The following is a 71839-nucleotide window of genomic DNA, read 5'->3' on the forward strand; positions in this document are numbered from 1 at the left end:
ACCAGCGAGTCGCCGAACACGAAGAAGGCGCGCGCGCACTCCGACGGCCTGGCCTGCAGCAGCACGCCCACGGCCGCCGCCGCCAACAGCAGCAGCAAGGACGAGGAGGAGGACGCGCGCATTCTCGTCGTCGGAGACGGCCGGTCCCTGGAGCAGCAGCAGGTGAAGAGGCGTGCGGACGTCATGCAGCTGCACCTCCAGGCAGGGTCTGTATGTTTATAAAGCGTTGGCATCGATCGTGTTGTTTGCCCGTGGCGTCATTGGTGGGCGGCAGCAGATGGGTGTGGGTGGTCGCGCGCACGTCAGTCCGATGGCGGGATGGAATGGAATTAATCGAGCCACAATCTTAGATGCACGCGCGCTTCATTCATAAATAAACCTCCAAAGCTGCTGCATGCTCTAGCTAGCTTGCACGTTCTTCCTGCACTACTGCCTTTCCCGATCAGTCTACCGTCAGGCGTCATCTATAGCATGCACCAAAGTTGTAGCCGTACGTACTCGCGCATGTATACAGTTCAGAATCTAGTAAAAACACCTTGTAGCTAGGTCGTGGAAGGCTCCCTCTCCTCGTAGTTCACTTGGCATGCTTTTGGCTGGCTGGCTGGCCGGCCTAAACATCGTCAGTAACAAACGTACGCACGGCACGAACCGTGCTGTCCTCCTTCGTCCTCACGAACCGTGCCTAATAATTTAAACCGTGATGTGTGTGTGTCTCACTCATATCATTTGAGATGTGACCGTGGAACAACCGTGTCCGTAGCACTGCTCGTGTACGAGCTCATTAACCTGCGCGGTTGTCATCCGGTCACCCAGTGATGGCGCGCGCTACAAGAGTTAAGAGGAAGGCCGTGAGATAGGTCCTTAAATACTTGCGAGTTCTGGCAGTTGAGACGGGTTACTCCGGCTTTCAGAATCACGCCGGCCGGCTGCCTGGCTGCCACTCGTTGGCTATCGGATCAGATTGGCGGTTCCGAACTGCTTCTGCACCTCGAAAGTGGGTGGAATGAAGCCAGGCGGATCGGTGCGCATGTCTGCTTGTCGCGATCCTAAGCTAGCTATAGCTCGGCAAGCACGCACAACCCCCACAGCCCACAGACCAGCATCAGTGGGGTTTTCTTTGCCTCCAGGCTCCAGCATCAGCGAACGGTGCACGCTCTCGCCCGGCTCTGCGACGTAGGTAGGAGTAACCTGCAACTTGAAGTGACGCCCGGCCCGCCTGCCGTTCGTGCACCTCAATTTTCAGGTCATTCATTGGCGCGCGCGCAGAGCAAATAGACTTGAACCTTCCTTCCTTCCTTCTTTGGCATCGCTCCCTTGCCCGCTCGTGGTACCATTGCGCAGCGGCTCCGGTCTTCATCTACAATGGGTGAGAATAGGGATGAAAAGTGGCAGAGCCAAAATCATCCGAAACCATACCAAACAAAGCTTAACTCAGTACAATAGCAACAACAAAAATATAAACGGGTACTATATTAAGGTATTGTTCGGCTTATAGGACTAATTGTCAAATACGGAAACTTTTCCACATTTAGCAATTTAGGTACTAGAATAAAATAAAATAGAGGAATTAAAAATTAATCCTTAAAAACCAAACACCCTCTTAGATATTATTCGGTTATTCTATCTCATGTGGATTGAACATGATTGTGAGGTATTATGAGCATTTTTTTACTTATTGTGGATTTAAACTCACTCGATCCACTCCAAACACTATAGACCGGAAAGAAAACGAACAAGTTCAGTTATTTTCATTCCATATGGATTACATAGAATTAAGAAGATTTTTGACTGTTTTGGAATTTAAACTTAATCTCGCTCATTGTATATAGATTGAGAGCAAACCAAACAAGTCCTTAAGCAGGAGTTTCTTTTCTCTTCCCGCATTTTAATATTCAAAAAATAGGATGCAAGGAACTTAAACTCTGCTCGTACAATATAAAGCGCTCGACTTGTACCACTTTAACTTATGTTCATTTATATTATATGAAGGATAGATATTATATTATAAATATATACATATATGAACCATTTTAAAATAAAAAATATAATCAATCTAACCGTATAACATATAGAAACTGTAACATGTAACTAACTACTATTTTTAAATTAAAAATATATCTAACGCACATGAGATCGTGGTACACAACTATTATTTTTAAATTAGAAATATATATGGTGCACATGAGAGCATGGTACACATAATAAGGGCCCGTTTGGCACAGCTCCAGCTCCTGATTCTAAGCGAGGATCTAGAGGAGCCGTGCCAAACGGGTATTTTTTAAAACTGATTCTCGTGTGGAGCCGAAAGATCAGGAGTCGTTTTTGTGAAGAAAGGTGGGATCTAAAAAAACCTGCTCCACCCTCCCTTAAAACAGCTCCTCAACCAACCAAATATGGACCTCCCCTTAAAGTTTGATCGAAATTACCCGCAATTGTCATTGGACAAAAACATAACGAGCCAATTTATGTATTAAACATTTGAGACCATTTTATGCACTACTATGATGGGAATATTTTATATGTTATTGTTTCATATTTTTTCTGTATATGCATCCTACTTATTGGTTTGTAACAAAGTTGAACTGCAAAGGGTAAAACAGACAATCGCCACAGACCACCAACTCTCAGAAGACAAGAATCAGTTTACTTGCCAAACAGTTTAAAAATAATTCTGATTTTCTAGAAGAATCAGCAGGATCAGCTTCTCACGAGGATCAGGATCTGGAGCTAAAGAAGCAGGAGCTGGAGCTTTGCCCTAAATCATCATCATCCATCTCTGATTGATTATTGTATTTTACAAATAATATCTTCCTCCACTACACTCTACTGAGTTGTTTATATGATGTTTTTAAAAAATATATAGAGCAACTAAAGATATTAGATTTGGGATGAGTGATAATAATTTAATATATGCTCACTTTTAAATTAGGAACTAAGGACTAATTTTCAATGGGGCGTCCGATTTTAACCGAAAACAAAAACACACTTTGTAGTTGTAATATCTTTTTGAGAACAGATTTTGCTCAATGCAAAATTTAGTTCTTGGAAGTTTTTTGCTCATGTACAGTTTAGTTCACGTACGATTAATCTAGCCGGCTATCTGCTGTTTTCAAGAGACAGGTTACGGCGATTTAAAACAATGTTACACCGACGGAACATCACGCAGCCACACTACATCAGAATGCAGAAAGCTATGATTATCAAAAGCAAAGCAAGCCCACAAGCACAGTCGCGACACTGGCAAAACAGAACGGCAATCCGATTTTACTCAGCCAAAAAATGTGTAATAATCAGACTACACTTGGTTCAGCACAAGGTGTCAGAATCCAATCTTGATCTACAGCTTCAGATCTCAAACAACTACTGCTCATGTTTATTATCCCCCCACTATTGCTTGGAGATATTGAGGTCCTACGTCCGCAGCCTCAAAATTGTATCCTCCTGACAACCACCTCGTCATCTCTGCTTTGATGTTGTTGTATCGTGGGTGTGCTTGACACTTAGTAATCCATTCCACCCATGCCACCCATTGCTGGAGCCGGTGCCTCTTCCTTGGGGATCTCTACAATTATGGATTCCGTGGTGGTCATCAGGGACGACACACTGCAAAATGTGAAAGTGAGTGAGGGCAACCTTGTTAACACCAGCATTAAAAAAAGCAGAGAGCGGTAGTTCACAGTAACAAATTTAGGTCATAAGACAAGCTGAACAAATTGTTGCCAATTCAACAGCCATAGAGCGGAGTATTGAACGTTACAACCTCATCATTGTTGGCTGCTGGCTCCCCGAGTTCACCGTGGAAACTAATTAATAACTTCCTACTGTTCAAAATAAAAGGTCAGTTTACCTAGCAGCATCCACCAATGCAGTTCTGATGACCTTTAGCGGATCAATGATACCAGCCTTCACCATGTCAACGTATTCGTCTGTACAATATCATTCATGACATATCAGCAAACATATATAGAAACATCCCCATCTTTACTGTTTGCAAAAATTGGCATGCAAACACTAAGAGATCATCATACCTTTAGCAGCATCATAACCAAGGTCAGTGTTTCCTTGCTCCAAAAGCTTGCCCACAACTACTGCTCCCTCCACCCCAGCATTGGAGGCAATGGTGTGTACAGGTGTCTGCATACAAAATATTCCACGCCAGCTTAGCACACAAGTATGAATCTGGGGGAAAAAATCCAACATTCTTCTCCCAGACCTTCAAAGCATTCTGAATGATTTGCACACCAATCTTCTGATCAAAATTTGCTGTCTGCAACTTATCGAGCTCCTTCGATGCATAGAGAAGAGCAACACCACCACCTGCATACACAATTAAAGATTGACTCCCGGGCATACTGACGCAACAGGAAATCAGGAATAACTAACACAAATACTGATGCAACAGGAATCAGTAGGAGCAAATAACACAGGAAATCAGCATAAACACCCCCCCCCCATGAAATTTTAATTGATACATTACCTGGTACAATGCCCTCTTCAACAGCAGCTTTAGTAGCATTCAGTGCATCTGTCACTCTATCCTTCTTCTCACCAACTTCTGCTTCGCTGGCTCCTCCAATCTAGGAAAGGATGCACACATAGGCACAAAATCAGGAAATATCAGAGAGCCACAGGTAACAGTTATTACAATTACGATATAAAACAAGAACATGTAATCTACCATTCGTAAATACATACAGTAGGTCAATAACCTCACCTTCAGAACAGCAACACCTCCAGAGAGCTTTGCCAACCGTTCCTGGAGCTTTTCCTTGTCATAATCTGAAGTGCTGTTCTCAACTGCTGATCTAATCTGCAACATCCATAATCCATAATCCATAAATTATCAGAACCAGAAAGTTAGAAGCAATTTAAGACAGCACAACAAAAGTAATATTGCACGAACCTGGTCTGCCCTCTCTTCAATAGACTTTTTGTCTCCAGCGCCATCAAGAATAACAGTGTCATCCTTAGAGACAGTCACCTGTATTGAAAAGGAAGTCATTCAGCACATAAAATAGTATTACATCAAAGCACATGTACAAACACAACAGATTTTGGTACTTGCACAACACTGAGCTCATGTTAGAATACTGTGACTTAAGGCTGAAGGTTGCTGCAATCCAAATCAATAGAAAAATCCTTTTAAATCATCTACTATACCTTTTTGCATGAACCCAGCATGTGAGGCTCAACATTCTCAAGGTTCATTCCTAGCTCTTCAGTTATTACCTGAATCATGATGAATTGATGAGACAAGTCGTTTTTAATTATACAGAGAAATAAAATGCACACCAGAAACAACTGTGAAGCCTACCTCTCCTCCGGTAAGGATAGCGAGGTCCTGTAAGTTTGCCTTCCTGTTTTCCCCAAAACCAGGAGCTTTGACAGCACAGACCTGAATGTTGTTCCAATTAGAACAGAAATGGTACCAAACAGAGAAACTTGACAGAACCTACCTTGATGCCTGCACGAAGCTTGTTAATAATCAGAGTACCTAATGCTTCACTTTCCACATCTTCTGCAACAATCAGTAGAGGCCTTTGTTTCTGTTCCAAGCAAAGAATGAAAAAAAAAGAATCAGCAAAGGCCCACAATGAACCAATACTGTTACCGTTAAATGAGAGCAAACAGAATACCTTTAGAGCCATTTCTAAAACCTTAACCACAGCATGCATATTTGTCACTTTCTTGTCATGAATTAAGATCAATGGGTCTTCCAGTTCCTGCGATACAAAAAGTACAACTAAGATATTCATGTGTTGTATACAACCAAAGGTCTCAAAGAAACATATAGACTACCAGGCAAAAATAAATGGCACTTACACATTTCTGGGCTTTTGAGTTGGTAATGAAGTACGGAGAGATGTAACCTCTGTCAAGTTTCATACCCTCCACAACTTCAAGCTCATTATAAAGGGTGTTGCCATCCTACAGAACATTTAAATCAGCCAATAAGTTGAAACAGAACAATGCAGAAAAGAGCAAAAACAAGGAAACAATCAAAATGTGCACTTATCAGTAGACCACACAAACAGAGCCGTGTAGGGTTGTACACAATTAGAATCAACTGAAGCTGTGTGCATGAGCCAACTTATCCTCAGTGTTGGACCGTAAGGTTACTTTAGATACTAGGGCAAGTGGACTACCCATATAGTGGAAACAGAAGGGTCCATAGAGCCATAGACGAATAGCCTAAAAAGGTATCACATGTAGGCTTTAGTTTTAACTTACCGCAATAGTGATCACACCCTCTTTGCCAACCTTCTCCATAGCCTTGGCAATAAGCTCACCAATTTCCCTTTCTCCATTTGCTGATATTGTACCCACCTTTACATACAGGATAGAGAGAATAAAAAAAGGTGAGGGATGGACAGGATAAGAACAAAATAAAGTAACTAGGGTGCTGCAGATATACCTGTGCAATTTCTTCTGAAGTGCTAATCATTCTGGCCATGCCCTTCAGATTGGTCACAACAGCATCAACAGCCATTGAGATTCCACGCCTTAAATCCATTGCATTCATTCCAGCCGCAACAGATTTGCACCCCTCAGTAAATATTGCTTTTGTCAAAACAGTAGCACATGTGGTACCTGAATTTTTTGGATATCAGATCACGTACAGTTCGAAGAAAGCATCAACAAGCTACATACAATTCAACAATATGAGGCATAGTTTATGTTAGACCGGTCAGACTTTTAACTATTTTTTTCTCAAAATATATTATTGATAGCTACAAAAACTAATATATATTGAAACAACTTTGGAATGTGAATCTAATTGTATGATTTTTACACACTAGTATAGACTTATTTCAAGATGCAATATGCCTCTTTTAAGGATGGAGAATAATATTATTAACTGCTAGAGTGGATTCACTAACCAGATCAACCCAAAAGCTTAAGCTATCATGAAAAGGTAGGCAATTCACTTATACACTTCAACACCCCCACTCACATCCAGCAAGAAAGAAAGGCACAAACGTAGAAATAAAGGAGCGGAGGCACAAATGAAGTCTCTGCTAGGATTCAAACTCGAGACCTCTGGCTTTGATACCATGATACCATATTAGAGTGGATGTACTAACCAGTCAACCCAAAAACTTATGTTGTCAAAAGAGGGTAGACAATCCACTTATACACTTCAACATTAGCCACAACGAGAAATTAGATAACCTTATCATGTAATATTATTACGAAGAAGCAACCAAGGCTGGCATTCACACCAAGGGAGAAAAATAACAGTATGCACACCACCAGAGCTAACAAACTTAACAAAATAGCAAAGACAACAAGGAGCAATACTGGACATATTGGATCACATGCTACAGTTCCAATTCCAAAAAGAACCAAACAGTAAAAGAGCAGTGCCTGAGACTCCCCCGCACATGCGGAGAGGTTGCTTCGAAACCGTGACCTATACTTTAAGGTCAGTAAAAAAACAGACCCAGTGCCTGGCCTGCCTTGCCGAAGACCCAACCAGTGTATCACAAATATGAGTAGCAAAGCAACGATGAAACTAAGAAACAGCACCATCTACTCCAGGAATACTTCCACACAAGTAACATGTTTGGAAGTTCAGAAGACAAACTCCTTAATAATCTTTTACAGAGACCATTCTTTGTTCACAATAAACCAAAATCAGCACAAAGGATGTCATACCATCACCAGCAGTGTCATTAGTTGCATTAGCAACCTGTTTCACAAGGCTCGCACCAACATTCTTTACTCTATCCTTAAATTCAATGCTCTTCGCAACAGTCACACCATCCTTTGTGACTTTCGGTGCACCGAAGCTTTGCTCAATAACCACATTGCGCCCCTACAGAAGGCAGGCGATAAGTTCAAGTACAAAACAAACAACTAAGGCAACAGTATTACAACAAAGTAAAACAAACCAAACAGTATTGGAATCAGTGAGTGCAATAGTGACCATTTGTGGCTCCTAGAATATTGACATCAGGATGGAAAGTGACATGCAAGTGTTCAGCATAACTAGAATGCGATGATGTGTTGTATTAAGAAAATTTGGTAGTCATTCATAATGATCAGTAACTGTTTGTCATCTGTATAAGAATGTGGTTATACCTTAGGACCCATTGTCACTTTGACAGCGTCTGCCAACTCCTCAACACCCCTCAACATCAGAGCACGGGCCTCAACACCAAACTTGATGTCCTTGGCAGCATAGTTCCTGCTCCAGGCAAGCCTGCTTCCAACCTATAAAGCATCACACACAACAGAGGTGAGTGCGTGATCAATTAGAGACTGCCATGCCCCAAGGTTACACGACAATAAAATAACGAATTTCACAAGACATCGATTTCTGCTGGATCAGATCAATGTTTCTCAACTGCCAATCAGTGTATTCGGTGTCTAACAGCTAACTGGAGGACGGTAGTGACGAGTTCACCACCGTAGATTAATGTGAAACCCCACGCCAGTACGCCATTAGCGAGCTAGCTTAGATTTTGCGCGAGCGAACTACAGATTCCGGCAGATCGCCACCAAAATAAACAGCACCATGCAGCAAACCCACAGCCCTGCACGCAGAACTACTAGAACCCCAGGCCAACATTACCAAATCTGAGGGCGGGATCCTCCATCAGACCCATCACACGCGTATAAACACGAGTCTGCTCTCACCTGGCGAGCGGCGGAGCTGCTCCCGGCTTGCCGCGCCTTGGAGGCGAGGCTAGCGGCCGCGCGGTACATGATTGCGGATGGTGGCGCGGGGACCGAGGCTGTTGTCGGCGAGAGGTTTGGTTGGTGTGGGCTGTGGAGGAATGGAGGCGGCGGAGAGTTGCTTCGCTTTCTTTCTTGCGGAGGGGGAAAGGATGCGAGGCGGCGAGGAGGTGGGGGACGGGTTGATTTTAGAAACAGTGCAGGCGAGACGAATGAGGGTGCACGGCGGCTCTAGAAACATCCACTAGGGTTTAGGGTTTTGCTGGTTGTTGATCGCCTCGCAGGGTGCGGCGGGGTGCGGCCGCGGCAGCCAGCACAGGCGCTGCCGCGCTCCGGCTGCTGCCGTCTTCAAAGTGGGCTTTGATATTTCTGGGCTGCGGCCCGCCACTTCTAACCCATTAACAATCTGAATATCACGGCGCAGAATATTGATTATTGAAATCACTTATTTTCGGGGGACAATTCAGGAGCTCCGCTCTTAGCGAGAATCACTCTTATCGAACCAAACTATAAAAATCTGAACTGCTTCATGTTAATAGTGAAGTGAATCTAGTCTCTACTTTGTACTAGAAATTGGGAGCAAAAAAACCTGCTTCCCACCACTCTCAACCTGCTTCTCACTCTTTAATCCTTCAAAAATCACTTCACAGCCTATTTATCAAACAGTTTTCGTCAAATAGATTCACTTGCAATAGAAAATCACTCAGAATCACTGTATTAGAGAATCATGGAGCCTCTACCAAACGAGGCCTCAATATACTAGAACAAGAAGTGCACTCCATGCTCCCTCCTGTTCCTGTTGCGACACACAATAATATCGTTGCTTTTGCCTGTTGTCGCAAGCAAGTCAAGGGAAAAAACATAACCGCTAACAAATATTTACATGTACCAGAGTAGAACCATAGCATAGGTTTCATACAATGTTCAAGAATTCGGTCTATCCATCCATATGTTACACGGGACCTAGGGTACAACCAAAGGTCCATGGAGATCAACAAGATGCTCCAGCAACAAAAGACAAGCATAACCGTTGAGGACAGGCGAACATGTCCAATAATATTGCAAAGTACGCAAAAGCACAGAGCTTCATCGACCAGGACGGAAGATAGAAGTAGATAAACAAGCATCAAATGCATATTTTCCATCAGCGCAAAAGAAAAAGATCCCTTCTTTCATGTCTAGATGGCGTCCTCACTCCTCACTGGATCTGCGAAAGGCGGAAAAAAAAGGCTTTTATGTAAGTTCCCCAGAAAATAAACAACTATGTTGCTGGTTGATTCGTGAAAATAAAATGGCAGCTAGTTTGAACCAGTCATTTCAATAAGCGACGTGCAATGAAGCTCGCTAATGAACCTATAATGGCTAGTTGGCTACATATGCGATAGTCTGAGCACCAAATAAACTATGTACATGACAGACTGCTATTCGGGTATTCGGATAGTTTGGGCATTTGATTTAGCCCGTATTTTTTGGGTCGGCTAGATTGGGCTTTTCACAATTCGAGCTTTTAGAAATAATACTCGAAAATGTACTCGATCTAAACTAAACCTGAAAATTTGGGTATCTAGAAAATTCGATTCGGGTATGGGTAGCCCGTTCTACCCGATTCCAAAAAAAAACATGCAATAGAAATCTGTATTTAGAGCAATTTGGTTATTCAGATGCCTAAACAACATGCAGTCCAAATATCATACTGTCCAAATAACATGCAATAAAAATATGTATTTAAAGCAATTCAGCTATTCAGATTTAAGTCCAAGCTATTGTATGATGGGGGAGGCGAATGAGCAAACCAGGAAATAGTCCACTCTAGAACCAGAAGCAAATGAGCAGACCAGAAAATATTTGACCGTGAAACTGACCTTGATTAGTTGGGGAATGGGAGGCACGTTGATCTATCTATGGTAGTTGCTGGCTGGTTCAATCTTCAATCCAGCATGATGAATCGTCGAATGGCGGACTGGCACATGAGTATCGGGTATTTCGGATACCGGAGGTTACTGTCCGATTAAGCCCGAAATAATATCAGGTTTTAAGTTTTACTACCCACACAAATTTTTTAGGTGTCGCGTATCGGGCTATATGGGTTTGGGCTCGGGTTTTTCGGGTTTCGATCTTCGGGCTCGGGCTTTATGCCTAGTGCTACCATGAAGCATTGATTTCTAGGCCGATAACATCATGCAAAATCGTAAGACAAGTAAAGTTGAAAAAAGGACATTAGAGTTTATGATTCATAAGAAGATACTATTAGTTTCTCTACAGAGCAGTTGTTTTTCTTTTGAGGAAAAACAACTGAGCCTAAAACCGAACATTTAGGTCACGCAAAGCATTGTTGTCAAATCATGCCAGAAAACATGCCACTGCCAAAAACATGTTGCTGCCAAAACATGTCAATGCCTAAAACATGTTAGCATGATAGTATATTGCTATGCAGGTTGTTGCTGGCAATCGGTACTCGGACTATAGATTGGTATGTTGATGTGGTTAGTAGGCATGTTGACAAATTATAGGCGTGATGTGTGGCTGCTATGCTTTTGTTATGTTGAAACATATATTGTTTTCTGTGTTTATGTGATTGTTTGAATATTTTAATACTTATTTGTAGACTTTAAAGTCTACATTTGTTTTCTGCTACATCTCTTAAATTAAATGAACAAGTTACCAAATCAGGCCATATATATGAATGCAAATTGATTAATGAAAAAGGACATGGTATTATTCTTTCCGCTAGATGTTGATTCCACCAATCCTTGGAACAGTCAATAGTTCCCTTTGCCTCATTCCATCCAAGGACAGTGGTCGCATTCTTGAGCTCCATGAACCATGTATATTCCTTTTTCATGTTGTCCAACTTGTTCTTCAATTGTTTCTTCGTAAGCCTTAGGCATGTTTTTCTTCATACTTTTTTACCAAATTTTTCCACCATGTCCTAGTGAAAACCCCCATGGGCCTATTCCCATCTTCTATCTCTTTTGCAGATATCAATGGGATGTATAACATTTGCATCACACCAATCTGCCTTATCAGCCATTATTTATTGACTTCAGTATCAATCAAAGTAAGTTACCAATCATGCACAAAAAATATGAACCGTGATAATTAATTATTTGCTATGTGAACATACAAACAATTATCATTTGCTAGAATATGCAAATTAATGATCATGTAAACCATAGCTATGCTATCTTTATGTTGTAAACGTAAAAGCAATTCTACAGAAAAATGAAGTCGGCTATCAGTTGCACATGAATCAGGAAGCGATGCCAACAATTATCAAACGAATATACTGCACCACACATATTTTCGAAAACAAATTTCACAACAAATGTGAATTGAACAAACAACCACCAGGTTTGTTCTACTCCAATAGAATGAAAACAATTGATTTCTTGGTGAGCAGAACCTTTTTGCGATGGTGGCGTGAACCAGAGGGGCGTAGCCGGTAAATACCGACGGAGGCCTGCTGCGTTCGGTGGACAGCGAGCACCGGCGGTGGAGATAGGAGTCTGAGCGCCACTGTTGGAAGCCTACTGAGAAACAAGTGTCGCCAGTGAGAAATGGCCAGATGAGACGAGCGTCGTTGGCTCGTTGCTGAAGAAGATGTGCGCCGCCTGGAGAGAAAACGAGCGCCACCTGGGAGAAAACGAGCGCCACCTCGCGCTGTAGACGAGCGCTGCTGGGGAGAAGCCTCGCGATGAGAAGCCGAGCGCCGCCTCGCATGTAGCCCAGATAGATGTGTTCGAGTCTTCGATAGGATATAAGAATGACGGGAAAAAGAACGAAACGGTACACTCATAATAGCATGGTGGGTAATTTTGGGGAAAGACTTGCCCTACAACCAAGCAAAGCACGTCAAAGGTTGTTGTGGCAAATGAACTAGAAGAAGCTACTTTTATGGAAGTAGGTTACTAAAAGTTTATCCCTTTGGTTGATATGTTGGTTTTTTAAAAGCAAAAGCACGTTTAAAAGCCAAACCAAAGACACCCTTGGTTTATATCGAATGTGAAGTTAGAAAAAGGAGACTGATGTGCCACACTTGCGCTTGCTCGCCTCTCTAGGTCGGGCTGGTCTAGGTCGTGGCATGTTGAGTCAAGACAAAGAAACGATCTGCTGGTTGATAGCCATTATTGTGAGTGTTACGAGAAACTATCGTTTGATGATAATCAATACTGACTGTTACCTATAATCGTCAATTGATGACCATCAAGCGCTGGTTGAGGGCATTTAGATTCAATGAACCTGGATCCTCATGTACCTATAAAAGGAGCAATCACCCTCTGCTCAGAGCACACCAAGACACATCAGCTCTCAGGTTCTCCTTCTTAGACGACCTCTCCCTTCTTCTGATTTTTCTGCTAACTTGGCCATCACTGTGACTATTACGAGAAACTGTCATTTGATGACAATCAATGACGACCATTACATACAACTGCTAATTGATGATCATCAAGTGTTGGGTGAGGGCATCTAGGTTCAATGAACATGTCTCCTCTTGCACCTAGAAAAGGATCGAACACCCCTCTTCTTAGAGCGCACCAACACACACCAACTCTCAAGTTCTGCTTAGGTTATGACGAGCAGATCGTGTATATGACCGTTCAAAACATCGTTTTGCACCGTAGAGTGCACTATATTATAGACTAAAATTTGAAATCAAAGATAAAGAGTAAGCTCTCCCCATATTTTTGTTGCTAGCTGAGAACTATCATCCAAACGTTTTTCTTTCCGTGGGACCAACTCCAATAGACTAGGTAAATAGACTATGCTCGATAAAAAAGAAAAGTTCGGTCAAAACTCCTTCCGACAGCCTCACCATTGTATCGCTTATGTATCTCACTCGTCATTGTCTTCCCTTTACGAGGTATATTTGTCGAGCCCCTACGCCTTCGCCATCTCCCGTCCTCCCGCCCATACACTCCTGCACCACCCCGGCCCCATATGCTCCTGCTAGTGTCGGTCGTGCAGTCGGGCGAAAAAGGGCGCAACGCTGCTTGCCAACGAAATACGGCCCGCCGCGGCCATCTGGTGCAAGCGCAAAGACGAAGGGAGAAGAATAGCCGGAGGATCAACACTTGCATTCTTGCACCTTGCACTATTGAGATTGACTAGAATCAAAATCATTGTTTGTCTTTGATCTGGGCATCGGGTATCGTGATATTTATTTAGGATCAGATCAACTAGACGGAAGTGGCTGACTGACGGATGATTTAAATATGAATATGCAAGATTTACATAGTTTGTTGGTTTATCCTATTGTTTAGAAAGTTATCTATTTTTTAGATTCCTCATAAAACTCTAAATTTGGCTAGGATTATATCTAAACTTTTGGAAATGCTCTAAGAAACAAGCAGTCACATTTTTTGGAAGTTTATTTGACAGGATTGCTTGATCTTCACTGCACCAACTTGGACGACTACATTAACTAGCAATATAAGAGTCTGTTTGGTTCGCTGCATAAATTGTCACACTTTGTCTAACTTTTCTGTCTAAGGTTGGTTCTTAAATTCGAACGACTAACCTTAGGCAAAGTATGACATACTTAGCTACAAACCAAACAGGCCCTAATACTTATATCTACTATATTCATAGTGAGCATATTAGATCCACACTAGTTATTTCATATCAATTTTCTGGATTAAAATACAACTAGAAAAGTCTTAACTCTCTGACAGAATCTAGATCTTAAAGCAGACGTGGTATTTTAGCAGAAGTGATTAAGGATGTATTTGGTTAAACTGCGTTGTGTTGTAAACTATATAAAAAACTTTAAATTATTTGATTCAAACAAGTAGAAATTCTACTTGAAATTCTACTTGTTATCTATGTCTCTAAACAACTGTTTTGACCATTTTAAAAAGCAAAAAGTTAAAATCCGAAAGTTCTTGTTTCTATCACTTTAATCAGCTTTTGACTTTTTGAAGCAAAAGCAACTCCCAGAAGCCAAACCCAAAGCACCCTAAGACAACGCACCCACACCATTCCACCAGTTATAAAAAAAAACTCGACCTTTTCTCATGCTTCACCATCCATACAAAAATTCAACGGACTAATCAAATATACCATGCCAGGTATCATACTAACAACTTCATATCTCCTCTATCGTTGGACACAGCACCGACAAACTATCATACAGCATGTTCTTTTCCAGGAGAAGCTCCAAACATATGCATTGCTTGTGATTTTCTGGTGTCACGTCAAGCACGAGCAGCAGAAGTCTCGCATGTCCAAATTGATTACTCCTCCGTAGGTGGTGGGAGGGCAGAATTTCCAGACCGTTTGGACGCAAGCACCTTGTCCAAGGTTTCATCTGGCACCTTAACCCCACAAGTCTCCATTTCCGCAACTACTGCAATGGCTGCGTCAATTTCTTCCAGATCAAGGCACAATAGGACTACTTCGTCATACAGTGGGCTGAATAAAGTACAAAGAAAAATGCATTAGCCATGCTACTCGACAACAGCATCGTCTTAGCGAAACCAAAACCGAAACCGAAAATTATAGCGAACATAATAAGAAGAAAAATAAATCAAAATCTTACCTTCCAAACTTATAACCTAGACTGTGTGTTGTTTGCAATATTGGTATAAAAGCAGATGGGAGTGGTGCTCTCATAGCAGCTCGCAATATAATGGCACAATCACCAATTGTCGGAGTACCACCCAGTTCTATTACCTGAAATTCGATGCAGCAGTGATTGAAAGTTCCAACAACAAATAGTTTAGGTGTAACCCAGAACACCATTGCAATGATAGAAAAACAACGACAAAAACAATGTATTTATTCAACTTGAAGGTGATTGAAAAAAAATGTATTTGTTTAATTTGAAGGTGATTGAAGTATGGAAGAATCTTAAGTCCATCCAACAGAACCTGCAGTGGTTATAGAGCTACCAATACCTTGTGCATTATCTTGATAGCCAACTCAACCTCCCATTCTTGTGACCACTTACGTGGCATCTTGTTCTTTATTTCTCTTTCCCACGTCCATCCCCAGGCATCTGCAGTAGTATACATGTCTGATACATCGAACATCCTCTCCTCCCGCATAACCTTAAAGGCTTCAATTGGATCTTCAGGAAACCAGTCTTCATCATCATCAATCTACAAGAGTCAGCCAGAAAAAATGCCTCAAAATCTATAACGGGTACTGAAAAAACCAGCTCTACCAATAAATGCAACAAACATAGCATAAACTAACATTTAAAACAAAAAGGCCAATGCAGTCCACATTTAGGAGTTCTTATCACAGCCTGCATGTTCCGAGAGCATATCTTCATAAGACATTTTGAATTAAAACCTACTGAGGATATATACATGCATCCTTTTCTGTTGAGTTTTGTGATCCTAATTTTGCATATGGAGGTCGTGTTGGCGAGCGGAGCGGAGATCTGTTGCCTGGCCCATTGGCCTGCAGCCCTGCACGCCAGGGGGTGCGGGGGGCGGAGCTCCCCGCGGTATATATTAGTGACCCTAATTAGGGTTTGCTGGGCGTCGTCTTTTTTTACTCCTCTTGTAAGCAGCCGTCTATGGACAGGCGTTCTGTAAACACTCCGTGAACACTCCACATATAGTGAAGGTTTCACCTGGCTGGTGCTCGTGGTTTTTCCCTTCGCATTGAAGGGTTTTCCACGTAAATCTGTGTGTCGTGCTCTGTGATTTGTTGGTTGATCTACTTTATTTTTTATGTTGTTTCTGCTAACACTGTCCATATTCCAGATGACCGATTTAAGTAATAATTGTCAACATGGAATGCACCGTTGAGACGAATGGATGTCTCAAATCAATAGCAAACAAAAGAGAACAAACAATAATAATTTCCCATGATGAATGATCAAGATAAACAAAAATTGCACATGCTGAAGCATTAATTCCATACCTCTGGCATCCGCTTTAATTTCTTTGAAGAAACAGGTGTCCTCTCTATATCCTTCAATAACTGTACCCCTATCATTTGAAGATGATGGTTGGGTTCTTTTGCTGGTTTATCTTTAGTGTCATCACCAACTTGATTTTCTGTTTGCTCAACAACCTCTTCATCATCTATCTCATCTTCTTCTGCTTCTTTTACAGATTCATCGTCATCCTCATCATCATCGTTGTCATCATCATCTTCCAATTCATCATCTAAATCTTGACCGTCTTCTTTACTATCTTCTTCACAAAGATAGTTTCGAGTTTCTCCCAGAAAACGGCGTTTCCAGAACTCCGTGTTCCCATCTTCTGGCTTGATTCGTGAGATCAGCTCATCTAAATCTTCATCAACCTATCAGAAAGCCATTCTTACCATCTATATATCAAATTTGAAAAGGAAAATATTGCAAGTGGTAGTGACACTATCGCATAGCGTGACAATAGAAAAATATCAAAATAAACATTGTCACATTGCATACCTCTTCCTCGTCTTCTACAGGAGGAACCCAAAGTGGTACACCACGTGAGCGATTGATTCTCCTAGCCTTTTGAACTCTCTGGTAAAGCACTTGTCTAGTTCCATCAGTAGGTAATCCTTGAGCTTCAAGCTCAGTTTTCAGTTCAGATACTACCATTTTGCTTGCCGCCTTGGGCTTAACAACATTTTTCTTTGGCCCTACAACTAACTTTTTTAGCCTTTCAATAACTCTGCGTACATCTTCTTCAGAGACATCACCCAAAATACCAGGGCCTTCATTTCTCAACGTAATTAGGAGTTTTCGATGATATAACTTCAATTCCTCAAAGCATCGCTGTTTAAAGGATGTTTCTATCGGATTTGAATAGGCAAATCCAAATTCATCTGGATCCAAAGGAGTTTTTCCTCTGCGAGGCACCCAACGTTTGCGCTCTCCTGTAAGACCTCCTTCTTCAATATATCTGCAAATGCAAAGCCAGCATGAGCTGAAGAGCCATTTCAAGTATGCAATGCAAAAGGAATTATAAAGCAACTTCATATATTCAGATCTCCGACTATTTACAGCCATATGAGATTGTCAATGTTGGCAGCAAAAACTAATCTTAAAAATGTTATTCAATCGAATTGTGTTCTTACTCAATTGGCACCCTGAATCAACATTTACGCCTGAGATAATTGTTGTTAGAAGTACCAGAGACATGGAAGACAGCATGGTGGGAAAGGTGGTACCAACAAAGTAACTAACATGAACAAGACTCTGCACATGCATAGGTTATGCAACTGTGCACTTCTCTCTCCATGTTTGTTTTCCCTTTATACTAGCTCAAAAGGAACATCGTGCATAAGTATCACATGTTACAGGGTGAGGCAAGTTTTGCACTACGCCTCAACAAACATTAAAAAAATATGTGCCATTTCATCACTAGAAGGAAAATAACATGTCATGTGAGCAATAGCTGATATGCTTGAGGTAACAATCTTAAACTTCAGACTCATACCTGGCCACATAATCAATTTCAAAACCAACATCAGCTTCTTCTTGTAATGGTTCTATCCAGGAGCTCACCAATGTGCGATATTTTCTGTTTAAGATCATTGCTCGAGGTGCAATACTTTGGTTATCATTAGCCATTGCTTCTAAAGCCTCAAGCAACTCAACAGGCCTTCCTGGTTATAAAAATTAAGTTACCTGCTCAGGGAAGTACTAAAGAACTTCACAAAGGGAAACAAACCCAATGACGTAATTAAAAGGAAAAGGTCCAAATTACTCCCGTTGAAACTAACATTTGGTTAAATTTTCTTCCTCCAACTATTTCAGTTGGTCTAGTTTATCCCTTAACAGGATTTGTATTCTTGTTTCTCCATGTATAAGTTGAGTTTTAATATCAAATTTTGTGAGGTGATAGAGAACATCATAAGTTATGTTATTAAAATATATCTCATTTTTAGCCACTATTTTGATAGCTTAGGAAATTTAATAATAAATTAACACTAGAGATACAATATCGTACAAAACACAACGATGAAAAATTTATAATATATTTTTCCAACACAAAATATGTGCCCTCTGTCAACCCACAAAATCTAAAACTAAAACACAATTTGTACATGGAGAATCAACAAAGAAAAATCTATTTACGATGTAAACTCTAAACTCAATCAACTGAAACGGTTGGAGGGAGTGCATTAAACCAAATGTTAGTTTAGGGGGTTATCTGTAAGGCCAAACTTGGGGAGGAGTAATTTGGACTTATTCTAATTACTACAGCTATTTTGTAGGGACCACTTTTACTATTCTAAAAGGGGGATTATTATTCTAGTAAATTACAGATCTAGAAAGCTGATTCATATCATATTTCTCCATAAGGGTTTGTTCGTTTCACCATTAATCCATGTGGATTGGGTGGTATTGAGTCGGTTTAAATCCACCACAAGTCAAGATACATCCCAATCCATTCCAATACACTCCAAGTCTCCAATCAACATGGAATTAGAATAACCGAACAAGACCTAAAGCAGAACCTTTGAAATGTCAAGATAACAAATCCTTAGGTTGAAGAATATAAGGGGGGAAATCTTTCTTTGTAGCAAGTCGATAAAACAATGCCAGGTCCTTGTATCGGGCCAAAGGCCTCTTTAGTAGACCTTCCCCCTGATATTGTGGATCAAAGCGATATTGCGGCCAAAAAGTGATTAATTCTCTAGGATAAACTCCATGGAGGATGTAAATAAGAATCTGGTTTTTTAAGCTTCCATCATCTTAGTTCATTTCAAGGGACCACCCCAAAAAATCACTCTCTACAACTGCCATTTGGCAGGGCTCTCATTGGAATCACTCTAGGAGCTCAGAGCTCTACCAAACAAACCCTAGACATTGTCCACCACGAGGATCATTACTCGTAACCAAATAACTCAATAGTCAACACAATCAGTAACTTTGCCACTCTTATCTGATGCATAGAAGAGCGAAAACTCACCATCGAGGCACAATGATCGTAGATAGAGAGAAAGTGGGTCACCACAATTTCCTTCATTGTAAAGGACTTCTGTTCCTCCAGGGATTCTTTGTAAAGCACGAAAATGCCTGATTGATTCATTAACCATACAGTACTTTGTAAAGCATTCCACTAACAACCTGAAAACAATACCTGATCATCAGTTCATTACTTTTGAAAGAAAAACAAGAGTTACAAGAAAAATTAGAGCCGGCACAGAATAGTATGTGACAATTGGCATTCATAAGACATGTGGAGCTGCAGCACATTGTATATTTGCTTCCACATGGGACTAGAATAGTAAACACTGCCGTATGCTAATAGGTAATGTTCTTACGCATAAGTTCTTGCATTAGGTTGAATGCGTTTGTGATCTTCCACCATCATCCCGAGTAATTCTGCGACATCCGCTGCCCTGAATACCAAACGCATCATAGAATATAAGAAAGAGTAATGCTTGTAAGTTGTAATCACTAACCACATTAGAACTCAAATACAGAGTCAAATGTAACAAGCTGATATGAAGTTGTCTGATGAAACACAAGCTGGTAAGGGAAGCTTTTTTTTAAAAAAAAAAAAGAATGACTTCTTTGCTCTATTGTCATATTTGATTCTGAAAGAACACTCATATGAGAAAAACACTGCCGAAAAGATTATATAATAAGTATATTTTTGTACGGCAGGGCCTACTGTTATGACCTGACGCGGGACGCCACAATAGGCGCAGGTCAGCGGCCTAGGCGGCCAGCAAGGATAAGGATTGAGGTGATAAGATTAGTTAGATAAGGATTAGAAGATTAAGGAGATAAGAATAGTTAGATAAGAGGGGATCTCAGATTTGATCTCTTAGATCTAGATAAGGATTAGGAGGGAGAATAAATACTTGTAAACACTATTCTATGAGATCAAGTAGGTGATTATTTTCTAGCCTGCTTCCCAGGGAGCAGTGCGCAACCTCTCTCTCTTCTCTTGCTCGTGACCTGCCCATCACCAGCAGCCACGGCGCCCCTGCGCCGGACTCAACAGCGCCCCTCTACGCCTCATACCTACAACCTCCATAGCATCCCTGGTAGGAACCCTAATCCTATCAACCCACCAGATCCTAATCCTACCAACCTGGTATCGGAGATGTCCAGCGATCCTCCATCCACCACCCACCCACCCACCACCATCGGCCTCCATCGTACCCGGGACGATTGCCGCCGCGACGATGACACCTCCACCATCCTCCGCACCGCCTCTCACGCAGGAATATGTGGCCGCTGCAGTCCACGAGCTATCCCGATCCATGGCGGCCATGCAGGCCTTCCTAACGGTGCCCAGAATCACACAGCCACCACCGCTCACAACCCAACCACCACCCTCTCCACCTCTGCCACTTTACGGCCTTCCATCCACCACCACGTTGTGCATCCCCCTTCACCTGCTGCCGATGCCAGAGCATCGCCATCCCCAATCCCATCATATGTGCTGGCTCCAATGGGAACAACACAGTATACAATGACGACATCACTGACGCCACTGGACCAGCAGCCACATCTCCGGAGCATCATCCACCAGCGTACGGCCAGGACGCACCCTTCGGCAGTGTCGAGGGTCGGAGTTTCTATGGCCCACCGCAAGGTGGTCGGCTTCCATACGCGATAGCCATGTCACCTGAGACCATGCCGACCCCATAGGGACTAGCCCTCCGCTTCTACAAGGTCGACTTCCCGACTTACAACGGCACCGTCGACCCACTAAATTGGATCAACCAATGCGAGCAGTTCTTCCGCGGCCAACGTACGCGGGCCTTAGATCAGACTTGGTTGGCGTCGTACCACCTCACTGGGGCCGCACAGACCTGGTACTACGCCCTCAAGCAAGATGAGGGCATGCCAGGGTGGGGCACTTCTGTGAGCTCTACACTAGTACACTCTGTGTTTTGGGCCAGCAGTTCGCGAGACCAAGCTATTTGAGCTCGCCCGGTTGCCGTTCACATCCACGGTGCACGACTACGCCGGACGATTCAACGAAGTATTGTGTCATGCACACAACCTCTCGGCGTCCCAGAAGACGAAGCTCTTTGTGAGGGGCTTCCGGATCACATAAGGGTCGACGTTGAGCTATACGATCCACAGGACCTCCAAACGGCCATGCACCTAGCACGGTGTTATAGACTCTTTTGTGGGCCGGCAATATGCCAGGCGCCAGAATAATTAGGCCCAGCCATTTGTTAGATGGCGGCTGGGTGTTAGAGAAGTTTTAGGAGGCTTATCCTCCCTGGAGCTTATCTCCTTAATAATCTCCTAAGTTGTTCCCTAGAGCTTATCTCCTTAATAATCTCCTAAGTTGTTAGGCCCCGGAGCTATAAGGGTGCCTCAGATTGTAATAGGGTTTTTTATCAAAAGAAATCGCACCTGCGTGGGCGGCTGCTTGATCACAGTGGCGACCCCCACGCGTCCTGGTGATCGTGTTCCTCAGCCGCCACGCTGCGTGCCCTATTCCCTGCGCTCCACCACTCAATCCACCCTACTAACTCACCCTTCGTGGTGTACGCCTCCCCGTCCTGCGCATCGCAGCAGGATTCGCAGCAATTTGGTATTAGATTCAGCCGCTGCATCGACATCAATGTCCGGCAGCGACGACGAGACTGGGAAGATGACGGACTCCGAGAAGCTTGATCGCATTCTGGGGCAACTCGCCACCATGAATCACCGGCTGGACACTCATGCGCAGCGTATCACTCTCCTGGAGCAGGAACCCCCCCCCACCCAGACGGGCTCGCCGCGGGGACAGCCTCTGCCCTCGATGACCCTGCCTACAGGTCCTGCACTCGAGAGCCATGTTGGTGCAGGGCAAACTGCATCTGGGGACAGCGACGGTGGATATGGAAGTGGTCGCCGGGGCATTCTTGGTGGACACCGTGATCACCACGACGAAGGAGGACCACGCAGGCCCAATTTTTCTTTTCCCCATTATGATGGTGATTCTGATCCCTTGCCATGGTTGAACAAATGTGATACATATTTTCGCGGCATGGGAGTTCATCAAGACGAGAGGGTCTGGCAAGCATCGCTTCACTTGGAAGGTGTGGCTGCGGAATGGTTCTATGCCTTGGAGCGCGATCTAGGCGGCGTGCTGACTTGGACACGCTTCATTGAGTTCATCTAGATGCGCTTCGGGCCACCACTCAGGTTCAATGGCATGGCTGATTTAAAAGAACTGAAGCGCACAGGCACCGTGGAAGAGTATTCGCGCCAATTCTTAACCCTGCTGTGCCGTTGTGACGACATGTCTCGTTGGCAACAGTCTAACATGTACACAGCAGGCTTAGGCGAACCTCTCCGAACTGATGTGGAATTACAAACTCCAGAGACGCTGCAGCGTGCTATGCATCTGGCCAGGGTGTATGAACGACGTTTGATGCACACGGGCAGCTCCACTGGACAGTCCACAGCAGCTCTGGAAGTACCCTCCAAACCTGCAGCACCAACAATGGCACGACCGGCAGCAACTACGGCCAACAGACCACTTTTAGGCGCCTATCTCCAGATGAGTTAGCCGCCAAACGCGCCAGTGGAGAATGCTACCACTGTAAGGAAAAATATTCACCAGAACACAAGTGTTCAGGCCGTGGTATATTCTTGCTTGAATTGGAAGAAGAGGATACAACCACAGAACCTCCATTACCAGTCGACTTGGGAATTTCTCTTCAGGCCATGACTGGGATAGGCGTCACAGATACTCTCAGGCTCCCAGTCACAATCAACGGCATCAATTTAACTGCACTAGTGGATTCAGGATCCACTCACACATTCCTCAGTGAAGCTGCAGTGGCACGTCTCGGATTGCAAGTGCTGTCCCAGCCAGGCCTATCGGTAAAAGTTGTCAATGGAGAACACATTTCAAGCAAGGGTCAAATCACAGCAACCCTCACCATCGGGCAGGAGAAATTCACCACAACATGTTATTCCTTGCCTCTTGATGGTTTCGATCTCGTATTAGGAGTGCAGTGGCTGCGATCTCTAGGACCGGTGGTCTGCAACTTTGACACACACACACAATGGCATTCTGGAGGAAGGAAAGGTTGGTACAATTGACAGGGGTTGGGGACTCAGTGTTGGGATTTGCATCCATGGACAAGAACAGGGATTGTATGGAAGAACTGTTGTCCTCTTTCTCTGATTTGTTTCAGGACCCTCAGGGACTGCCACCATCACATCGCCAAGACCATCACATACGGTTGCTGGCTGGTACAGAACCAGTGGTTGTACGACCCTACCGATACCCTCAACTGCTTAAAGACGAGATTGAGCGTCAGTGTGATCAGATGTTGGCACAAGGAATCATTCGAGAGTGCACATCAGCATTCTCGTCACCTGTATTATTGGTCAAGAAGGCAGATAAAACATGGAGGTTTTGCATTGATTACCGTGAATTAAATGCAAAAACAATCAAGGACAAATTTCCAATTCCGGTGGTGGACGAGCTACTTGATGAACTCCGAGGTGCAAGTTTCTTCACAAAGCTGGATCTCCGGAGTGGTTATCATCAAGTCAGGATGCACCCGGATGACATCCACAAAACAGCCTTCCGTACACATTGTGGTCACTTTGAATTTCTAGTCATGCCGTTCGGCCTGACTAATGCGCCATCCACATTCCAAGCTCTGATGAATGATATACTGAAGCCTTTCATCCGAAAGTTCACCCTGGTATTCTTTGATGACATTCTGATATATAGCTCGTCTTGGACAGAACACTTACAACATGTGAAGCAAGTATTCCAATTACTGCGAGACAACAACCTTGTTCTTAAGAAGTCCAAGTGCTCATTTGGTAAATCTGCAGTCACTTACCTTGGACACATTGTCTCTGCGCAGGGGGTCGCCATGGACCCTTCCAAGGTGGACGCAGTTGAATCATGGCCCATACCGAGGACCATCCGAGCACTCCGCAGTTTCCTAGGACTCACAGGGTATTACCGCAAGTTTATAGCAGGATATGGGTCAGTGGCAGCTCCTCTTACAGCCCTTCTGAAAAGAGATGCATTCCACTGGACAGAGGAAACAGCCGAGGCTTTCTGTCAACTCAAACAAGCCTTGCTGACAGCACCACTTCTCCAGTTACCGGATTTCGACAAAAGGTTTTTCATTGACTGTGATGCCTCCGGCTCTGGATTTGGAGCAGTCCTGCACCAAGGCGATGGTGCCATAGCCTTCTTCAGCAGGCCGGTGTCCCTTCATCACCAAAAATTGCCAGCATATGAGCGAGAGTTGATTGGATTGGTAAAGGCAGTTCGACACTGGCGGCCATATGTCTAGGGCCGACCCTTTACAGTCCGCACTGACCACTATAGTTTAAAATTCTTGCTCGATCAGCGGCTGTCAACAATCCCTCAGCATACTTGGGTCAGCAAACTGTTTGGGTATGATATAACAGTGGAATACAGGCCCGGCAAGTTGAATGGCGCAGCAGATGCATTGTCTCGCCGAGAGGAAGATACAGGAACTGTGTATACCCTTTCTTCCCCTTCCTTTGATCTCTTCTCTACTTTGCAAACGGAGGCTGACTCGGACCCTCAAGTGGCTGCAGTCCGCGCTCAGCTGGCAGAGGGAAAAGCAAGTCCTGACTGGACAATGGCAGATGGCTTACTACGGTTCAAAGGCAAGGTATTCATCCCGGATGCATCCACTTTGTGGCCTCAACTTCTGGCCCAAGCACATGAGTCTGGTCATGAAGGCGTGCAGAAGACAGCCCATAGGTGGCGCACATCATTTTACAATTCTAAAGCTCTCCAACGTGTTAGGGAGTTTGTGCGCAGCTGTGCAGTTTGCCAACAACATAAGACTCAGCATCTTCACCCAGCCGGCCTACTTCAACCCTTGCCAATTCCCTCTATGGTGTGGGCTGATATATCAATGGACTTTATTGAAGGATTTCCAAAGGTTGGTGGCAAGTCAGTAGTTCTAACAGTGGTGGATCGGTTCTCTAAGTATGGTCATTTTATTACTTTAGGCCATCCATATTCAGCAGCATCAGTGGCAAAGGCCTTCTTTGACGAAATTGTCAAACTTCATGGTCTGCCATGCTCGATAGTCAGTGATCGGGACACAATTTTCACTAGCCAGTTCTGGACTGAACTATTTACCATGGTTGGAGTGAAATTACAAATGAGCTCAGCATTCCACCCACAAACCGATGGTCAGTCAGAAGTTGTTAACAGAATAATCACCATGTATCTGCGCTGTCTAGCTGGGGACCGTCCTAAATCATGGCTGAAATGGTTACCATGGGCAGAATTTTGCTATAATTCATCATATCAATCGGCACTGAAATGTTCTCCATTCAAAGTTGTCTACGGACGGGAGCCTCCTCCAATGGTCTCCTATCAAGCAGGGGACTCAAAGGTGGCTGCGATTGACTCCCAGTTGCAAGACAGGGATGAATTTCTTGCTGAAATCAAGGACCGACTAGTGCAAGCCCAAGTAACTATGAAGAGTTATCAGGATAAACGGCGTCGGGAGGTGGAATTCAACATTGGTGATTGGGTATGGCTACGATTGCAACAAAGGACTGCTGTGGGCGTCACCTCAGCTGCACCATCCAAATTGGGGCCCAAATTCATTGGTCCATATCAAGTCATTCAGAGGATAGGGGCTGTTTCATACAAGCTTCAGTTACCACCAAATGCAAGAATTCATGATGTGTTTCACGTCTCTCTCCTAAAGAAATTTGAGGGACCAGCCCCATCCCAGTTGGTTCCACTGCCACCTCTTCTACATGGGCGTGTTATCCCAGCGCCAGAAAAGGTTCTAAGGGCCAGACTCAACAGAGGAGTCTGGGAAGTGTTGGTCAAATGGATTGGGCGTTCAGATGCAGATACTTCATGGGAACAGGTGGAAGAATTCAAACAGCAGCATCCAACATTCGCGCTCGCGGACGAGCTCTTTGTCGAGGAGGGGGGAAGTGTTATAGACTCTTTTGTGGGCCGGCAATATGCCAGGCGCCAGAATAATTAGGCCCAGCCATTTGTTAGATGGCGGCTGGGTGTTAGAGAAGTTTTAGGAGGCTTATCCTCCCTGGAGCTTATCTCCTTAATAATCTCCTAAGTTGTTCCCTAGAGCTTATCTCCTTAATAATCTCCTAAGTTGTTAGGCCCCGGAGCTATAAGGGTGCCTCAGATTGTAATAGGGTTTTTTATCAAAAGAAATCGCACCTGCATGGGCGGCTGCTTGATCACAGTGGCGACCCCCACGCGCCCTGGTGATCGTGTTCCTCAGCCACCACGCTGCGTGCCCTATTCCCTGCGCTCCACCACTCAATCCACCCTACTAACTCACCCTTCGTGGTGTACGCCTCCCCGTCCTGCGCATCGCAGCAGGATTCGCAACACACGGGCGTTTAAACGTCGGGCAACCGCCTCCGGGGCGGCTCCTTCAGCACGTGGCGATCGGAGCGTGTCACGACCACCACTTCTAGGGCCATCATGTTCCACGTCGGGAGCCCCACTAACGGGATCCGCGGGGACAACAGGTTCCACTCCACCGACGCGCCAGTTTCGCCGTCTCACCCCAGCCGAAAAAATGGAGCATCGACGCCAAGGGTTGTGCTACAACTGTGACGAGCCCTACGTCCACGGCCATGTCTACCAACAACTCTCCTACCTGGAGTTGGCAGATTACGTCGTCGACGACGATGCCACAAGAGACGTCGCCACGGAGGACGCAGACCAGCACGTGGCCAACCCGGACGCGACATCAACCCTCACCACAACACCGACGGTCTCCCTCCACGCCATCACCAGGGTTCGCACCGAGGACGCCATGCTCCTAGCCCATGCACGGGTTTAGGGTTTAGGGTTCTAGGGCTGCTGCTACGTGACCTTACTCGACTCGGGCTCCACGACGAACTTCATCAACACAGACGTACTCTGCGACCTACAGCTCGCCACCGACCCACGGCCGTCGCTACGTGTGTAGGTGGCCAACGGGGGCCGCGTTCTGTGCCAAGGTATGGCCCGGAACGTGGCCCTTAAGATTGGTCAGGAAACATTCTCCATCAGCTGCTACGGCATCGCATTGGGGGCATTCAACCTCATCCTCGGCGTTGAGTTCATGAAGACGTTGGACCCCATCCTCTAGGACTTCTCTGCCATGAGTATGTCTTTCACCAGGGCCGGTCACCCGGTCCTCTGAGAGGACCTGGACCTTCACCGCGACCGCCTACCCAGGGTGGCCGCGCACACTACTACCACAACCACAGAGCAGCCGCTGCTGGACACCCTCCTACAACAACTCCAGGATGTGTTCCTGAAGCTGCGGGAACTGCCACTGGCGCGGCCCTACGACCACCGCATCCACCTGCTGCCCGGTACCGCGCCAGTCGCCATCCGACCGTACCGATATCCACAACTCCAGAAGGACGAGCTGGAGTGATAATGCGCGACCATGCTCACACAGGGCATCATCCGGTCCAGCACGTCGCCATTTTCCGCCCCGGTGCTCCTGGTGTGCAAGACGGACGGATCCTGGCATTTCCGCATCAACTATCGCGCTCTAAACGCTAGGACAAGTACACCATTCTGGTGCTGGACAAGCTGTCGGACGAGCTTCACGAGGCTCGCTTCTTCACCAAGTTCGACTTGTGCTTGGGGTACCACCAGGTGTGGATGCAACCCAACGACATCGACAAGACGACATTTCGCACGCACCACGGCCACTACGAGTTCCTGGTGATGCTTCGACCTTTCCAACGCCCCGACGACATTCCAGGCCTTGATGAATGACGTGCTCTGTCCATACCTTCGCAGGTTCGTGTTGGTGTTTTCGATGATATTCTCATCTACAGTGCCACCTGGGCTGAGCACCTGCAGCACATCAGAGTCGTCCTACATGCTCGCCGCTCACACCGGCTCCATCTCAAGCGCTCCAAGTGCTCGTTTGGAGCCTCGTCTGTGGCCTACCTTGGCCACGTCATCTTGACGAGCGGTGTTGCCATGGACGCCGACAAGGTCGCAGCAGTCGCCTCCTGGCCGACACCGCGGTCTGCCCAGGGCCTCCGCGGGTGCTTGGGCCATGCGAGGTACTACCGAAAGTTCATCCACGACTTCGGTGTCATCGCCGCCCCGCTCACGCGTCTCTTGCGACGAGACGCGTTCGCTTGGGACAACGAGATTGAGGCAGCATTCCAGGCGCTCAAGCGCGCCCTGACGACGGGACCGGTCTTCCAAATGCCAGACTTCGACAATCCCTTCATGGTTGAGTGCGACGCCTCAGGCGTGCGGTTCGGCGCGGTCCTTCATCAAGGCGGGGGACCCCTCGCGTTCTTTAGTCGACCGTTTGCAGCACGCCACCTCAAGCTGGTCGCGTACGAGCGAGAGCTCATCGGGATGGTTCAGGTAGTACGACATTGGCGCCCATACCTCTAGGGACGCCATTTCATTGTACGGACCGACCACTATAGCCTCAAGTTCCTGTTGGATTAGCGCCTCTCCACCATGCCGCAGCACCAGTGGATCAACAAGTTGTTCGGCTTCGACTTCGAGGTTGAATACCGGCCTGAATGGCTGAACACGGTGGCAGATGTGCTCTCCCATCGCAACACCGAGTACACACAAGCGGTAGCGAGAGGCGCTGCGGTTGCTGCCTTAGCTCTTTCAGGCCCCTCGTTCACCTTCCTCGACGACATACGATGTGCCACGCAGGAGGCCACCGACACCCAGCACCACCTCCAGCGCTTGTAAACGAGCGAGTTGGCTGACTCGTGGCGCGTGGAGGACGGACTACTACTCCACGGCCCCTAGATCTACATCCCTGACCACGGGGACTTACGTTCCCAGGCGCTACGCCTGGACCACGCAGCCGGACACGAGGGCGTACAAAAGACTCCATCGGGTCCGCTCGGAGTTCATTCCGGGCGATCGTGCGCTGGTCCAGGATTGGGTGCATTCCTGCCCCACGTGCCAGCTAAACAAGACAGAGACGCTATGGCCGGCAGGCCTGCTGCAGCCCCTTGAGGTGTCGTCCCAGGTCTGGACGGATATCTCACTTGACTTCATCGAGGGGCTGCCCAAGGTGGGAGGAAAGTCTGTCGTTCTCACGGTGGTCGACCGCTTCTCCAAGTACGCACATTTCATCGCACTCGGCCACCCCTACACGGCAGCATCTGTCGTGCGCGCCTTCTTCAACGGTATTGTCCGGTTGCATGGGTTCCCCTCCTCCATCGTCAGCGGCAGGGACCCTATGTTCACCGGGCACATATAGTGTGACCTCTTCTAGATGGCGGGAATAAAATTGTGCATGAGCACAACATTCCATCCACAGACAGACGGACAGTCCGAAGTGGTTAATAAAGTGATTGCCATGTATCTGCGATGTGTGATAGGTGATCGACCGCGAGCATGGGTCAATTGGTTACCGTCGGCGGAGTACTGCTACAATACTTTCTTCCATACGGCCCTACGCGCCACTCCATTTGAGGTGGTCTACGGGCGGCCATCGCCGCCTATGCTGCCCTACAAGCCAGGGACGACGCGCACGGAGACGGGGGACGCACTTCTTCATAGTCACGATGAGATCTTGGCCGAAGTCCGCCAACGCCTCCTCCAGGCCCAGCAACTCTCCAAAAAGTACTACGACGCCGCGCACCAGGACTTGGAGCTACAGGAGGGAGATTGGGTCTGGTTGCGCCTGCTGCACCGACCGAAGCAACTCATGTCCTCGCGCACGAAGGAGAAGCTTGGCCCAAGCTACGTCGGCCTTTTCCGCGTTCTAGAATGCATTGGCCAGGTCGCCTATCGACTGCAGTTGTCAGCAGTCACCCACCTCCACGACATCTTCCACGTCAGACTGTTGAAGCGCCACAAGGGGGAGTCGCCTGCTGACCCTGTGCCGCTACCACAAGTACATGATGGACGCCTACTACCAACGCCGGCTAAGGCCTTGCGATCGCGACTGCACCGCGATGTCTGGCACGTCCTCGTACAATGGCAGGGCCTATCTCCGGAGGAAGCTACATGGGAGGTGCTCGACGACTTTCAGGGCCTCTACCCTGACTTCCAACTCGAGGACGGACTATTTGCGTAGTCGGGGAGAGATGTTATGACCGAATGCCACTATAGGCGCAGGTCAGCAACCTAGGCGGCCAACAAGGACAAGGATTGAGGTGATAAGATTAGTTAGATAAGGATTAGAAGATTAAGGAGATAAGAGTAGTTAGACAAGAGGGGATCTCAGATTTGATCTCTTAGATCTAGATAAGGATTAGGAGGGAGAATAAATACTTGTAAACACTATTCTATGAGATCAAGCAGAAGATTATTTTCTAGCCCGCTTCCCCAGGGAGCATGGCGCAAGCTCTCTCTCTTCTCTCTTCTCTTGCTCGCGCCCTGCCCATCACTAGCAGCCATGGTGCCCCTGCGCCGAACTCAACAGCGCCCCTCTACGCCTCGTACCTACAATCTCCGTAGCATCCCTGGTAGGAACCCTAATCCTATCAACCCACCAGATCCTAATCCTACCACTTATTGTCTTATGATATAGAAGGGAAACAAGAAGTAACATTACATATTGTAGAGTTTTGCCTGCATGAATCATTTTGTGCTATAATTATCTATATGTTTGTTTTACACATTATTTGGGACCAAGAAAGAGATTCGATTCTAACAAATAGACATGCATGCATGATTGTGTTGACTAGAGAGCTAGGTAAAAAGGAAGAACAGAATGAAGCAAGCAAATATGGCAGAGCTATATGTATTTATATACTTATATATGGAAGTAAATATTAAGTATACCTGTCATAGGACGTAGCTCTAGTAAATGCTTGTATAACCCAGTTATAAGACTCTGTATCAGGTTTCATGTAATCTGAAAGAGAAGGGGGAAACGCAGTATCTATTTAGCAAAGTACCAACAACGAACAACAGTACATAATTCAGCCAGATACTTTTCTTTCTAATAAGAGAAGCATAAAGTACTGTTTCAGCGCTCCTGAGATACATCAAAACTGATGGCAAAGGGCAATGTCATTAGAAAAAACAGAATGCAAAATGGTCACACTCAAACAGGCAAACACCCCAAGAAAGCATTACTATTTTCTCCCTGTCGGAACTATTTTGTAATATGTTCAAAAATCCTAAAAGAACATGTGCTGTCTTCATTTTACTATGTTAGCAAAATATGAAGGTGGCAGCATTCAATAGCCTCACTATGAAAGGGCTTCTGAGACACCAGCTAGTTTTACACAAACCATGCTCAAAGCAAAACAGAACAGAACATCTATCCAATGAAACTACTAGTACCACATAACCATGAACACAACTTGGGTTCACACATGCAACACCCGGTAGTAAAACTGCATAAGCACAAAAAGGACGGTGGCTACCACACTTCCAAGTATCAGTATATGCATGTGAAATCATTATCTAATTAACAAACCAGCACATCTAATAAAAATGACAGAAGACCGTATCATAAAATTGGTTTAAATGATGGTCATACCTTCACCTCCATATTCCATGTTTTCAAATGTTGCAAAGGCAACTTCAGGAATTCCACAAGTAGCCTGACAAAAAGAGCTTTTATTTAAAACAAGGATTACGGTATTGTTATTGATATATCCAAAAACCGAACCTTAATGCTAATTCAACAAACCATGTATGTAAGGTTCTGCAGCTTAACATATCTTATCTAAAGTGTTCCTAGTTTCAAACTTTGCTAATCCAGTGTTCAAAGGTTGCTTAATAAGCTGATATCAGCAGGATTTAGGTCCGGATCATTACAGGGTTTCACTTAGTAAAATTTGCTATCTCGATATGGTATAGCATATATAAGAAAGAAAAAAATCAAAAAAAGCTGCATATCATGCTACAACCATCATGTGATAAAACGGGACTCATGAATGCAGAAAATTCTGCTCCATAAAGTAACATGCAAATAGTTAATAAGTCCAGAACAGAATATGCTTGAGGTAGAAGCATGGTTATTAAAGCGACAAAACGTTGAAGCACTCATACTTTTTGACTTTAAAACGTTTAAGCGAGCTTTAAAATGTCTTTTTAAACAACATGGAAAAATATCAATATAGCATAAGTTCACATAATAATATCAAGGGAAATACCAACCTCCCATAATAACAAGTTCTAAGATGACATGTCCACAATCACAAGCACACAATCAACTAAAATGACATGTGACAGCCACAAGCACACAATCAACTAAAATGACATGCCCACAACCACAATGACACAAGTGTCACTCCCAATCCCAATCTCCCTTCCAACTATGATCTCTCAGTAACCATCATCCAAATTATCAATATTATTAACTATCATCTCAATCTCCCTTCCTTGCCACGGCGGATGACAGGCGCAGGGGCGCAGAGGCGGCGGGCAGATGGCGGATGACGCCTAACGGCCAACAGGCTTGTTTTAGTGTGCACGATGATTTTCTCGTGGGCTGGGCTAGAGCTGGACCTCCCTAAAGTCCTAAAACGTCACTTTTCACGGCCCATAGCGCTTAAACGCCTAAAACTAGCGCTTTAGCTCCTAAAACTAGCGCTTTAGCTCCTAAAACTAGCGCTTCAAGTTTTTTTCGTAAAACGTTCCAGCGCTTCAGGCACCTAGCAGCGTTTTGGCGCTTAAGCGACTTTTTCATAACCATGGGTAGAAGTGGTTATAATGAAAATATCACACACTACCTGGCAGAGTGGCAGTTCAACACAAAGCCCTTGAAGCCTAAATAGCTAGCTACTTCCTCTGATCCCAAATATAAATCCACTAGGACATTAGGACAGTTTCCAATACGTTATTTTGACTAGCAATATCTGTAGAATCATTTTATGATAGAAGGTTTATGAGAAATTGAGAATAATGTTGAATCTAGTAACATCAATATGTTGTCAATTTATATATTTCTTTTGGAAATTTATGGTCAAAACTATAAAGTTTGACTTTGGACAGTCCTAAATGAACATATATTTCGGATCAGAGGAAGTACATAAACTGACAGCCACCTATAGTAGAATTGATATATAAAAAGATCAAAGCATCGGAAATTAGCAGACATTCATATGCTGTATCAGCTCCAAGATGTGCTTTCCATAACCAAATCATAATCTTCTCATTATATGATGGAATAGGGTATATTTCTTTGTTCTAGGTATTGGCATAATTTGCCTCCTGTGGAATTGTCTATTAGATCAAGTGGACAGTGAAACAAAGGCAGTAATAAAGAAGTTTTACAGCCTTAAAGTGCAATTATCCATGGATGCACATATAAAATTTGCCAGCCAACGGATGAGCACATCTGGAAGGTAGTTGCGAGGTAGTTGGCTTATAAGTGTCAGGTTTTTATGAAATGGACACGAATGCAACTAAAAGTGATTTGTGTGTGGGTGTGGCTTCTGTTGCAATTTTCTTCTTAATGCAATGATACACAGCTCTCCTGCGTATTCAAGAAAAAAATGCAGGCTAACCTGCACGCTGAGAAGGCAATTAAAATGGAATGTGGTTGCCATTCTTCCATAAGCCTCCATTTGGTAAGCAACTGTCAAAGCATTGGAGTGATCTCCAGCTTTGCAATCTTCTTCAATCAGAAGATCATAAATATCATCAGTTCCTCGTAGACCGCCTTTTGCCCCTTTCAGAAATACCGTATTGGCATCCTCGAGATAATGATTCTTCACTAGTTCCTCTGTTTCAATGAAGACTACTATGATATTTCCAATATAGCAAATATGCAACACAAATCAGGTTTCATACCTACAAGAATTAGCCAGGCCTTGCGAATATCATACTTATATCTCTCCATGGCAGCAAGGATCTCCATGCCCCTGGTAGAAAGACCCTTCTTGGCAAAAACACGGACCAGAGCCACAAAAGTTTCATGTAGAGGGCGCACACCAGAACTGAGTTCCCTTCTAAGAGATTGCATCTGCATTCAGAAATTTAAATTGTTGTTAGACCAATGCATTGAGTTTCATTTTTACAATAAATATGTCCATATTTACTTTTTAAAACTACAACTATCAATTATGCAAGAGAAGTTCAGGAAAGATCCTGCCTAAGTGGATAATCGATACCAATATACCAGCTACAGAACTACAGCACGGAAGTATAGCTCCAGCTTAAAATAAACTTAGGGCTAAGGAATCAACTTATGTATATTTGTTTCTTTTAAATATGGAGCCGCCCCGCCATAGATAAACTAAAGAAAAAAAAATACTAAGTGAACAAGAATCAGAGGATGCAGTAAGAAAAAATGACAAAAGAAAAATGCAGTGCTAGTCTGCTAGATCTCCCATATATCACCCATGTTCAGCCACTTGATAGGCAGATGAATACCTCTAACAAGTAACTACAAACTATTTCAGACTAAAAGCTTGGCTTGTATCGCCACTAACTAGCCTTATTATATCTAGTAAGATGAGACTACATAACATAACAAATACTTGCATATACATGACCATACTGCATCATATAATTAATGATACATCAGACCCAGGATCAAATAACAAATTACTGCTCTGATGTACAACAATCACGGTCTACAGCTCTCTAGGCTGTAGAAGACAGGGCTAGCAACATTGCAACTCTGGAATGCCAGGCCGTCACAGAAATATTCAGTAAAATAACACCAGCCAACAATCCCCAGGCACTGACCAATGCGGCAATGACGATTTTTCTACCTAGCACAGGCAGTTAGGCACCCGAAAATCCGAAATGGATACGAGTGTTTAATGAAACACCGCACAGGAGCTTCCCTACGCGTGCGGTAGTCCAGTGGAAACGAAATAAAGAGGAGGATCAACTTACGGCGCCTTCAGCGTTGCCAGCGAGGACATGCGCGGCGACGAGGCCGTGGAAGGAGCGCGGCCCGGGCGAAAGCCCCGCGGCGACCATGTCGTAGATGGTGTCGGCCACGCCCGTGGCGTCGGCAGCCCTCGCGCGCTCCGCGAGCTGCTCGAGGAAGACCAGGCGCAGGCCCTTCTCCACCGCCCCGGCGGCCGCCGAGCGGTCCCCACCGGCGCCCCCACCATCGGGCGCCCGGCGCCGCCGCGTGCGCCGCCGCTCGGCGAGCGCGGAGGCTCGCACGGGGCAGGAGCATGAGCGGGGGAAGCGTGTGGTGGTGGTGAGTGGGAAGGCGGAGGACGGCGACGGCGACGGAGCGGAGGTGGAGGGGGTGGCCATCGTGGTCGTGGCCGGGGTTTAGCGGGACAGTGAAGGGAAGGGCTTTGGATAAGGCTCGGTGTTTCTGAAGTTGGGAAAATTGGTTCCCTACCTGCACTGCACCTGCTGAAGTTCAGGTAGTCTGAAAAATACTGTACCACCTTTAAAAAATACCAACAACAATTACCATCCGTTCCGTAATAAGGAGTATATCATTCTGTTAATTTCTATCGTTAAAACTTTAATCTTCTGTTTTATCTAAAATTAAATTGACTACCGTTCTCCAAGTCGGGCACTCGTTAGCCATCTTCCATACTATCCATTGAAAGAGAAATAGATCTCGGACCATTTCAATATTGGTTTTGGTGTTTAATAACCAATGACCAATGTAATCATTTAGACTAATAACTTTGCTAACTAGTTGATTATAGAGGTCAAAAGATGTAGCATACACTTGGACAAATATGCAAAGCAATTTAGAAAATCAACTTAAGGCCAAAGAGTTTAAAGGACTTTAAGGTGCTTATTGAAGTTTTGTCTAGGACATGCAAAAGTAGAAGACATAATACAATGCAAGCCCAAATAAAGGAACTCGAAGAAACAACTCACAATAACCAGAGAACACCAAATGGCACACCGGATATGGCTTGCACAAAGGCTAAATTTGGACTTTGAGATCGAACATAGGCGTATTGGATTCAACACCCGATACGAAACTCAGGGAGGTTGCAAAAATGGGCTAAGTCAGATATAGGACACCTGACGTGTCTGGTGTTGCACCGAATGGCACATCGGACACTACACCCAAAGAGTCTGTATTTTGGATCAAGTTGGACATAAGGCATCGGAGTGCTCAACGGTTGGCTACGAGAAGGCTTTCAACGACTATCTCACGCGATATGTCCGGTGGAGCATCGTACATGTAAGATGAACTCTGACAGAATGATGGCCTGACATCTTTACCCAATTGTTATCTCTAAGACGGCACTGGACCTGTTTTGTGCACCAACAGACATGTTTAGTTCAATACGCAAAAAAATGAGTGGGGTTCAAACAACTATAATTGAGTGGGGGCCTATATATACCATCCAAACTATACAAGCTCCATCCATAAGCTAAGAAACATCATATACAATTGAAGGGATCATCTCCTACCATCCAAGCTATCCAAGTGCCCCAAATTGAGTTTTGTGCTTAGTATAGACATATTTTGAGAGCTAGAATAGCAAGATAATTGCTAGAGCACTTGAGTTGTGTTGTGATTATGAGAAAGGGGAGAATTCTCGTGATCAAAGTGGGTGGAGTTGGTGCTCCCAAGTTTGTAAAAGCGATCAAAAGCCTTCGACTTTAGTGGAGTGCCTTTGTGAGAGAGTTGTTCTCACCATTTAGGAAAAGAAAGGACTCAAGTTCGATCTTAGTGATCACTTGAGTGAGAAAAGGATTCAAAGTGACCCCGTTCTTTCTGAACCCCTCAATGGAGACATAGGGTTCTTTGTGGAACCAAATTTCACTAAATAAATTGTGTGTCTCTTGTGCATTCTCCTTCCCTATTTGTGTTTGTCTTTCCCTTCTATGTCAATACTTGGTTTACTTATCTTTTGACCTTTATTTTTTGTATTGTTGCTAGCCTTTATTCCACCTAAGTTTTGCTAGCAACTTAGGAAGTATTTATCTAGGATTTTATATTGGCTATATTATTCTTGTTCTAATAATTTAGGTGAGAATATTCGGATAATACTGTGTTATTTGAGTTAGAATTTTAGATTTTGCATATTCACCCCCTTAGGGCTTGTTCGGTTATTTTCAATCCATATGGATTGGAGGGGATTGATACGGATTGGAGGGGATTTTGACTTACTAGGGATTGAAACCCCCTCAATCCCCCTCAATCCATATGGATTGGGGTATAACCGAACAAGCCCTTAGGCAACTTTCGCCCATCTAAGACTTGTCTGCCTAGCTCCCCATAGCAGCAGTCATCTTGGTTACCCTTCCCTCCTCGTTGGTTGGATTCATCGTCCTCCGAACGCCATCCCTCCCCGACAATCGACTCCCCATCCTCCCTCCCTGATGGCCAACTTCGTCTTCCTCCCGTACCATCTCTCCCACCATCCCTTCTCACCGACCGACTTTGTCTTCCTCCTGCACCACCCTCCCCGGTAACTGGCTCATACACCATCCCTTCCTAGCAATCATCTTTCGTGCCATCCCTCACTTTCTGCCTCGCCCTCTCTCCCTGACGACCTGCTTCCTTGCACTCCCTCGCCCTCTCTACCCGATGGTCAGATCCCTTGTCCTACCTCGTCCTCACTTTCTTCCTCACACATTGTTGGTCCTACGCTCCCTCGTCCTCCCTCCCGTGGTGCCGGTCCAACGCACCATCCTCCTTTGGATTGTGTTCTCTGCACCAGCACCTAGCACATCCTCGTGTGTTGCCGATCCGATCACCATCCTCCTCTGAATTGTGCTCTCCGTGCAAGTACCTGATGCGTCCTCTCTCATGTGGAGCTGTCAAAAGAGTAAGAATTTCAAGTCGAACTTGTCCATACTTTTGTGTTCCATTCCTAGATAGTACTAAACGAATATGTTTTCATCTAGGACCAGTTTGCAAAATGCTTGTAAAATAGAGATCGATGTTACTTCTTTGGCAACAGTAGATGATGGATGATCACAAGGGTGGACATCTGGATTGGTGGGTAAATTCAAAGGAGTATTCCCTAATTGATATGGAGAAGGATGTCTTCAATCATTGTAGCCGGGCAAGCAATCAAAAAGTACCATTTTAGTATGATGACACCAACAATTTTACTCATTTACTTTCTACTAACCAAGAGTCATTAGGATTATTACGGTCTTCAAAGTTAGTGAAGTTGCAAGGCTCGCAAGGGGGGGCTATTGGACGTCCTTGGGGGCATCCAAGCTCACCCCTGAGCAGGCAGGGGAGTGGGCCGGGGATGCGTTGGAGAGCACCTAAGATGAAGGTCATGTTTGGTTTATTTAGTCTTAAGACTAAATTTTAGTTATGGAACTAAACTTTAGTGTTCTAGGAACTAAAAGTAATCATTAGTCGTTAAAGCATTGAAAACTATATTGCCCTTTGTCGGGGATAAGATCCTCGGGCCCATAGGGCCCACTAGTCAGAAGGAGGATGGAGGGAGAGTGTGCCCCGGAAGGGTCCGCCCTCGAATAGCCCCGAGGCACTAAACTAGGGAATGGGCGAGGCGGAGCTAGAAGGGGGGGTCAGGCAAACCAAGAGAAAGGCACTCAAGTGGATTCCGCATCCGGACTAGGACTGACCTATCATAAATGACTAATCACATTAAATATGAATGGCGTCGAGCCACAATAAGGAAGTTGATCCTCCTTCCACTCATGACCTACAAGGTCATAGGCCTGCAACCCACTCATGGCCTACCTAGCCTAGGCCTAAGTCCCATGGCAATCTATAGGACCCGCTACACAACGAGCCACGCCGAGGCTCAGGCTACAAAGGCTAAGGATCGGCACGACACAGGGAGAGTAATGATGACGCTAGAGCCCCTCGCCGCCCACGCACATTCGGACTTAAAGAGCTCAGCCAAAGAGCTCATACGACCAAGGCGAATACCGACGGACACATTTCTACCAGGGGTAGAACACTTTGTTCTACCGTGGCATAGTAACAACTTCCACGAGAAGCTTCCTGTAACCGACCCTCTCCTTGGCCTATAAAAGGGGAGAGTCGGTAGAGACGAACAAACAAAAGACAACAGAGGCACAACAGGAGAGCACACCGCCACGACGCCCACATCTTAGCTAGATAGCGAGCACCTGATAGTCCCTTAGAACTGTTAGAAATATGCCCAAGACATAATCATAGAGATGAGCATATTTTTGTATCCATGATATATATATTGCTTAATTGAATATTCATGAAAGGCACCTTGTATTGATTAACAATTATGTGAATTGTTTGTGATATTATTTATTTGTATGGTTATTCTAAATGGTGTCCCTAATCGTAGTCAATGGCTAGCACATGTATTAGTTGATGACTATGCTTCACAAGTTATGGATATGGAGATGTCAAACTAATAATGTGGGCACAAGTATGACATGGGGCTAGACAGACCCAACATGATATGTTGTAATATAGTTCTCTTTTTACAACATGTACATTGTGTCCTTAGACCTGAGATTGTCACATGTTCTTAAGATGTGAATTGATCTACTTAGGGACTATCAAACACACTCCGGAACTGAGTAGTTATAAAGGTTATTTTGGGTTTGTTAGGAAGCATGTTGTGAGGCATGGTCAATCAAGATGGAATTTGTCTCTCTCTTCTTGAGAGAGATATCACTGGGCCCCTCGAGTGATTGGATCAAGAAATGCATGGTCGTGCTAGGGTGAAGTGTTAACCTTGAAAGGATTTCAATTCACAATATCGAAAAAGAGAGATAAGCTTATAGACAGACCAAATATCGTGAGACAAAGAGATCAACATGTACGTAATGTTGTAATGGTTCTTCTGATATGATCTTTACATGCGCATAGGAGTTGACATGTCTTGCTAGTGGTCGCTATCAATTATTGGGCCAAGTAAGAGTACTCAGGTCATGTCTAAGTGTACGTGAACATATAGAGTCACACATTTAAGGGGAAGGAAGCCTAACTCGGATAGGATCCGAACTAAACTAGGTTTAGGGTTGCTGATGGGCCTCGGAGTTAGAAGCCCACCAGAACGCCTATATAATAAGGGTGGGGCGCGGTTAGAGTTAACCTAATTTGCCACTAGCAAACCAACAATTGCGACCCTCTCACCCTCGCCAAGCGTCGTCGCGTACCTAGCAGTTCGGTACGCGACACTTCCTCCTTGTACGTGTAGATACCTCGAAGGTGCTGCATCTGGAGCACTATGAAGAACCACGTGAGGACGCGAAGGACGCCAGTGACGGCATGGCACTGCTCAACGTGTTTGTCTACATTGATACGACTTTTCACTGCCCTGCGCGTCTAGTGGTAATTCCATGACCTATAACAACAATAGATCTTGGTTTTATGGAGTCAAAAATTTTGGTTTGCCCTAGCGAAGCCTCCCCATAATGCCGCAAGAACTTACTACTACGCATAGAGACTTGTGAACTCCTCCCTCTCTGGTCTGCTTGTAACCCCTATTATGAGCATTGAGTAACAAGGTGTCGATAGCGTGAGCCACCGAAGACTGGATGTAGAGACGTTCTGCCCGAACAAGTATAAATCTTGTGCCCACAACACACCATCGGATCTAGAACAAGTACATACAAATTTACTTGTCGGAGCTAGTTCGAAACATTGACACCCTTCAACCAACTACCCTATTCTCGCGGGTATATGTACAACGAAATAAAGGAGGGACAACGACCGTATAAAGAACCGTTTAGTCCGTTTTAGTCATCCCTTGAAAGACTAGTGACTAAAATGGTTTAGTCTCCCTTTTAGTCCCTATGTTTATCAATGAGAATAAAAATAACTAAAATATGGAGACTAAAATTAGTCCCTATAACCAAATAGGAAAAGTTCGAAGATGGATGAAACTTAAGGCCTGTTTGGGAGGGCTTCACTTCAAAAAGTTTGGATTCGTTCGAGCTTCTTACATCCTAAGAGGTATAGCTACACGAGCTGTAGCTTTGAAAAAAATTGAAACTTGAGATCAGCTTCATGAAATTCACGAAACTCCTCAAAAGTTGCTTCACAAACACTATTTTCATAATTCCTCATGAAGTTGCATAAAAATTACCCATCACGCCACTGGTTATACATCATGGCGCTTTGGTTCCGTCATGATAACCACTAATCATTAAAGGTAATTAAGAAAATTCACACAAATCAATTGTATTATAAAATATGGAATCCATGTGTAAGCCAAACACTCCTACAATCCACTTTAACAATTTGTTGGAACTGTTTTATGACGAAGCTAAAAAACTAAGCTGAAAATTTTAAAGTGAAACCCTTCCAAACAATCCCTTTCATTTTATTAGCTCCCCTTACATTATATTAGCTCCTTCGTAGGGCACTAGACCTCTAGTGACTTTGTCGCTGAGATTCCAGAAGTTCCACTCCCGAAGCTGGTTCCTCAATGAGCCGTGTAATTGGTGAGATACAGAAGTTGCTCCTAGAGCGGATCAGTACGGAACACACCCTAACTTGGCCAGTGGGTAATAAAATAATTTTGCTGTAGGTTCTCCCGATATTATGATGAAAAAGAACTGACCAATTGCCCTCGGTGCATCTCATGTGAAGAGCCTCGATCAGCAGTAACCACGCATCAAACCATTAACTCCCTGTCCCCATAGGCTGGCTAGATGCAGCTCCGTTGACGTGCATTGCACGGTGGTCGAGCTGAAGCTGACTTCGGAATCCTCGTCCGCGCGCAAGTGGGTACAAACCCTCCCTCACCTCCGGTTTGCATCTCCAGACAGCCGGCCAGTCTTGGCCAGACCAGATACTGGTAAACAAATCATCATCGTTTCCATTCATGTTTGGGAGGGAGATAGATTCACCACTCGAGATCCCCGTCGTCGTTTCCATGTCTGTGACAGTGAGCCGCTTGCCGACCTGGAGAGGCAACTCGCGCGCTGAGCCCAACGCAAACGCACGGCTTATCATCATGCCGCCTTCGAGTTCGTTCGAGATCAACAGCCACAATCAAGCCACTCCGCCGGCAGCCAACCATCATAAGCGATGGTCAAACCCAGCGCCGTCTCCCGGCCTTGCTTCCTCCTCGTCACCGCCGCAGCGTTGTGGGCCTTGACGCTCTACCTTCGCCTGCTCGCCCTCATGAGCGTGCCCGTCGCGTTCACGGGGCGCGTCGCGTCGTTCGTCCCTGACGACACGACGAATGCCAGCGTCGCCGGCGACGATCCCTGCCGCGGCCGGTACCTCTACGTCCACGACCTGCCGCCGCGGTTCAATGCCGACATCGTCCGCGGCTGCGCGGAGGCCAACGACCGGTGGCAGGACATGTGCGAGGACATGCGCAACGCCGGCCTCGGGAGGCCTCTCTCCGGCGGCGCGCTCACGGGCGCTCGCGGGTGGTACGCCACGCACCAGTTCGCGCTGGACGCCATCTTCCACGGCCGGATGCGGCAGCACGGGTGCCTCACCAACGACTCCTCCGCGGCGGCCGCCGTGTTCGTCCCGTTCTACGCCGGCTTCGAGTTCGCCCGCCACGTCTGGGGGTACGACAGCGCGGCGAGGGACGCCGCCTCGCTGGACCTCGTGCGCTGGCTCGTGCAGCGGCCCGAGTGGCGCAGGGCCGGCGGCCGCGACCACTTCCTCGTGGCGGGGCGGACGGGGTGGGACTTCCGCCGCGACCGCAACTCCACCTGGGGCACCAACCTTTTCCTGCTCCCGGCCGTCAAGAACATGACCTTCATCGTCGTGGAGACGGCCACCATGGGCTGGGGCAACGACATGGCCGTGCCGTACCCTACCTACTTCCACCCACGCACGGACTTCGACGTCCTGAGCTGGCAGCAGAGGATCCGGAACTCGGACCGCTGGTGGTTCATGTCCTTCGTGGGCGCGGCGCGGCCCAGCGACCCGCGGTCGATCCGGTCGCAGGTCATGGCCCAGTGCGGCGCGTCGCCCGCGTGCCGGCAGCTGGGGTGCGCCTTCGGGAGCGCCCAGTGCCACTACCCGGGCGACATCATGGTGCTGTTCCAGAGCTCCACCTTCTGCCTCCAGCCGCCGGGGGACTCGGCGTCGCGGCGCTCGACGTTCGACGCCATGGTCGCGGGATGCATCCCCGTGTTCTTCCAGCCGCGGTCGGCGTACCTCCAGTATAGGTGGCACCTGCCGAGGGACCACGCCACGTACTCGGTGTTCATACCGGCAGAAGACGTGCGCTCGGGGAATGTGAGCGTTGAGGCGGAGCTGAGGAAGATACCGCCGGCAGCAATAGAGAAGATGAGGAAGGAGGTCATCAAGCTCGTGCCAAGGCTGCTCTACGCTGACCCGAGATACAAGCTCGAGACGATGAAGGATGCGTTCGACGTCACCGTGGATGGCGTCTTAGAGAGAATGGCTGAAACAGACGACAGCCAGACAGGGTCCTACTGGCGGTGAACACCAGTATAGAGGCAACTTGTGGATACTATATATTGGGCAAGAAATCATTCGAATTTCTTATACATCTTAGGTTTCTCTTGAAGGTGGTTTAGGGTCACGGATTGAGTAACAAGCGCCTCTCCTTGTAACTTTGTTGGGCAACCTTAAGCTATAGTAATGACAGCCTATTGAATTCGGTGCTGGTAGGCGGCGTAGAGGAAGACAACGACAACAAGATATGGAGATGTCAACGACCATGATATGCAAGACGACTTCCCAAGTCCCAACCGAAGGCTTGTTGGGTTATTCTAATTCTACGTAGGTTTAAGTGTATTTGAATGATTTAGAATATATTTTGATTTACGATAAATTTAAATCGACTCAATATCATTCAATCCACATGAATTAATGGTCAAACGAATAAACGGTTGGCGTAAGCGCTACCGCTTACCTGCGGGCGTAATCCATGCGTTGAAGATTTTTATCGGTTTCCATGGCAACAAATCGAACCGTACACCAACCAAATAACAATACGTTGAAGTTGTGATCGGATCACGCCACGAAATGTGCGAACCAAACAACATCTAAATTTTAGGATCCTAACCAGCCAAAGAGTTTTAGGATCCTAGCCAAAGAGTTTTAGGATCCTAACCAGCCAAAGAATCAAATACTAACTGATTTATGTGAAGACTAGGTGAGTGTTCGTACGTTGCAATGAGAACATATAATATTATAATAACTTATATATAAATGTGTTATATTGTTATGAGAAAAGATTTTATAATTCATTGGTGATCTTGGTGTTGACGCTTTTTCGGAGCGCCAAATACTCAAGAAGAACCGGTGGCGGTACTCTCTGGTCAGGCGCGGACGGTCCGCGGCCTGGGGCCGGACGGTCCGCGACCTGGCGCAAGGGCTAGGGTTTCCTGCCTGACGGCCGGACGGTTCGCGCCCTGGGGCCGGACGGTCCGCGCGTGTGCAGGGGCGGCGAAAGATCGCCGGCGGCACCTGGATCTCGCTCCCGGGAGGGACCCCGTCGGGGAGGAGAGATCCTAGGGGTCGTCTAGGCTCGGGCCGGCCGACCTAGACTCCTCTAATCGGCGTAGAGTCGAAGAGAGGCGAAGAATTTGGGGATTGAGAGGCTAAAACTAAACTAGACTAGAACTACTCCTAAGATAAAATGCAAATAGAAGTATACCTCTCTATTTATAGAGGAGGGGGGCTGGACCCTTTACAAACTAATTTCCGAGCTTATCCCATGATTTTAGCTAACAACCGTAGCACAAAACTCGGAACCCTAATCTGTTCTGCGCACGCGCGGACCGTCCGGCCCACAGGCGCGAACCGTCCGGACCGCGGACCGTCCGGCCTCAGGGCCGGACCGTCCGCGCGCTCAAATTGGTGCTCAACATATGCCCCCCTGCCTTTTGGTGGAGCTGAGCGAACCAAAAGCAACTAACTCGATGTTATCACATCAGTTTTCTTAGGCATCTTGCCACTTACTAGGATGGTACACAGTGGTCTTGGTCTCGGACGCGACCCCTTTAGCTTTGATCGAACTGTCGGTCCCAACACCGTCGAGCATCATACTGATCCTGACCAATCCGTCACCTAGCTTTTCCTAATTTTCCAAGTGTTCTGGCGTAGCTTCGTAGTCGACCAGGTCTTCTCCTTGCAGGTCATCTTCCTCCATGGGTGTCGGCACGTCGTTGCAGGTGTCATGGTTTATTGCGGATGAGTCAGCCTCAGGGGTCGGACGGTCCGTGCCCTGTACGGTTGGTCCGGTCTTTATAGCCGGACTGTCTGCTATACCTGCAAAGAGCTGCACAGTTGCTGTTTTATTTTCTGTCTTTATGGTCGTTTGATTTTCCTCAACGGCCTTTGGTCTCCATCTCTTTTGTGGTGGCGGATACTGCGGATGTGTGTCATTGAATATTTTTTCCGCCTCCTTCTCCTGATTCTCCTTTGCTCTAAGGCGCTGTAATTTTCGCTTTTGCGATCGTGTCAATCCCGATGGGCACCATCGGGGCATGGAGTATTTTGGATCGGCTATTTTATTGACAGTCGTACTTTCTTTTTTGTTTGTGTTGGCCGATTCACCAAAAATCATTGGCCCTTCGTTATTTTGTTGTACGACGACATCTGTCGTTCCTATTTTAATGACGTCTCCCTTTTTCGTACTGTTGGAGGTTGTAGCTGTATGCCCCCCTGCCGGATTAGTCAGCCTTTGGGGCCGAATTGTTCGGCAATCTTGCTGGGCCTGTGCTTGTGGACCAGATTGAGGGGCTCTCAATCGATCTTGTACTGGAGGTGTCAACCTATTGAATACAGATGTTTGGGGTGCCCCCCAAGCGGGGTACTGTGGCATCCTAAGTGGGTATGGTGGCATGCCCCACATTTGATTTGGGACGTATGGTGGAGGTATGTATGTGTATGAATATTGCATAGGTAGATATGGTGGTGGAGGTGTCCATGCAGGTATGTTAGGTCTTAATTGAACATTATGACCTCCCGTCCTTTCCAATTGGTGTGGTGGTCCAATCGGCCTAACCTGCCGTCGCACCTGGGCGGGTAAGCGAGGTCCCTTTGGTGGCCGGTCGCTGGAGCCAACCTTCTTTTTCATATATTTAGACAATAATTGATCAAAGGTCGGGCTAGATTTTACCAACCGACCAGTTGCCTTGAACGTGTTAGTTTTCCACGTACCTATTTCTGGTCATCGTGGTTTGAAGGTACGTGGTCGCCGCGGCTCTTCGACGTTGCCGGACTGTCCGCCGGAACGCTTCGGACCGTCCGGTGATGTTACGGACCGTCCGCGCCTAGACATCGGACCGTCCGCGATGCGTAGTATGGGTTCTCGCGCATATCCCCTTGTCTGTGCTTGCCCCCCAGCGCTGGAGTTTGTGATGGTTACCTTCAGTGTCTCCCCTCCATCAGGAGTCTTCTCGGCCATCACTTTCCTGCAAGAAATTTTGTTGTTTCCATCGGCCTCCCGTGCGTTGCCGATGATGACTTCTTTGTCTTTGCCCTTATCGGCTGTGTTGGGCCGAATTAGGACCTTTTTGCCATTAAAGTCGATCACATTCATTCGGAAGGGCTCCGTGTCCTCCTGAAATTTCAATCGTCCCTCGTTAATGGCCGATTGAATTTGTCGTCGGAACACATTACAATCATTAGTGGCATGGGAAAATGAGTTGTGCCACTTGCAGTATGCGCGGCGCTTTAGTTTGTCGGCAGGTGGAACGATATAATCAATTTTAATGTTACCATTTTTTAGTAATTCATCGAATATCTTATCACATTTGCCGACATTAAATGTAAACTTAACCTCCTCCTGTCGTTCCTTTTGAACTGACTGCAAGGAGGAGCAAGCCGAAGATTTGGCCTGCTCGGGCCAAACTATTTCGGCAGTGTAAACTTTCTTTGGTTCATCGTCCGAACTACTTTGATTGTGTTCTACTATAGGGACATTATGATGAACCGTTCTGACTAGTTCTTTGCTTCGGCTTTCACAAGCCGAAGCTCTCTGATGTAACTGTGCTAGAGTAAAGAACTGGATGCCTTCTAATCTCTCTTTTAAATAATAGCGCAATCCATCAAAGGCTATTCCCGCCAGTTGTTTTTCTGTTAAATGGATTTGAAAGCATCGGTTTCTCGTATCCTGGAATCTCCGGATATAATCACTAACCGATTCATCCTTTTCTTGTCGTAGGGTCACTAAGTCTACTAAATCTAGCTCATAATCACCAGAGAAGAAATGTTCATGAAATTTTTGCTCTAAGTCTCCCCATGATAAAATGGAATTAGGAGGGAGCGTGGCATACCATGTGAATGCAGTCCCTGTTAAGGATAATGAAAATAAACGCACACAGAATGCTTCAGTGTCAGCCAATTCTCCTAATTGTGCTAGGAACTGGCCTATGTGCTCACGCGTGTTCTTTCCTTGGTCACCTGAAAACTTTGCAAACTCGGGTATCCTGGTTCCCTGTGGGTATGGGTGGTGATCAAATCGGCTGTCATAAGGCTTCCGATATGATTGCCCCCCAGGGATCATGCTTACTCCGAGCTTATCTCGGAACGCCCCGGCTATTTCTTCCCTCACTATATCAACGGCAGCCGGTGCAAGACCACCGGCTCTCTGGTCAAACATAGGTGGGGTTGGTTGCATGTTAGTATGTTGTCGCTCCCCCCATTGGTTTGAGCTACGTGGTGCATTTCCATTTGCCCTATATGGCTCATATGTTTGATCGTTTCTTTCCAGCCTTCTAGGTGGGGCCGGAAAGCTTTCCTGGGCTCTAGGTCTTGAATTAATGGGCTGGTGCATTGCATATTGTGATTGGGAGTGTTGCTGGGATGGGTGAGGATTCAAGTAATAATCTTCCTCAAAAAGGTCATATGCGGACTGTCCGGACATTGGCCCGGACCGTCCGTCGTTGTATGCGGACCGTCCGACTGGGTAGTTTAAATTCGGTGCCCTATGTGGTGGCTCGGGTGCGTGTCTAGGTAACTCATTAAAAATGGGCCCGGATGTGGCTGACCCGGACGGTCCACGCTCGCTAGCGGACGGTCCGGACATGTGTAGATCGGCTGGTTTACTGCCGATTTGCGTTTGCTCAGGGTACGTGTCCATCGACATCCCATAAGGGGGTTGTGACCGGTCGTGACAACCTCTAACCGATGTATTACGTGTATTATCTCCTAATTCAAACTCGTGTGAAGGAAAATTTGCTACACTAGATTTATCAAATGCACGTACTAGTCTCCTACAATCGTTTTGCATAACCCCTATGATATTTTGCATCTGTTCTCGCTGTTCGTCTATGTAAGCTTTAAGAGATTGGAGTTCGTTGGTGCTACTTACATTTGGGGTAATCGTAGTAGGTCGGAGCGAAGCCAGATCTGTCGCCCGTTGCCGAACGACTTTGTTGTTCCTGTCCACTTTGAAGTCAGCCAGGAATTTCGCCTTTGCTTCTTGGATCAGCTGCTCCTGGCGCTCCTCGAATAGGAGCTGTTCTTCAGCCGGCAAGGCTTCCCATGTCGGTGTGATGATATTGCTGGTGGAAACCTCAGAGCTATCCTTTGAATCAGCCATTGAGGGCCGATTTGATAGGTCTATATGTGTTGTCCCCAGCGGAGTCGCCAAAAAGTATGTTGACGCTTTTTCGGAGCGCCAAATACTCAAGAAGAACCGGCGGCGGTACTCTCTGGTCAGGCGCGGACGGTCCGTGGCCTGGGGCCGGACGGTCCGCGACCTGGCGCAAGGGCTAGGGTTTCCTGCCTGACGGCCGGACGGTCCGCGCCCTGGGGCCGGACGGTCCGCGCGTGTGCAGGGGCGGCGAAAGATCGCCGGCGGCACCTGGATCTCGCTCCCGGGAGGGACCCCGTCGGGGAGGAGAGATCCTAGGGGTCGTCTAGGCTCGGGCCGGCCGACCTAGACTCCTCTAATCGGCGTAGAGTCGAAGAGAGGCGAAGAATTTGGGGATTGAGAGGCTAAAACTAAACTAGACTAGAACTACTCCTAGGATAAAATGCAAATAGAAGTTGTATTGATTCGATTGTTGATTGCTTACAAATCGGCCGTATACCTCTCTATTTATAGAGGAGGGGGCTGGACCCTTTACAAACTAATTTCCGAGCTTATCCCATGATTTTAGCTAACAACCGTAGCACAAAACTCGGAACCCTAATCTGTTCTGCGCACGCGCGGACCGTCCGGCCCACAGGCGCGGACCGTCCGGACCGCGGACCGTCCGGCCTCAGGGCCGGACCGTCCGCACGCTCAAATTGGTGCTCAACACTTGGCCATACATAAATTTTATTATTTTAATCTACTTGTTTCACCACTACATTGCGACCATCAATATCATACAGATTTCTATATATGATAGTTAGGTGTCTATGCATTGCGATGACTCACAAATTATTAATAAAATGTTAGTGAACAACAATTATATGAAAATGAACAATACATATTGTCGTCGACTTCAATATATCACTATTTTTTTGCCACCAAACAATACATATCTAAACTGGAACAAATCAAATTATACTACAATGTGTATATCACAAATACAAAGACTAAGAAGTGAACTTCTTTGTACACAATATTCTTTGTATGTTACATTTGAGAAGCATTCATTTCTCTTGCTGTAAGTACCTTTACTTCTCGCAATTGCTCGTGACAAGGAAACATATAATCGTGACAAGGTAACTAATAGTGTTGATGTCCCAGATCCTAGATGGAGAATCAATTAGAAGCAATATTTTGCGGTCAAACTTGAGAAAGACAAGTTGCAGGATGATGATGGTGATTGTCACCCCGAGCCGTTCTTCTATCGCTGATACACGCCCCATTATTAGAGACATTCCACCAAAGCACGCCACACTGAAAACTAATAGCCAGATCACCTGAAGAGCAATGACTGTTGTAGATCGGGGTAGAACTTGATGTGGTAGGCAAATTCGCTTTGCGCTTGAACGATGCACACGAGATCAACAAGAGTGGCGGTGGTCTCCACCTGCGAACCAAACTTAGAGAAACTCAGTCTAAGCCATTCTGGGTGGTGCATCCCAAAAAACAGTTCTTGGCAAAAGGTACAAACCTAGGAGGCGAGCGGCGTGTTAGCTGTACCTTGGAGCCGAACTTGAAATCTAATAAATTACTAACAATAGAAAGAAATGCCTCGATCAAACAAAGCTGGACATAAAGAGGGAGATGTAAAAAAATATTATACCCATAGGTGCTATGAGGTTGATGCCAATCTTGGACTAACACCACTGCGACATAAAAATATTTGTTTTCACATGTTCAGTTTAATGTTTGACATAATGGCAGGTGATAAGCCAATAAAAAAATTCCACATAAATAAGGAAGTGGTAAAACATAAAATCGCATAGAGAAACTGTTTCTATATATAGTGTAATACTCTAGTTATTCTGCTATGGCTAGATCATATTGTTGAAGAACAATATGTTTTAAATACATACCAAAGTGAAAGCAGCAGGCTTTCCACGGAAGAGAACACTAACATACACATAAAAGCTGGGGTAACTATGTGCAAAGTTCGTTGTTCCATATGGAAGAAGAAATTTGGTAGATTAGATCCCTATCATGCCGCTAACTTAATTTTCTCATCAACTTCAGGTACAATACTCGTATATGCATCCACACCCTTACTGCTTGAAATATCAGATATATGAATTGTACTAACTCTTCTATTCCTCTATCTCCTTGTCAATAATAATACACAAGGCTGAATTCATTTTGTCGTCGGGATAACAATAGTAATACAGAGAACTATATCACCTTCTAAATGAATGAAATAGAGGATTGACTAATCTGTTTTAGTTCATAGGTTTGCTGCAATAATTCAAGAAATTATTTGGAAAATTGCTGGAACTATCCGATATTACAAAGTACGAAAATGGTTACAATGTTAAATAGATGTTCATCAAATTAGAGGTACAAACTGAGTGAGGGACCAAACCTAAACGGTCAATGCACCAGAGGTACTCTGACAGGGAATCTTCAACAAGGTCGCCTTCCTCCCCATGTATGAGGTGGTCTTTGAAGTTCTTGGTGAGTGGTGACAACTTTCAAAATGACTGATTCACTCAACTTGTCTGTGTTGAACAAAATATAGAACAATAGGTTGAAACACTATGTTGTTTTACTTTACTGCATGAAAAGAGGCACTAATATCTTATGCATGCTACCTTATACAACAATTAAACTAAGAACTGGCGCTGAACAATAATATTAGCGAAATGCATGCTTACTCTGTCACCAAGTCTGCAACACCTTTACAGTGGATATTGCATAGATTATTAACAGCTTCCATTACAACCTGAAATCGATAGAAAACTATGAAATACCTTGAAATTTTATCTCCATCAACAATAAACCTAAAATAAAAGGACATGTTTGATGCCTTCTAAAAATGGTGTAACCATTACAGAGCTCGAAGCATTTAAACTTTAAAGCAATATCCAACTATCAATATTTTAGTTAAACCATTCACATATAGAGAAACAAATTGAACCATATGTTGTGGTGTATAGAACACAAATCCTAAATATGTCTTCAAGATGAAAGTATAGTAAATTAGTAAAACAAAAGTCAGTCATTTTAGCACGTGGATATATAATGGATGAAACTCACCATCCGTGGATGAATACCTGTAGGTGTTCTTCTGGTACCCAACAAAGGAGTGGTCATTGTGATCAAGCGTCACTGATCAGAATGCAAGGTAGAAGTTAGTAACAACCATTAATGTAAGGATTGTCAACCTTGATTTATATTTGTAGATTGATGCCTAAGTAAGATTATTATATTACATTGCTGAAACAATCAATGCCACATATGCTCAGGGGCACCAAACAAAAGCAACCACACCACATCTAAATCTCTATTGGAGCACTTCAAGCTGATGTAATACCACATTAGGTATAATCAAGAGAGTTCCCTGAGAAAAAATATAATTAGGAGATGCCGGTAATAGAACTGGCGTTGAACGATAATATCATCGAGATGCATGCTTACTATCAGGTAAGATTCTTATATTGCATTGTTGCCTCAACTGATCAATAGAGAGTCCCTTTGTCACACCCGGTTTTGGAAGGCAAACCGAATGCGAACTATGTACGTGCCAGGATCAGAACTCACGTACACAGCGATTACATAAATGAACATCATCACATAATGCTCGAATAATAACATAAAAGAGTACTTATTACATCATAGAGTCATAGACATCCACATAGTCATTGACTTAACAGGTGAATCAAAGTGCTAAGCGAAACGCAGTAAAGATAAGGCCTTCACAGGCAGCTGACTGGGGGTTGCCGCCAACCCACACCTAGAATTCATCGTAGTCTTGGAACTCCTGGAAGTCTCCTTCCACGGCTTCACCTTCTCCTGAGCAGTGGTTACAATGTGGACAACCTGGTGTTTTGTGGTAAAGCAAGGATGAGTACACATCAACGTACTCAGCAAATGTCCCGTTTGGCTGAAGTGGACTAGCTTTATGTGGGGTTAGGCTCAAGCAGTTGCTTTTAGTTGGTCAAGTATTTATCATTAGTAGAAGCTAGATTTTAGCATTAACCAACCCGTAAACCATTTCCTCATCGAGGAACATCATCATCATAGTCGAACCAAAACCATATCATAATCATTGTATCTCGAACCATCTGTATCTCTAATCAAAGAGGATCCCAAGGCTGCTCTTAACCGTGAGCACGACTGATATACCAGTTTCACTACCCTCTGCAGAGGTTGCACACTTTACCCATGAGTCATGATTCCCTTTCTACCCGGGGAGAGCTAATCCCCATTGACCACTACCTAGGTGGTCCGGCAGGGCATCACTACGTAGCTTTTACAAAGATTCCCTAGAGATCATAGCTGCCCGTTAGGTTTCTCCAGTTTGATAAACACAGTACCCCTCCCCGCAGGAGAGTGACTAACAAAGAGCAAAACGAAAGAACCTCGGCACTCAGCCTCGGCAGAGCAAGCACTGTGCCTGGACCCCATTGACGGCACGACGGCTAAGCAACTACACCTCTAGTTCATCTAATTAATCGGCTAAGGGCATCCCATTTCACCCTCATGGTTGCACTGTTATCCCGAGTGGTCTCTCAACGAACCAGTCCTTACGGAGAGGTACTCAGGAAACAGCCTGAGCCCCCTAGAGTATCACAAGATCATCAACATCATCAGGATAACAGTATCATAAATAGTCACATCATGTTCATTGATTATGTTAAAGCAATAGCCAAGTGCTAACCATAATAGCCCATAAGATCATCAAGGATAAAGTAAAATATAAAGCTAGTCAATCCTTAGGTTTCAAGTAAGTAATGCGGGGTGGTAAGTTATAAATGAATAGGACATAATGGGACAGAGGACACTTGCCTTCACCAAACTGCTGATCAGGGACTTCCTCTGCAACTTCCTCGGGAAACACAGATTGCTCGTTGTCTACGTAAAGTAATCATTCACACTATGCACTTGGGAAGATAACAAACAAAAGAAACATACCAAACAAATGCAGCAGAGAGAGATCACAAGTTCATAGTTGAAAAGGGATAGGCACTCTGGTGTTCCCTAGGTCTGGGGTAGAGGACTATACAAAGTGATTCATTATCCACTAATCAAGTTTAAGCCCGTGGTGGAATTAAATCATTACCTGGTTTTAAGTTCCTAAGCTTAGGTGTTTAAGTCCATAAACTTAAGTAATCCAACTTTTATTAAAGTCTACCCATTTCTAATTATCTTAAATAAGGTTTCAATAGTCTTAATCCTATCCTAGTGATTAGCTATTAATTAGTACATGGAAACAGCAGGGAAACATTGTTTGAATAGATAGACAAAAACATAATGAGCATTTTGCAATTTGAAGCACCTCATTTGGAGTTCATATGACAAAGTTATGAATTTTACAAGTTTGGGGATTAAAATTATACCCTAAATACCTGTTTTGAATTAAATAAAAGGGCCAGGGACTTAACTGCGAGAAACCAGGGATGGCGGGTTCAAATTCCAGAAAACCGGGGGTCTCTTTAAGAAAATGCGCAGGCGAAGGGGTATCGGGCTCCAACGGCCGTCGGATCTCAAGCGAACGGCCAGGATTAGATCCTGCGGGCGGGCGCGCGAGCGCGCGGCGACCTGGGCGACTGACAGGCGGGACCGGGCGGGCAGAGCGCGCGGGCGGGCTGACAGGCGGGACCGGCGGGCAGGGCGAGCGCGCGGGCGGGCTGACAGGCGGGACCGGCGGGCAGGGCGAGCGCGCGGGCGGGCTGACAGGCGGGGCCCAACGGGCAGGGAGACGGGGTGAGGGGGCAGTGGGCCTGGGCCGCTGGATCTCCGGCGGATGGCCAGGATTGGGTCCGGGCGAGTTGAATCAGGGCCGCCCGATCTGGGATGAACGGCGGGGATCGGGTGGGCAGCCTGGGTCTTTCCTACGGCTAGCAGGGGCGGCGGCGCTCGTCCCCGCGGCGGAGGGCTCGCCGGAGACGAGGGGCGCGGGCGATTGGCGGGCCTCTGGGGCGATCTGAGTGGCCGGGAAGGTTGGGGAGGGCACGGAGGGTCCTCTGGTGGGGTCTGGGTCGGGGCAGAGGCACCGGAGGGGGGCGGTTCACGGCGGGGCGACTCGGCGGCGGGATTACTCTACTCCGGCGAGGAATTAAGCGCGGCAGAGGGCAAAACAAAGGGCGATAGGGGCGGGAGAGGTCCCTTACCTCAAGACGGGCTCCGGGGACTCCTCGGCGGCGGCAACGGCGCGACGGTGCCCCGGGGCGACGGTGGCGGACCTCCGCGGCTGCACGGGGAACGGCGGGTGAGCGCGGGCAGAGGGAAATAGGGAGGGGGAGAGGGAATTGGGGCGCGTTCCGGGTTGCGGATGTCGGGGCGGAGCTCACCGGGGTTAAGGGCGCGGCGGAGCTCCAACGGCGACGGGGAACCGAGCTCGGGACGGCGGGGGTTATGGCGGCGGCGCTCTGCGTGCGCGCAGCGAGGGGGAAAGAGGGTCTACTGGAGCGCAAATGGGGGAAGAGGGTGAGGGCGAGTGGGGCTCGGGGCTCAAGTGGCCAGGGGCGGGTCAGTTCCGAGCTCCACGCGCGACGTGGGCGCGGGGAAGGCGGGCGCGCGCAGCTCGGCGGCGGTTACGCGGGGACGACGGGGCTGACAGCCCGGGCCCGCGAGCAGAGAGAGAGGGGAGAGCGGAGGTGGGCGCGCGGGAGGCGGCTGCGCTGACGGGCGGGCCCGCCGGGGCAGAGAGAGCGGGGGAGGGAGAGGCGCGCGCTTGGGAATGGGCCGGCTGGGCCGAAAGGCCGAGGGGGCGGCGGGGTTGGGCCTCTTTCTCTTTTCTTTTTATTCTGAATTGTTTTTCCCTTTTCTTTTTACTTTCCCTATTTGATTCAAATTCAAACAAGCCACAAATTCAAACCAAACCTTCCAAGAATTATGCACCAAGCAAAAGTGAAATCTAGGGTTCAACATGATGCAACAATTCATACTCCCTTAGGGTTTAACATAATAAACTATAATTACAAATAAAATAAGCACTTATCTCCTATAGAAATGAGAAAGAAAAGAATGAGGAAGGATGAGAAAAGGAAGTAACACCTGAATTTGTGAATATGAGCAAAGAAATTTTATACCCCCAAATTCAGGGTGTTACAAACCTATCCCCCTTAAAAGAATCTCGCCCCGAGATTCAAGGTTGGTCAGCAAAGAGTTCAGGGTATTTGGCTTTCAGATCATCTTCTCGTTCCCAGGTTGCTTCTTCTTCTGAGTGGTGACCCCATCTGACTTTGCACATTCTGATGGTGTTTCTCCGGGTGACTCTGTCTGCAAACTCCAGAATCTGCGTTGGCTTCTCTATGTAGGTCAGATCCTCCTGGACTTCCAAACCCTCCACCGGCAACTGTTCTTCTGGTACTCGCAGACACTTCTTCAATTGCGACACATGGAACACATTGTGCACTGCTGACAAACTCTCTGGTAGGTCAAGCTGGTAGGCCACTTCTCCACGCTTTGCTTGAATCTGATACGGTCCAACGTACCGGGGTGCTAGCTTGCCTTTGACTCCGAACCTTCTGACTCCTCGGATAGGTGACACCTTCAGATAGACGTAGTCTCCCACTTCAAAACTCAGTTCTCTTCTCCTTCTGTCCGCATAGCTTCGCTGTCTTGACTGGGCTGTCTTCAGGTTCTCCCGAACCATTTTGATATTCTCTTCGGCTTTCAGCAAGATGTCGGGGCCAAACACCTGTCTCTCTCCAGGCTGGTCCCAATGCAGCGGAGTCCTACAACTCCGCCCGTAGAGCGCCTGAAACGGTGACATCTTCAAGCTGGCCTGGTAACTATTGTTGTAGGAGAATTCTGCATAAGGTAACCTTTTGTCCCATCCTGACTTGTCCTGCAACGCACAGGCTCTCAACATATCTTCAAGGATCTGGTTAGTTCTTTCAGTCTGGCCGTCTGTCTGCGGGTGATAAGCTGAGCTGAAGTTCAGATGTGTGCCCAAAGCTTCTTGTAGCTGCTGCCAAAAATGAGATGTGAACTGCGTTCCTCGATCTGACACTATCTTCTTCGGCACACCATGAAGGCAGACTATCCGTGACATGTATAGCTCAGCTAACGTTGCTCCGGTGTATGTTGTCTTCACGGGTATGAAATGGGCCACTTTTGTTAAGCGGTCCACAACTACCCAGATGGAATCATACCCGGCCCGGGTACGAGGTAGGCCAACTATAAAATCCATCCCGATCTCATCCCACTTCCACTGAGGAATCCGCAATGGCTGCAACAATCCGGCAGGCCTCTGATGCTCTGCTTTGGTCCTCTGACAGCTATCGCAGATGGCGACATATTCTGCGATCTCTCTCTTCATGCCATACCACCAAAACCTTCTTTTTAAATCCTGGTACATCTTCTCACTCCCTGGGTGTATCGAGTAGGCTGTCTCATGAGCTTCCTTGAGGATCAGTTCCCGGATAGGTTTGAGGTCGGGAACACACAATCGGTCCTTGAACCATATTACCCCTTCGTCATCCTCTCGAAAGTCTTTGCCTCTTCCTTCTAAGATCAGCTGCCGGATCTTGTTGATGTTTTCATCATCCTTCTGCCCTTCTTTGATCTCCCGCTCTAGGGTGGGCTCTAATTCCACTGTTACTCCTTGCGTACTGTTCAGGAAACCGAGGCTCAGTCTGTCGAACTCTTTGGCTAACTCATACGGCATCGGGTATGAGGCCAACATATTAACTTGACTCTTCCTGCTCAGAGCATCTGCAACAACATTGGCTTTGCCTGGATGGTAATGTATCTCCAACTCATAGTCTTTGATCAATTCCAACCATCTTCGCTGCCTCATGTTTAACTCTGACTGGGTGAATATGTACTTCAGACTTTTATGATCTGTGTAGATGTCACACTTCTGCCCATACAGGTAATGTCTCCAGGTCTTTAAGGCATGAACCACTGCTGCCAATTCCAGGTCATGTGTGGGGTAATTCTTCTCATGGATCTTCAGCTGTCGAGACGAGTACGCTACAACTCTTCCTTCTTGCATTAGCACGCATCCCAATCCGGTGTACGAAGCGTCGCAATACACTGAGAATGACTTGTGAACATCAGGCAGGACTAACACAGGAGCTGTAGTCAATCTATTCTTCAGTTCTTCAAATGCTTCCTGACACTTTTGAGTCCACTTAAACTCAACTTTCTTCGCTAGCAACGCTGTCATTGGTCTAGCAATCTTTGAGAAGCCTTCAATGAAACGCCTATAGTATCCGGCCATTCCAATGAAGCTCTTGATCCCACGAACATCCTTCGGTGCTTTCCAGTTCAGGATATCTGCTACTTTCTTTGGATCCACTGCCAACCCATCTTGATTTATGATGTGACCTAGAAATAAGACTTCATGAATCCAGAACTCGCATTTGCCCAGCTTGGCATACAACTGATGCTCTCGAAGTCTTTGCAATACCATCTTCAAATGCTCTACATGATCTTCCTCACTTTGAGAGTATATGAGGATATCATCGATGAACACTACCACAAACTTGTCTAGATAGTCCATGAACACACTGTTCATCAGGTACATAAAGATGGCTGGCGCATTTGTCAAACCAAAGGACATAACCGTGAACTCATATAACCCGTACTTGGTGATGAATGCCGTCTTCGGTATATCCGAAGGTCGGATTCTGAGTTGATGGTAACCTGATCTCAGATCTATCTTCGAGAATACGCTGGCACCTCTGAGCTGGTCGAACAAATCTTCTATCCTTGGCAGGGGGTACTTGTTCTTGATAGTGACTTCATTCAAGGCTCTGTAGTCTATGCACATCCTTTTGGTACCATCTTTCTTCTCTACAAACAACACTGGAGCGGCCCAAGGCGAGGTACTTGGCCTAATGCAACCCTTCTCTAACATCTCATCTATCTGCTTCTTGAGTTCCACCAATTCTGGTCCAGACACTCGATAGGCTCTCTTGGAGATGGGGGCGGTACCAGGGATAAGCTCTATGGCAAATTCGACTTTTCTCTCGGGTGGCATGCCCGTTAGCTCCTCGGGAAACACATCCGGAAAGTCTGACACAACCTTGATAGCCTCGAGCGGGTTGGGCTCCTTACTATCAACTGAAACCTGGTGGCAGACTCCCTCTTCTGATTTAGGCATCCTTAGCTCGGCCACTACCTCTTCTCCTGACGGGGACTTCAATGTTACGGTCCTCTTGTCACAACTAACAATTGCTTCATACTTCATTAACCAGTTCATCCCTAGAATAACATCTATCCCAGGGGTGTCTATTACTATTAAGTCACTGGGGAATCCTATCCCCCTTATTTCCACCATTATGTTTGAACATATTTTATCTGTTTGCACCTTGCCACCACCGAATTAATCCTCATGGGTGGCATCATTGCCTCTACTGAGATGTTATGCAATTCTACCCATGTTGCAGTGACAAATGAATGAGTTGCACCAGTATCAAATAGCACTTTCGCGGGATGAGATTCGACTGAGAACATACCTACTGCCACATCTGGTGCATCCTGGATCGCTTCGGCCTCCAAGTGGTTCACCTTTCCACGGTTGTACGCTTGGTTACGATTGCCTGCTGCCGGCTGCAGTACACCTTGCCTTGTTGGAGCATTGGGGTTGGTCTGCTGCTGATCCATCTTCTTTGGGCACTGCATCGCCCAGTGGCCTTGTTCTCCACAGTGGAAACATCCTCTGCCTCCTCCTTGTGCTGGGGCTGCTTGGTTGCTCTGATTCGCTGCTGGGGCAGGAAGGCGAGGTGCCTGGTTGTTCTGCTTCTGATACTGATTACTTCCCTGCTGGCTGTGCTGACGATACTGCTGCTGCTGCTGCGGGTACTGCCTCTGAAACTGCTGCTGATGCGGACGCTGATTCTGATTCTGATATCCCTGTGGGTGACCAGGCCTGCCTTGCTGAGATGAACTGCCTGAGAAACGTGGACGGCTGATGCTTCCGGACTGGGGTCCACTCATCTTGCGCTTCCGATCTTCCATATCTTTACGCTTCTTCTCAGTCATAACTGCCCTATCGATCAGGTGCTGGAAGGTTGGGAAGGTATGATTCATCAGCTGGTAATGCAGGGGATCCACCAAACCTCTCATGAACCTGTACTGCCTCTTGGCATCAGTGTTGACATCCTCGGGTGCATAACGAGACAGCTGCAGAAACTTGTCTCTGTACTCACTAACAGACAGGGGTCCCTGCTTCAGAGCCAGAAACTCCTTCTTCACGATCATCAGTCCCTCTGGCACATGGTACCGACGGAAACTCTCGCTGAATTCCTCCCAAGTGATAGCTTCAGGGTCAGCATGGGTGGCGAGGTAGGACTCCCACCAGGACTGGGCTGCTCCCCTCAGCTGGCGGGGACCATACAGAACCTTCTCCCTGTCGTCGCATTGGGCGGTGCGCAGCTCCCTCTCCACTGCGCGCAGCCAGTCTTCTGCATCCATGGGGTCAGCAGAATGGGCGAAGGTAGGAGGGTGCCCTCTCATGAACTCACCACGCTTATCTCGTGGCATCTGGGGCATCTGCACTTGCAATTGGGGTTGGGGTTGTTGTTGAGCCTGCTGCATGGCTGCCAGAGTCTGCCCAATGGCCTGCACTGCCTGGGTCTGCATCAAGAACATCTGCTCCACTGACATCGGGGGTGGTGGGGGAGGCTGCCTCTGATTTTCCTCCTGCTGGTCATGCTGCTCTAGCTGAGCACGCCTGTTGCATCGGCGCCTGTTGTCAGACATCTGTGGAAGACATTCATACATCAGCATTGGTCTTACAATCCTTCAGCATAAGAAAAGAGAATACAGAATTCTTCATGACACTGAGTGAACAAAGAGCCTCACTGATCCTCATTCATGATTCAACACAGCTTCTCAGATAAGAAAGGAAAGTAAGAGTAAATGGTTTCCCAACTAAACAACTGACTTCATTAATATTACTAGCTAAGCCAAACTGCAGGGGAAACCCGCAGGTTGGCAACAGTCATTACAAAGATTCAAATCCAGTACAAGTTCATCATAACAAGCATGAAAGCAACTGATAAGCAAACTAAACTAAATGGAAGCAACTGATAAGCAAACTAAACTGACTACCTAAGACTGAGACACCTGACTTAAGAATTATTACAAACTTCGACGCTAACGATCTAAGGATCCAGATCTATCCTGGTCTTACAGACAGGGGAACCATAAGTGTGGTGACCACGTGGCGGTGAGCGGTATGGGTGCTGAGTCCCGACAGGAGCGGGAGAACCACCCTCCTGGTGATGGCGCTCTGCCAACTCAGCACGCAACTCCGCAATCTCCGTTCGAGCCCTGCTTAGCTCGTCCAGAGAGTGATCCAGCTCCGTGTTAAGCACTGCGACTAGGTTGACTGTGCTGCTCAACCTAGGGTTAGCCTCACCAACAGGTGAGACAACCACACTCTCTGTGCTGCCAGTAGGGCGGCGGGGGTAGTACCGAAGGTTAAGACCGTCGGCCACCCCACCGAATAAAGAACAGTACTGGGAGAGTGCACGCCGTGCTGCATCCTGCATAGCCGCCTCTGCAGTGTCCCTCTCGGAGATGGAATAGTGCTCCGAAACGGCCTCCGCACCCCGGAGGTCATCCTCCGGACGGCGAACTAGGCAGGTAGCCTCCCAGCGGTCCGGGTACCTCCCGCGACTGTGCTGGTAGACTACACAACGATACTCGATCGACCAGGTGTGCCGGTTGAAAGCCTGGCGCAGCAAGGTGTCGAGTGCGTCGTGGAAGTGACAACCACGAGCGGCGTCACGGGTGATGGGTCGGGCGACCCATCCTTCCGCCTCCTGCGGCTCGGAAGACTCCGTGCTGTGGTCTGAGTCGTCGTCGTCGGGGTCTCCTCCAGAACCTCCTCCTGAAGCTCCTCCAACAGCCGGGGCGTCCCGCGGTGGTGCAGGGGGCGCCTCCAGCTGGGCAACAGAGGAACGGGGCCTCACGGACTCCACCTCTCGCTGGGGTGGGGAGGAAGAGCCCTGCTGCTCTCTGTGCTGGCGCCGGCGTTCCTGCTCCTCACGCAAGCGGTGGTGCAGCCTCTCCAGGTGACTCGACTGACCGGACACGGTGCGGTGCAGAGGACGCTCCGCAAGTCGAGACGACAGGAAAGGAATCACCGACTTACGTGCAGTGTGTCTAAGACGAGCCATCTACAAAAGACACCGTAAGCATAAGAGTAAGAGCAGAACTAATATGACAAGTGAATAAACCAAAGACAGAATAAGATAAAAATTTTAACAAGGTATTGTATAGATAGATAGTAAAATATAGGGTTGGTCGAGGTGACCGACTTTTTGAAGTAACATCAGAGGTCAAGGTGAGAGGGGAGGTCAATAGTCCTTAGTACGACCAGTGCTACTCTAGGTTAGCGGTCCTACAGTCAGCACGGCTTTGATACCACTTATGTCACACCCGGTTTTGGAAGGCAAACCGAATGCGAACTATGTACGTGCCAGGATCAGAACTCACGTACACAGCGATTACATAAATGAACATCATCACACAATGCTCGAATAATAACATAAAAGAGTACTTATTACATCATAGAGTCATAGACATCCACATAGTCATTGACTTAACAGGTGAATCAAAGTGCTAAGCGAAACGCAGTAAAGATAAGGCCTTCACAGGCAGCTGACTGGGGGTTGCCGCCAACCCACACCTAGAATTCATCGTAGTCTTGGAACTCCTGGAAGTCTCCTTCCACGGCTTCACCTTCTCCTGAGCAGTGGTTACAATGCGGACAACCTGGTGTTTTGTGGTAAAGCAAGGATGAGTACACATCAACGTACTCAGCAAATGTCCCGTTTGGCTGAAGTGGACTAGCTTTATGTGGGGTTAGGCTCAAGCAGTTGCTTTTAGTTGGTCAAGTATTTATCATTAGTAGAAGCTAGATTTTAGCATTAACCAACCCGTAAACCATTTCCTCATCGAGGAACATCATCATCATAGTCGAACCAAAACCATATCATAATCATTGTATCTCGAACCATCTGTATCTCTAATCAAAGAGGATCCCAAGGCTGCTCTTAACCGCGAGCACGGCTGATATACCAGTTTCACTACCCTCTGCAGAGGTTGCACACTTTACCCATGAGTCATGATTCCCTTTCTACCCGGGGAGAGCTAATCCCCATTGACCACTACCTAGGTGGTCCGGCAGGGCATCACTATGTAGCTTTTACAAAGATTCCCTAGAGATCATAGCTGCCCGTTAGGTTTCTCCAGTTTGATAAACACAGTACCCCTCCCCGCAGGAGAGTGACTAACAAAGAGCAAAACGAAAGAACCTCGGCACTCAGCCTCGGCAGAGCAAGCACTGTGCCTGGACCCCATTGACGGCACGACGGCTAAGCAACTACACCTCTAGTTCATCTAATTAATCGGCTAAAGGCATCCCATTTCACCCTCATGGTTGCACTGTTATCCCGGGTGGTCTCTCAACGAACCAGTCCTTACGGAGAGGTACTCAGGAAACAGCCTGAGCCCCCTAGAGTATCACAAGATCATCAACATCATCAGGATAACAGTATCATAAATAGTCACATCATGTTCATTGATTATGTTAAAGCAATAGCCAAGTGCTAACCATAATAGCCCATAAGATCATCAAGGATAAAGTAAAATATAAAGCTAGTCAATCCTTAGGTTTCAAGTAAGTAATGCGGGGTGGTAAGTTATAAATGAATAGGACATAATGGGACAGAGGACACTTGCCTTCACCAAACTGCTGATCAGGGACTTCCTCTGCAACTTCCTCGGGAAACACAGATTGCTCGTTGTCTACGTAAAGTAATCATTCACACTATGCACTTGGGAAGATAACAAACAAAAGAAACATACCAAACAAATGCAGCAGAGAGAGATCACAAGTTCATAGTTGAAAAGGGATAGGCACTCTGGTGTTCCCTAGGTCTGGGGTAGAGGACTATACAAAGTGATTCATTATCCACTAATCAAGTTTAAGCCCGTGGTGGAATTAAATCATTACCTGGTTTTAAGTTCCTAAGCTTAGGTGTTTAAGTCCATAAACTTAAGTAATCCAACTTTTATTAAAGTCTACCCATTTCTAATTATCTTAAATAAGGTTTCAATAGTCTTAATCCTATCCTAGTGATTAGCTATTAATTAGTACATGGAAACAGCAGGGAAACATTGTTTGAATAGATAGACAAAAACATAATGAGCATTTTGCAATTTGAAGCACCTCATTTGGAGTTCATATGACAAAGTTATGAATTTTACAAGTTTGGGGATTAAAATTATACCCTAAATACCTGTTTTGAATTAAATAAAAGGGCCAGGGACTTAACTGCGAGAAACCAGGGACGGCGGGTTCAAATTCCAGAAAACCGGGGGTCTCTTTAAGAAAATGCGCAGGCGAAGGGGTATCGGGCTCCAACGGCTGTCGGATCTCAAGCGAACGGCCAGGATTAGATCTTGCGGGCGGGCGCGCGAGCGCGCGGCGACCTGGGCGACTGACAGGCGGGACCGGGCGGGCAGAGCGCGCGGGCGGGCTGACAGGCGGGACCGGCGGGCAGGGCGAGCGCGCGGGCGGGCTGACAGGCGGGACCGGCGGGCAGGGCGAGCGCGCGGGCGGGCTGACAGGCGGGGCCCAACGGGCAGGGAGACGGGGTGAGGGGGCAGTGGGCCTGGGCCGCTGGATCTCCGGCGGACGGCCAGGATTGGGTCCGGGCGAGTTGAATCAGGGCCGCCCGATCTGGGATGAACGGCGGGGATCGGGTGGCCAGCCTGGGTCTTTCCTACGGCTAGCAGGGGCGGCAGCGCTCGTCCCCGCGGCGGAGGGCTCGCCGGAGACGAGGGGCGCGGGCGATGGGCGGGCCTCTGGGGCGATCTGAGTGGCCGGGAAGGTTGGGGAGGGCACGGAGGGTCCTCTGGTGGGGTCTGGGTCGGGGCAGAGGCACCGGAGGGGGGCGGTTCACGGCGGGGCGACTCGGCGGCGGGATTACTCTACTCCGGCGAGGAATTAAGCGCGGCAGAGGGCAAAACAAAGGGCGATAGGGGCGGGAGAGGTCCCTTACCTCAAGACGGGCTCCGGGGACTCCTCGGCGGCGGCAACGGCGTGACGGTGCCCCGGGGCGACGGTGGCGGACCTCCGCGGCTGCACGGGGAACGGCGGGTGAGCGCGGGCAGAGGGAAATAGGGAGGGGGAGAGGGAATTGGGGCACGTTCCGGGTTGCGGACGTCGGGGCGGAGCTCACCGGGGTTAAGGGCGCGGCGGAGCTCCAACGGCGACGGGGAACCGAGCTCGGGACGACGGGGGTTATGGCGGCGACGCTCTGCGTGCGCGCAGCGAGGGGGAAAGAGGGTCTACTGGAGCGCAAATGGGGGAAGAGGGTGAGGGCGAGTGGGGCTCGGGGCTCAAGTGGCCAGGGGCGGGTCAGTTCCGAGCTCCACGCGCGACGTGGGCGCGGGGAAGGCGGGCGCGCGCAGCTCGGCGGCGGTTACGCGGGGACGACGGGGCTGACAGCCCGGGCCCGCGAGCAGAGAGAGAGGGGAGAGCGGAGGTGGGCGCGCGGGAGGCGGCTGCGCTGACGGGCGGGCCCGCCGGGGCAGAGAGAGCGGGGGAGGGAGAGGCGCGCGCGCGGGAATGGGCCGGCTGGGCCGAAAGGCCGAGGGGGCGGCGGGGTTGGGCCTCTTTCTCTTTTCTTTTTATTCTGAATTGTTTTTCCCTTTTCTTTTTACTTTCCCTATTTGATTCAAATTCAAACAAGCCACAAATTCAAACCAAACCTTCCAAGAATTATGCACCAAGCAAAAGTGAAATCTAGGGTTCAACATGATGCAACAATTCATACTCCCTTAGGGTTTAACATAATAAACTATAATTACAAATAAAATAAGCACTTATCTCCTATAGAAATGAGAAAGAAAAGAATGAGGAAGGATGAGAAAAGGAAGTAACACCTGAATTTGTGAATATGAGCAAAGAAATTTTATACCCCCAAATTCAGGGTGTTACACCCTTGTCCACCTTAGCATGTAGTTCCTTGATTGCTTCCTCAAATTTTACCTGAAAAAATGTGAAATAAGAACCTCCATGAAGCCTTAAACCAACGAGCTATATTATAGTGGATAATTTGGCTTGCCTGCTTTCTCCCACCTGATATAAGTCTGCATTTGTACAAGGTCCTCTAGAATTTTATCAGAAGGCATTCGAGATGCAAGAGATTTACTTTCATCTAACTCGGGTGCTTCTAGTGGGTTTATCAATTTTGCTCAAAGCTTCTCTAAAGAAACACCTCTATTTAATTCCTCTATCAACCTAGCTCGTGCAACTTCATACTCCTCCTGGAGAAAAACGCAACAACTACCTATTTTTAGTTAACTATTAATTTAGTGCATCAAATTCCAGATGGACGATGGAATGTCTAATACGAAAAGCTTGCCTTTTCTTGCTATGGTGTGTATGACTGCCTTCCTTTTCTTTCCCATCGAAGGTAAGCTTGGATCTATAAAGATCCTCTCGCACCAAGGTTGAAGTAGTAGAAATGGAGGCACCGGATGCACTATTACCATAGGCGGCTCGATTATTGGAGACGAGTGTGAAAATTCTAGCCATCGTCTTTAAACCTATCCAAAGTAGAGTTCAGATGGTTAATATCTTGCGCATTGAAATAAACAAGCAGTGATACACAGTAATCCAAACAACATCATTACCATTTGGTTTGTGTCTCGTCGAAGATGAGGAGGAATCATCATCGTCGAGGGCGAGGCTGAGGTTGCGGAGGCAGTGGACAATGCAGTCGATGGACTTGGTCGGGGACGGGATGGGGGCCAGATCTGGCATAGGATGGGAGGGGTCGGGGTCGTAGGGCGCCCACCTCTGTAGCCACGAAGCACCGGTCTTGGGGGCCGCGCAATTGCACGTCGGTGCGTCGGGGGGGGGGGGAGCAGGCTTAGGGGAGCATGCGTGATGTGTGTCGGGGGAAGCGGCATCGGGTCCGATAATCCGGCCTGTCCTCCTCGCCCCTCATCGCCCCCGTGGGCTCATCGTCTCTCTCACACAGGAGGACGACATGTCGAATCTGGCTGGCGTGAACTGGCGGTTGGGCCGCGCCCAATCGTGGTCGAGCAGGTCGCCAAGGCGTTCGGTGCCGTCGAGGGGGGGGGGGGGGGGGTAACGGACGTGGCAGCGGAGGTGGAGGCGGAGGGGTCGTCATCATCTGTAACATCCCAAAATTTAACCCCAAGGTTAGAAACCCTAATCTCCTAACCCCCCTTCATTTTTCCCTTGACTCCACCTCATAGGACATCTCATCATATGCATACACCATAATTGTTAGAAGCACCTCACATAGAATATTTTTTAGCACCTAAGATTATTTACCTAATTATTTGTTCAAAATAAAAGGAGATAAAATAAATAGAAATAGAAATAGGAAATAGAAAAAGGAAAAGGAAAAATCCTTCCCCCCTCGGTTGGGCCGTTTTCGGCCCAACTCTCTCCCGCGCGCCCCGCCCCCCGTCCGGCCCACGCGGCCCATTTCCCCCACGCGCCCGCCCGCGCTAGCACCGCGCCCCCTCTCTCGTTGCCAGCCTGGCCCCACCCGTCAGCCGCACATCCGCTCTCTCTGGCAAGCGGGTCCCGCTTGTCAACACCTTCCTCGCGCCCGTGACCGGGCTAACGACGCGATCGCCGCCGATCGCCACCGCCCCGTCGTCTCGCCATTAACTCGCTCGCCAGCACGGTTGGGGCCTTGCGTCCCTGTCCCCTTGCGCCAGCCCGAGCCATCCCGTCACCGCCTGCCCGAGCCGTCCCGTCGTCGCCACTGTGCGCCACCATCACCGCCATGGCAAGCTCGCCGGTGCTCGCCACCTCTCGCCCCCTTCCCCGTCCCAGGTGCCTATAAAAGGACCGCCCGAGCTCCCTCTTTCTCCACACCGGCCTCGGCCACTCCCTCTCCCCTTCCCCGAGCTCGATTGAGCAAGTGCCGCCGCACCCTTCCTCCGCTCCGGTGAGTCCCGCCCTCCCCTATCTGTTGAGTTCTAGTCCAATTGTTGTAGCTCTTGAGCTTCACCGTGCCCTCGCGAGCACAACACACCCATCCTCTTTCCCTATTACGCCCGATAGCCTCACCGGCGATCCCACCGTCGTGGGCGCCCACCACCTCGCCGTGGACCGGCCGTCCCAAGCGCCCTCCGGCCAAATTGGCCCCACCATCGTAATCCCCTACCCCGCCATGCCTTGCCACCACTCCGTCATCACAGAACCGGGACCCCGGCGGAGAACCGCCGTGGACCTCACCGGCGGTCGGGCTTCGACCGGTTCGCCCCCCCCCGTCACCCCCTGCTAACGCCGTCCCCTCCCCCTCCCTCTGACATGTGGGCCCACACCCACGACGTCGTCCCCGCGCCGTCTCTGCGCCGTTCCCCCGCTGGTAGGCCAAGTGGGACGCCTGCCCGCTCGGCCGCGCGCGCCCGCGCTCGGCTGGGCCGAATTCCCCCCGGCCCAGCTAGCTGAGGAAATCCCTTTTCTTTTTCCTTTTTCCTTTTTCTTTTCCTATTTATATATATGTATATATATTGATATTTTACGCACCAAAAATACTCTAAATAAATTATAGGGCACAAAATAATAATGTCTAACAATTGGCACACCCCACCAAGTCATCATGATTGATGTACTGTTCATTACCTATTTTTGCTAGAAGAAGAGGGATCCGATCCTCCAGAATTTGTAGCTCCGGAAGAAGGGCAGGAACCCGACCCCTCCGAAATAGATCTTTTGTGCCAGGAGAACTTCGACGAAGGCAAGTCCATTCTTCCCTTGATGCATAAATTACCTATTCTTTCTACCACTACCTAAGCCGGGATTAAGGGATGTATCTTTTGCATTGTGAGCAGAGAGATAACCCGCATTAACAAACATCTTTTGAGTACAAAATGTGGATGAGAAAATGGCAGTGTCTTTACTAAACGATCTTTTTGAAAGGGAATTAGGCTTACACCTAGTTCCTAAATAATTTTGGTGGATGAATTGCCCAACACAAATAATTGACTAACTAGTTTGCCCAAGTGTATAGATTATACAGGTGAAAAAGGTTCACACTCAGCCAATAAAAAGATCAGTTTTGGATTCAACAAAGGAGCAAAAGGGCCAACTGAAGGCACCTCTGGTCTGGCGCACCGGACTGTCCGGTGTGCCACCGGACAGTGTCCGGTGCACCACCGGACATGTCCGGTGTACTAGAGGACTCCAACACGAACTTGCTACCTTCGGGAATTTCCAGAGGCGACTCCGCTATAATTCACCGGACTGTCCGGTGTACACCGGACAGTGTCCGGTGCTCCAAGGGAGGTCGGCCTCCGGAACTCGCCAGCTTCGGGAAACTCCAACGGCTAGTCCGCTATAATTCACCGGACATGTCCGGTGTGCACCGGACTGTCCGGTGCAACTCCGGAGCAACGGCTAACTCGCGCCAATGGCTACCTGCAGAGCATTTAATGCGCGCGCAGCGCGCGCAGAAGTCAGGCGTGCCCATACTGGCGCACCGGACAGTGAACAGTGCATGTCCGGTGCGCCACCGGACATCAAGGTGGGCCCACAATTCAGAACTCCAACGGTCAGAATCCAACGGCATTGATGACGTGGCGGGGGCACCGGACATGTCCGGTGTGCACCGGACTGTCCGGTGCGCCATCGAACAGACAGCCTCCCAACGGCCACTTTTGGTGGTTGGGGCTATAAATACCCCAACCACCCCACCATTCATTGCATCCAAGTTTTCCACTTCTCAACCACTACAAGAGCTCTAGCATTCAATTCTAGACACACCAAAAGAGATCAAATCCTCTCCAATTCCACAAAAGGCTTTAGTGATTAGAGAGAGAGATTTGCCGTGTTCTTTTTGAGCTCTTGCGCTTGGATTGCTTCTTTTCTTTCTCACTTGTTCTTGTGATCAAAACTCCATTGTAATCAAGACAAGAGGCACCAATTGTGTGGTGGCCCTTGCGGGGAAGTTTTGTTCCCGGCTTTGATTTGAGAAGAGAAGCTCACTCGGTCCGAGGGACCGTTTGAGAGAGGGAAGGGTTGAAAGAGACCCGGCCTTTGTGGCCTCCTCAACGGGGAGTAGGTTTGCGAGAACCGAACCTCGGTAACACAAATCCGCGTGTCACACTCTTCATTTGCTTGCGATTTGTTTTGCGCCCTCTCACGCGGACTCATTTTTTATTTCTAACGCTAACCCGGCTTGTAGTTGTGTTTATATTTGTAAATTTCAGTTTCGCCCTATTCACCCCCCCTCTAGGCGACTATCAATTGGTATCAGAGCCCGGTGCTTCATTAGAGCCTAACCGCTCGAAGTGATGTCGGGAGATCACACCAAGAAGGAGATGGAGACCGGCGAAAAGCCCACTACAAGCCACGGGAGCACTTCATCGGAAGAGTCCCGCACCAAGAGGAGGGAGAAGAAGAAGAGCTCCTCCAACAAAGGGAAGGAGAAGAAATCTTCTTCTCACCACAAAGAGAAGAAGGAAAAATCTTCTTCCCACAAACCGCATCGGAGTGGGGACAAGCAAAAGAGGATGAGGAAGGTGGTCTACTACGAGACCGACACTTCATCAACATCGACCTCCGGCTCCGATGCGCCCTCCGTAACTTCTAAACGCCAAGAGCGTAAGAAGTTTAGTAAGATCCCCCTACACTATTCTCGTATTTCTAAACATGCACCTCTACTTTCCGTCCCATTAGGGAAACCACCAACTTTTGATGGTGAAGATTATGCTAGGTGGAGTGAATGCGATTTCATCTAACCTCACTCCACAAAAGTATATGGGATGTTGTTGAGTTTGGTGCACAGGTACCGTCGGTAGGGGATAAAGACTATGATGAGGATGAGGTGGCCCAAATCGAGCACTTCAACTCTCAAGCGACAACAATACTCCTCGCCTCTTTAAGTAGAGAGGAGTATAACAAAGTTCAAGGGTTGAAAAGCGCCAAGGAGGTTTGGGATGTGCTCAAAACCGCGCACGAGGGAGATGAGCTCACAAAGATCACCAAGCGGGAAATGATCGAGGGGGAGCTCGATCGGTTCCGGCTTCGCAAAGGGGAAGAGCCACAACACATGTACAACCGGCTCAAGACCTTGGTGAACCAAGTGCGCAACCTCAGGAGCAAGAAGTGGGACGACCATGAAATGGTTAAGGTTATTCTAAGATCTCTCATTTTCCTTAACCCCACTCAAGTTCAATTAATTCGTGGTAATCCTAGATATACTAAAATGACCCCCGAGGAAGTTATCGGGAATTTTGTAAGTTTTGAGTGCATGATCGAAGGCTCAAGGAAGATCAACGAGCTTGATGATCCCTCCACATCCGAAGCTCAACCCGTCGCATTCAAGGCGACGGAGGAAAAGAAGGAGGAGTCCACACCAAGTCGGCAACCAATCGACGCCTCCAAGCTCGACAATGAGGAAATGGCGCTCGTCATCAAGAGTTTCCGCCAAATCCTCAAGCAAAGGAGAGGGAAAGACTACAAGTCCCGCTCCAAGAAGGTTTGCTACAAATGTGGTAAGCCCGGTCACTTCATTGCTAAATGTCCATTATCAAGTGACAGTGACAGGGATAACGACAAGAAGGGCAAGAGGAGAGAAAAGAAGAGGTACTACAAGAAGAGGGGCGGCGATGCCCATGTTTGTCGGGAGTGTGACTCCGACGAAAGCTCAAGCGACTCCTCCGACAACGAGGACGCCGCCAACATCGCCGTCACCAAGGGACTTCTCTTCCCCAACGTCGGCCACAAGTGCCTCATGGCAAAGGACGGCAAAAAGAAGGTTAAATCTAAATCCTCCACTAAATATGAATCTTCTAGTGATGAAAATGTTAGTGATGAGGAAGATAATTTGCGTACTCTTTTTACCAACCTCAACATGCAACAAAAAGAAAAACTTAATGAATTGATTAGTGCCATCCATGAAAAGGATGATCTCTTGGACACCCAAGAGGACTTCCTTATTAAAGAAAATAAGA

At 47.2% G+C, this 71839-nt stretch overlaps 4 protein-coding genes across 4 annotated transcripts in view; 1 reads left to right on the top strand and 3 right to left on the bottom strand.

The window, feature by feature from the left end:
- LOC100217152 (anther-specific proline-rich protein APG) overlaps nucleotides 1-316 on the bottom strand; it is a 1658-nt gene extending 1342 nt beyond the window's left edge. The window contains exon 1 of the mRNA NM_001143518.1: nucleotides 1-316. This exon is cut by the window's left edge and continues 128 nt beyond it. Coding sequence (NP_001136990.1) covers nucleotides 1-233 — 233 coding nt within the window. The 5' untranslated portion in view covers nucleotides 234-316.
- A 2927-nt stretch (nucleotides 317-3243) lies between these two features.
- Nucleotides 3244-8863, bottom strand: LOC542707 (mitochondrial chaperonin 60). The gene is made up of 17 exons (NM_001112220.1): nucleotides 8644-8863; nucleotides 8086-8217; nucleotides 7660-7819; nucleotides 6416-6591; nucleotides 6232-6327; nucleotides 5824-5928; nucleotides 5637-5723; nucleotides 5457-5546; nucleotides 5315-5395; nucleotides 5161-5229; nucleotides 4904-4981; nucleotides 4715-4810; nucleotides 4478-4577; nucleotides 4214-4317; nucleotides 4029-4134; nucleotides 3848-3926; nucleotides 3244-3603 (listed from the first exon to the last, which is right to left on the bottom strand). Exons 1-17 carry the CDS (start codon nucleotides 8710-8712, stop codon nucleotides 3501-3503), a joined length of 1731 nt encoding a protein of 576 aa, NP_001105690.1. The 5' UTR covers nucleotides 8713-8863; the 3' UTR covers nucleotides 3244-3500.
- Nucleotides 8864-14547: 5684 nt separating this feature from the next.
- Nucleotides 14548-35812, bottom strand: LOC103643502 (uncharacterized). Its single transcript, XM_008666682.4, has 13 exons — nucleotides 35364-35812; nucleotides 34311-34482; nucleotides 34025-34242; nucleotides 32050-32113; nucleotides 31344-31416; nucleotides 19903-19980; nucleotides 19548-19705; nucleotides 18069-18237; nucleotides 17072-17531; nucleotides 16558-16944; nucleotides 15579-15782; nucleotides 15221-15354; nucleotides 14548-15093 (listed from the first exon to the last, which is right to left on the bottom strand). Exons 1-13 carry the CDS (start codon nucleotides 35736-35738, stop codon nucleotides 14916-14918), a joined length of 2670 nt encoding a protein of 889 aa, XP_008664904.1. The 5' UTR covers nucleotides 35739-35812; the 3' UTR covers nucleotides 14548-14915.
- A 5754-nt stretch (nucleotides 35813-41566) lies between these two features.
- On the top strand, nucleotides 41567-44158 carry LOC103643503 (xyloglucan galactosyltransferase KATAMARI1 homolog). The gene has a single exon (XM_008666683.3). It carries the CDS (start codon nucleotides 42421-42423, stop codon nucleotides 43804-43806), a length of 1386 nt encoding a protein of 461 aa, XP_008664905.1. The 5' UTR covers nucleotides 41567-42420; the 3' UTR covers nucleotides 43807-44158.
- Nucleotides 44159-71839: the final 27681 nt, after the last annotated feature.

This window comes from Zea mays, chromosome 1 (assembly GCF_902167145.1).
Source record: "Zea mays cultivar B73 chromosome 1, Zm-B73-REFERENCE-NAM-5.0, whole genome shotgun sequence".
Taxonomy (NCBI): Eukaryota; Viridiplantae; Streptophyta; class Magnoliopsida; order Poales; family Poaceae; genus Zea; species Zea mays.

Bases quoted from the DNA above. Each gene is read 5' to 3' on its own strand.
- LOC103643502 (XM_008666682.4), bottom strand. From the start codon at position 35,738: ATGGCCACCCCCTCCACCTCCGCTCCGTCGCCGTCGCCGTCCTCCGCC. The intron at 18,238-19,547 runs GTGAGTTTTCGC...TTTTATAACCAG, and splicing joins ACGATCATTGTGCCTCGATG to GAAGGCCTGTTGAGTTGCTT. The intron at 15,094-15,220 runs GTAAGATTTTGA...TACTTTATTCAG, and splicing joins CTAGGTTATAAGTTTGGAAG to CCCACTGTATGACGAAGTAG.
- LOC103643503 (XM_008666683.3), top strand. From the start codon at position 42,421: ATGGTCAAACCCAGCGCCGTCTCCCGGCCTTGCTTCCTCCTCGTCACC.
- LOC542707 (NM_001112220.1), bottom strand. From the start codon at position 8,712: ATGTACCGCGCGGCCGCTAGCCTCGCCTCCAAGGCGCGGCAAGCCGGG. The intron at 5,724-5,823 runs GTAAGTGCCATT...TTTGTATCGCAG, and splicing joins ACTCAAAAGCCCAGAAATGT to GAACTGGAAGACCCATTGAT. The intron at 5,396-5,456 runs GTAGGTTCTGTC...AACAACATTCAG, and splicing joins AGCTTCGTGCAGGCATCAAG to GTCTGTGCTGTCAAAGCTCC.